At 35.8% G+C, this 68,776-nt stretch overlaps 1 protein-coding gene across 3 annotated transcripts; it reads right to left on the reverse strand.

Annotated features, from left to right (window-relative positions):
- Positions 1-2,768: 2,768 nt before the first annotated feature.
- TSC22D2 (TSC22 domain family member 2) lies at positions 2,769-51,711 on the reverse strand. 3 transcript variants are annotated; one of them, XM_012782850.3, is made up of 4 exons: positions 48,708-51,711; positions 37,178-37,249; positions 5,426-5,477; positions 2,769-4,467 (listed from the first exon to the last, which is right to left on the reverse strand). In XM_012782850.3, the coding sequence occupies exons 1-4, from the start codon at positions 50,648-50,650 to the stop codon at positions 4,207-4,209; spliced, it is 2,328 nt and encodes a 775-aa protein (XP_012638304.1). In that variant the 5' UTR covers positions 50,651-51,711; the 3' UTR covers positions 2,769-4,206. The 3 variants fall into 3 exon arrangements, 2 of the variants coding, with proteins under 2 accessions (XP_012638304.1, XP_012638305.1); XM_012782851.3 differs by lacking the exon at positions 37,178-37,249 and having other exon boundaries at positions 48,708-51,709; XR_012920020.1 differs by lacking the exons at positions 2,769-4,467; positions 37,178-37,249 and adding an exon at positions 24,404-24,562 and having other exon boundaries at positions 5,441-5,477.
- Positions 51,712-68,776: the final 17,065 nt, after the last annotated feature.

Below are 68,776 nucleotides of genomic sequence, written 5' to 3' on the forward strand. Positions count from 1 at the left end.
TGCTTAATATTATTCAACAAATCATTCTTGCTTTCTGACTAAATGCCAACTACTAAGGTCGGTGGGACAGTCATTGCTTGCCTGTGTCCAGTGAAATTCTGTGGCTACCCTAGGAACCTTGTTTATGCACTCCTTTGTCTTTGAGCACTATTTTCTTGTGCCTGGTATGTCCTTCCCCTTGGCTCTTGTTGTAACCTTCAAGACTCAGGTGTCACCTCTGAAGAAACCTACCCTGACAAAGCCATCTTTGTTCATAAAAAGGTTTCTTGTTGCATTCTACAGTTTGTCTATCGCCTCATCTAAACTGTGACTCTTGAGAGAGCTTGTTTGGAAGTTCTAGCAGGGGAGTGCAGCTGCTCCTATACTCTTGACTGAAGAATGGTCCTCCTCTATGGGGGTAAGGTCGTCCTCTTCAACCAAGCACAGCTTCAGAAAGATGCACATGGAGCGGTGAGGAAGGGGGCACCCACCAAGCCAGCCAGAAGCATCGGAATCAACTATGGCGATCAATGGAGCAGGACAGATGTCGCAGCCAGATCGCCTTCACATCCATAAGTTGTGAATTTGAGGGCTGGGTTTTGTCCTTTTAACAGGATTATTAAAGAGAATCGAGTCACATCACAACATGCCAGCCACTGAGCTATAAAGCTTTAAAAATGACTATGGATCATCTGAACACATTGACTGCCACACTAGAAAAACAATTTTTTCCTTGGGGCCATAGTGTTTTATTAAGAAAATGGAATAAAAACTTCAAAAATAAAATGATCCTTTTTACGTTAATGAAAAATTTGTGGTTTTCTGTACATGAGTTATATGCAAAAACAGCTCATGTGGCTCCCAGGGTAAAGAGACATGTGAGTTACACAGGCTTCACCAGGCCCCAGCCTCAAAACTAGCATGAGTTAAATACAACTCATATGGCAGTTAATGTGTTAAAAATTTGTTTCCAGAAAATTAGCTAATAGTTTGTTTCTGGTTCTTCAAAGATAAATTTCCCTGAAGAACAGAGGTATTATGGTTACACTGAAGACACTTTATCTCCATACTTAGCTTAGAACATTACAAACAGAATTGGAAAAATCTAGCCATTTTGAACATACAATTGTATTTAATGCCTCCTATCCCGTACTATTTATTTTTGCTGTGGCAAGCTGTGAGATCATATTGGACCTAAAATACATTTTCTTTGGGGCAAGTTAGGTTTGAATTGCAGATAATGACCATATCAGAAAAAATTCTACTTCTGATTAACTGGTTGGCTAAACTTTCCAGTGCTTAGGTGGCACCTTGGTCTATGGGCATTGCTCTGAATAAAATTAAAGATGGCATTCCTATAAGACTGTGCCCCCAAATTGGGAGTTATTATTCCATTAATATTTGGAGGAGACCCAAAGTCTCCAAGGTTAAACTGAAAGTTACTTAAGATTCTAAACAATCAATTGGGGGAATGCTTGGTATTTGCAAACACAATATATCTGAGGCAGAAAAGTCTAACAGCTTTTCCTTCCTCAAGTTTGTTCCTGATTTTGGAATGTGGGTGCACCTCACAGGAATAGGTTTGGATGTAAAGGCTTCCTTTCACAGCTTTTCTTTGTGGTGGTGGTAGGGGGCATAGTTTGGGTTCTGAGGGAAAAGGGGGATGATGGGAGAGGAGAGGACAGGCACTACAATAAATTTGCATTTTTGAACATTGCACCATGAGTTGAGTATCTTCTCATGTCACTGCACTGAAAAGCTTCGTAATATTTAAGGCTCTGGATATATATTGCCAAATTACTTTCTAGAAATACACAGGAAAGCTTGCCTTCCTACTTTAAGTCCTGCTATTTAAAATACACTTATAAGAATTCATTAAAATATTAATTTGCATTTCTTAGGTTACTAGAGGTTAAACCTTGAGAAACTGCCATTTCTTTGAACTATCTGTTTTCTCTCCTTTTCTATTTTTTTTAAATGTAAAAACAGTAATAATTGCTATTAGTTACCATTTTAAACTTAAACATATTATTCATTTCCTTGGACAGTACTATTACTGTATGTTCATAAATTGTTTTACTATCCCCAGAAACAAAAACGTCTCTATTTTCACAAAAATCCAAACCATTTTCTAATACTTGTTTTTTCCTGCCTCTATTAACACTACTAGCACTGGAGGGGGCCACATCCAGCAAACCTTTTGGTTAACATTCCAACAGCCAAGTTGCACATTCTATATCACCTGTGGTGGCTCTACTTAGAATCTTACTCCACATCCTAAGGGTTGTTTACTCCAGCCTGTGTACTTCAGTTCCTTTATTTGTAATGTTAATATTAAAATTTTGTTCACTGAACAATATATCCTGCAGCACAACCAGAATATAAGATATTTGGTAAGCCCGTGTACATTTTATGCTTATTTGTGGCTAATCTAATTAAGTTTTTATTTCAAATAAAGAACATTTATCCTCTTTAACCTGGAGAACTAATGGTACTCATTAACTCCTGGTTAGCTAGCTGGCTACAGACACAGCACCTGTTAATTTCTACAGGCACCTTTCTGAATTCAAGTAAAAGTTTTGGTAGACAAGGATTTCCTATTTAAGTGTCATTAACATAAATATTGAGTACAAATATTGCTCACTATTTTTGCATTCTTTAAATTATTTTACTTTGAAAATTTAAGAACTATCATTAAGTCATTAATAACATAGCTTTTCATTTAAGGAATATTTTGAACTGTGAAAATACAAATCTAGTCAAATTTTGAACACATATGGAGCCAAACATTTCAACAAAACTGCAGTTTAATTTCAGAAAATGTGTTAAAATATATATTTATACATCAATTTCTGACATACACTTAATGTGTTAGTATACACAAAATGATGCTTTCTCTTGAAACTGTATTTATGAAATGTACATTTTAATTTAAATACTCAGTATACACTGCACTTAATCTGCATGTTGCATTTATTAAATACATTAAAATCTGCAATGTAACAAAACGTTTTCTGCATACGAAATTCAAAACACCATTTTAAATGAACAAAAGATGGCTCACTTCATTTTTTTTTTTTTTTACAACTAGTGTATTGTACACTAGCTCAGCTCCACCATACTACCTGTTCGTTCTTTATTTGACATTGTTCACAGACTAGTACATATTACATAAGAGTGCTGGATTAAAAACATGAGGTACGAAAGTGGTTCAAAGATTATAGGTCATGCAGATCATGCTAGACAGCAAAGAAAATTGTGACCAAGAAAACACTAAATAAAAATACATAAAGAATGTGCATTATAAAAAAAAAAAAAAAAAAAAAACTCCATTACACAGCTTTGCTTCTTTGGTTACAAAGTAGGTTGAACAATTTCACAGCTTTTTATTCCCACCCGAAAAAAAAGTCATACGAAATGTTGAAAAGCAGAGGAATCGTGGCAATTTCTCTATTAGAAAGTAGAAACAAATGAACAAAGTTTTCTTCATCAAAATAGCCCAATTATTTATTATATCACAATAACTGGTGACTACCTGTACAGTTGCACTATGTTCTTCATACTTACACTATACAAAATTTACATTCAAGCTGGGTCTTGACTACTGAAAATAAATACCAAAGGTAAATTGCCATTAGTGTTAGAAATATGCCAGGATTCTTTTGTTCAATTATTGCCTAAACGTTTTATCTATTAAATGCAATCCTGTCTTTCAATTCCTTTACTGATAATTATTCAAAAAATTAAAAAAGTTCTGTGACATTGTTCATGTACATTATGAAAATAGCAGCCCTGTAATAAATAAAACACAAATAAATGAAAACTTATATAGGCAAATGTTACTGATATTAAAAGAAAAGTGGCTCTTTAGATGAACTATTATTTATAATGTGATAGGAAGGCTCAGGGTAATAGGAAACGTGGGAGAGCCACCAAAACTCTTAAAGACCCCATTCATGCGCACCAGGTAAAATGCAGACTTTGCTCGCTTTAATAAACCCCATCTCTTATTCTCCTTGTGTCCTGATGACATAGAACTGGACATCAACAATGTTGCATGACATCTCAGAAAGAGGAAAAGCTCTTGTAGAATGATTGTCTAATACTGAAAAGGCCAAACACACAACCAAAGCATGGCTACTTGCTTTCGTATAAAGTGGAAAGAACACCAGTGGCACACAAGGATAGATTGCTTTCAGTTTTTTCTTAATGAGGCTTAAGAAAGCTTTATGCTGAGGAGACATTCGGCTGCTGTGGAGGTTGCGTTGGCTGCGGAGGCTGTGCTATCACTGCTTGCTGTTGAGAAGTGCTACCAGGATTGGCCTGTTGGGCCGGGAGTTGGGATAATTGATCATTGTTTGAAAGAGATTTTAAGAGTGCATTTTCTCGTTCAAGTAAAGAGTTTCTTTCAACTAATTCTTTTATTTGTTCCTTTAAAACTTCCACTTCTTCTCTTACTGCATACATCAAATGGCTTTTCACCAGATCCTGTGAAAAACAAAATTAGGAATGTCAAAAAAAAAGAGTGAAAGGGAAAGTTGGAGCTATTTGGTTCTGGCCTACTTTGGTGCCTTATAAACACAAGGTGTATTAATTTTCCTGCTCTTGCTTTTCAATGTTTCTGCTATATCTTTGAGCCTAAGAGAGATGGGGTGAAAGAAATCCAGTTACCAACTAGAGGAGCAAGGCCACGATTTTCTTTTCAGAGTTTGGAATTTCCAAAAATATTAGCTCTTCACATTGTCAGTTATAAGCTTAGAATTTAAAAAAAATAAATTTAAAGTCACATGCTTAGATGTTAGATCAAGAGAACAAAGAGTAATACTCCAATGGAAAGTTGTCTGACATTAAACTAGTCATAGTACTGAAGTGACTTGTAATTTCTTTATTATTATTATTATTGTTCTTTTTTTTTTTTTACTGGTCTGGTAAAGTGAAGCAGTGGGAGTGGAGAAGGAACAAAGGAATCTGTAACTGGTTGTGATCAATTAGTTGTAAACACCACTGCACTCAGACTAACCTTGACTTATAATTTCTGACTTTAAAATCTTAGGCTTTAGTTTAAGACTAACAGTTCCTATTTATATCGTACATAAGAAACTGGAATCAGATTTCCAGCTGAAGTTTTCACTTTAATACTCTTTTTGTCTATAAACTATTTTCAATATTGAAATATTTTGGGAACATATTACATTTAATTATGTATGCTCCCCCTGCCCCTTCAATGGTAATGCATGAAATGTGGGATGGTCAAATGGGAGAAATATTTACTCCATTCTAGACTAAAAGTTCTCAATGTTCTAGCATCTTCAACTAAATCTCATTATCAAAAAATAAACTTTGGTCATCTTTGGTTTAAAAAAATTTTGTTTTTTAGAATTCAGAAGAACTAAGTGTTTCATACAACCAACAATCTATGAAATGGGAGAACCATAAACTTACTTACCATTGCTTGTTCTATTTTGTTGTCAATGGCTACAACACCTCCCCCAGATGCACTGGAAAAAATTAGAATATTTCATTAAATTATTCTAAAATAATTTAACTTCCCTTCCAATTCTTCAAATAATGTAAAATACATTTGTGTCTTACTTAAAACCAAATATAGTAATTTAAAATAGCTTCAGTCTATTCTCACAATGCAGTACTCAGCTCGTTTTTAAAATGAAGGTCTCCTAAAAAATCCTTTGTAGTTCCAACATTACTAATTTGCCTATGATATACATATGCTACTTTAAAACTAACTCCCAATTTTATACAGAAGTTCTCAATTCAGTGGTCTTAAAAGGATGTATTTTAAATGAGCAGTGCCCTCTCCATCTCTCTTGAACTTCTTCATTAACCAACTGTATATTCTAATTGCCTTTCATGTGGAAATTCTACTTATTGCATACAATTTAGATGGTTTTTCTTTGTAATTTTTATATTTTAACATCTGGTTTTTTTAAATTTTTAAAACTGGCTTCTAAAACTGATTCAGAGGGCTTTTGGGCAGGGTTGGTTAACAAGAAACTCAACATTCTGGCATACCTGCATGCTTTGATTGTAGGCTACTTGCTGGCAAAAACTAATAAGGTATGTGGGTTTGGACCAGTTTTTACTGGAAATAATTTGAAGGAGACTAGCCAGTAAGTATATCCCAAGTTCAAGTATCATCTTAGCAGTTGTATGATAATTATACATAAAGGTTGAATAATTGTCCTCTCTGATGCTTCTCCCATGTGTTAAGTAGTAAGGAATGGCAAGAATCTATATTCTTTACTTGGTATTTTTGTAAATTTTGAAAGAGTTACTAGGCTTTTTAAATTGCTCTTGTAAAGAAACATCTGATACTTGAGCCGACTGTATCAATATAAAAAGAGGTCTTTAGAAGAATTTTTTTATATAAAACATTAATAATCTTTATAAAGTATACTCCACCTGATAAGATTTTGGTGCTGAAGACTATTTTACGATATATGGGAATGGAGATCAGAAATATCCTGTCCTATGTAGTTTGTCTTTTACATTGTACTCCAAGCAGACTTGGTTATAATCCTGGCTCTGCTACTCACTATCTGTGTGACATCAGCAAATCACCTATTTAACTCAGTTTCCCCATCTGTAAAATGAAGGGGTTGGTATCAATGTCTCAACAGACTTTCCACTTCTAAATCCCTGAAACCCTGCATCATTACACGGAAAACATTAAGTCTGTTTATTTGAGTATTAACCAACATTAATTATACCATACTACTTCACTTCTTGCTGCTATTATTTCTAAGATGAAAAGGGTCTCTGTATATCTAATAAACTACAACGGATATATAAATAATTAATAAATACTTCATATATGTTGGGCTATAAATGCTTATAAAGTTGTGTAAAGTAGGACTATATATAATTATAAACTATAGAACCACTACATAAACCATAAGACTTTGGTGTAAAGTTCAGTGCCAGATACTATGTAGATATATTCACCACAAATACAGAACACATTTTGGTAACAACAACAACAAAAAAATAATGATAGGCATATTTCAAGTTTGCTTGAGAATCCTAGATTATACCTTGTTTCTATTTCTATGGCAATGAAAGATTTAATCACTTTAAGTCATTTTGTGACAAATACATTTGATTCCTTCAACACGCTCGGTTCAAATAAAACACCTTAAATGCTAACTTTTATATACCAGTTTTACATATTAATAAACACGTGGGGGAAAAAATCTTAAGAGGGTTTATTGTTTCTTTCTTTTTTTTTTAGGTAACTAATATCAGTAAGCAAGTTTCCAAATCATTTCCATAGCTAAGGAAGAATAATTAGCATGCTATTCTTTGAATGCTGATTTAACAAACTCTTGTCCTGACACAGACCTCCTTTATGGCAACAGAGGAAACAGGTTTGCAAGGTATAAATGGATCATTGAAGATATGTATACCTTAAAAGGCATTAATATTTCAACTTTGTTGAGTACTATACTCTAACAGAATTAAATCAGTTACAGAGCTAATTACTATCACTATAGTTACTATCACACTGGGGCTTAAGTAAAAAAAAAATTACTATCACCACAGTGATCTTTGACTATTTTGAAGGCTGTTATTCAAGAATTTAACAACTTACTGCAGTGGTCTCAACCTTTAGCATGCACCAGAGTCATCTGGAGGTCTTGTTAAAACACAGATTGCTGGGCTCCATTTAGGAGTTTCTTAGTCAGTAGGTATGGGGTGGGATCCAGGAATGTGCATATCTAACAAGTTCCCAGATGATGCTAATTCTGCTATCTAATCATGCTTTGAGAACCACTGGCTTACAGAGATGAAAGGAGAAAGAATACAAAGAACTAATTCTTTCTTAAAAATTTCTTAACCTGGTATACAAAATTCTTCATGACCTTGACCTCGCTTTATATGGTCTCTTTTCCTCTTATACTCCATCTGGCCTATTGTGTTATGCTCTTCTATTTACAGTCTGTGGAACATATGTTTTCTCAAGGTTTCCTTGGCTTTGAAGAAACTACTCCCTCAGCTGGAAATGCTCATAGTTTCAATTCATATGGCTATCTTTCACTCATTCTTTAAGTTGTTCCAGTGTAATCTCTTCTGTGATGCTGTCTCACTTCCTAAGGTAGAGCCAATTAATCCATCCCTCCTGTGGTCCACCAATCTTCACAAACTTTTAATATAAGGAAAGAAGGCATAATAACAAATTCTGGCTCTTCCATATACTCCCTGTGTGAATTCTGGGAAACTAACCTTTCTCGACCTGTTTTTCATCTAAAATAAAGATTATTATGGCCTAATCCATAAAACTCCTGTGAGGATTAAATGAGTTTAAATAATATTTGGCACACTGAGCACTCAATACATGACAGTGGTTACTTTTACTGCAATAATATTACCACTGTTGATCCTATTACACTGAGCTCCTTAAGGGAGGTTCCTTACCTTCACCTCTGTGAAGAAGTGAATACAGTGCTTGGACCATAGGAGCTCAGATACATACTAACAGTAATAAGATTTGAAACACTTAGGAAGCTATTCATACTAGGTTCACATTGGGAAGCCATTAAAAAATTTTAAGTTCAGATAAATTAATTCTCAAAATGCAGTCCCTGGACTAGAAGCATGGGTGTCACTTTGGAACTTGTTAGAAATGTAAATATTTGGACTTATCCTAGACTTACAGAATTACTCACTCTTGGGATAGGGCCAGGTAATCTAGTTTAACAAACTCTCCAGGTGATTCTGATAGACACTAAAGTTTGAGAAGCTTTGCTTTAAATAGACAGATTTACAATAAAGATACCAATATGGTAGTCAGTCTTAAGCAAATTAGAGGGTATTCTGTTTCAAAAACCCCAAAACATGGTTTAAAAATACTGTTTCAATGAGAGTATTAAGATGTTTTCTATTGTGTTTAGAGTCAACATAGTGCTCTTTTTGTTTTTCTTTATTATCTTTTAAAATTTTTTTTCTGAATACAGATACCCGGAAGAGATCTTTTAAAGTAAGAAAAATCAACTGAAGGAGAATGTATAATTTCCTTCAAGTTTGCTTCCTTCACCTGATGTATTATATTATACCTTGTTTTCTTTATATTATTGTGTTTACTACATCATATTTAACCAGTTTCCAAACTTCAGCTCCCTAAGAGGCTTCCTGTATTTTTCTTTTTTGTACTCTGAGAATAATGTATATATACCTGGTATACAGTTAGATACCCCAAAATGGTGGTAGTATGAATAAATCATACTTCAGATTAAGGAGTGTGTATGTGCACATGAACACTCAAACTGAAATAATTTTTTTTTTTTTTTTTTTTAAGAGACAGGATCTTCTCTGTCATCCAGGCTAGAGTACAGTGGCATGACCATAGCTCACTGTAACCTTGAGCTCCTGGGCTCAAGTGATCTTCTTGAGTAGCTAGGATTACAGGCCTGTGTGACCATGTTTGGCTAATTTTTTTCTTTTGGTAGAGATGAGGTCTCACTCTATTGCTCAGGCTGATCGTGAAGTCTTGGCCTCAAGCAATCCTGAGGGCCTTGGCCCTCCTCAAGTGCAGGGATTATAAGAGTAAGCTCTTGTACCTGGCCTGAAATAATTTAAAATCAAGTGTTATAATTGCTACCATAGAAGTACTGGAGAAATGAAGAGCTGAGAATATTCCTGGGGGGGGGGGGCGGGGGGAAACCAAGCCTTGATTAGATTTACAGATGAATTAAAAGTTGTGGTATGAAGGGAAGGAACAGAAATATAGAACTATAGAAAGACAGGAAGAAAGACCTTCTATATATATACAGATATATATAGATATATAATAAAATTTTATTTATTTACTGGAATTGCCACTCCAAAAGAACCAAATGAGCTTAAATTTAGTGTTTAAACAAAGCCAATAACAATCACATTCACAGGAAAAGGAAAACTCACTTAAAATATCAATGCTACAAGTGAGAAAGGTTGGCTTTCCATGGTGTTCATCTTTTAATTCATCCCAACTGGCTCCCCATCACAGTTTTTCGTCCCAGGTCTCCTTACACTTATCACAACAGATCACTTGCAAGATCACTGGGAAGTCAAGAAGCCCGATAAGAACCTCCAACTTCACAAGTTAAAATCAGTGAAAGGCAAAGGTAATCTAACTTGATCTCATATTTTTTGAAAATTCTTTATGAGAAATAAACTTTTTTCTTTATCCATAGTAATGTGGACAGACACACCATGCCTACTTGTTTAAAATAAAAATAGTGCAAATTTCTTCTCTTTTTAAAACTGGACACATTTTGACTACTTCATCTTTCTTCTGTTCTCCCCTTGATATAAACACTAATTAACAAACCAACAAGGCACAGGAAAAGAACACAATGGCTGTCCACTTTATGGCAGGCACACATTATCTTAGTAAGTCCTTCCAATAAACCTGAGCAACATTTTCATTTTACAATTGAGGAAACTGAGACTAAGTAACTTGCTCAAAGACACAATGCTAGGAAGAGGATTCAAACCTGGACCTAATGTCATTTGTTAAAACACATGCTTTTTCTTCCATAATAGTAAGACTGTGAAATAAAGCAAGCAACTATCTATAATGACCTTAAATATATCAAGTTGTATATATTATAAAGAGTACTTTAAACACAAATGTTAGTTGTGAAACTGTAAACATGGATCCAAAGATTAAACCATGTTCATAATATGCCATTTATCTTATCTAGCACATTCCTAGAGGAGGTTCAGCTCCGAGAATAAGGGAGTAACTTGGAAAAGGCACCTGCTCATGATCTTTACAGCCAATATATTTTACCTATTTCTTAAGAACTTAAATGTTCTTTTGGTTTGTTAGAAAGGTGAAGATATCTTAAAATTATATATATCTGTAAGTAGAATATTGTTAAAAAAAAAAAAAGGTTACCCTGCTTTGTTCAAAAGTCCCTTCTAGCTTTGTGTTGAGTCATAATCACAATTATAAATCCACTAAAGGAACTCCCCAAATTACAGAATTTAATTTTTGTAGTAAGAACTCCTTTGAGGTGATAAATCTGATATACTTCGTGCTCAAGCCCTCTTGCCCAAAACAGCTATAACTGATTCTTCATAAACTTACAAGTAGAAGGAAGCTAAGCTTTTCTTGGAGGTCAGCCCTTATGAATCATATACTGTTTCCAGTACATCACTATATAACCTTCCTTCCACACTCTCCCACCTCCGAAAATAATAACATCATTACTACTAAAATGCATTAATTCTAACCTGGGTAACATTTTGCCTGTTCTCTGAGAAATACATGTTTTATAGAAATAAAATTATGAAATGTAAGTCACTGATTACAAAAGAATAGATCTAATGAATCCAGTGTTCAGCAAGCCTGTGAAGATTAGATATAATTTATAAAACCCACCACTCTTCTGAAAGAGGGCACTAAAAAAATATTTACAGCTTAACACTTAAAAGAAAATGATTTTTTTCAAAAGAGCCTAAATAAATTAAAATTCATGTAGACTTAATCCCTGGCCAAACACAAACCTCTATGGTTAAGAATACTAGATGAAGTTTCATGGTAAATTAAGCTAAGAACTCAAAATTTTATGTATTCTAATTATTGACCATAAATTCTACCAATGTAAAACAAATAATCTGTTTAATTTCATGATTTAAAAAACCCATAAAATGCCCCATGGAGAATTTTTATTATTAGTAACACAAAATAAATGATTTTAAAGCTATAATATTCATTCTGAGCAAGCAGGTAGAACTTCTACTTACAAAACTGTTATTTTTTAAGAAGCCAGTCTTACAATGGTGTAATGAAAGCTTTTACCAAGGAACTATTAAAAACTCAGCTAAATACTTATACAATGGTGGACATTTGCTGTTAGCATCTTCTGCAATAACCTTGTTCACCAATGCCCTCAGCATATTTTATAGTAGTATTTTATCTTGTTAATTTTAGGTCAAATTGCTAGCCAGAAAAATATGTTTAAAAAGAGAAAAAAAGCATACATGGTGTGGACATGTAACCCATGTCAATTTCCTGATTTTTGATGCCGCACTACAGTCATACAAATGTGTTATCATTGGGGGAAATTGGGTGAAGGGTACATGAGGCAACTCTTTTCCTCTCGTTTTTGCAATTTTTTATCAATCTATAATTATTTCAAATAAATCCTTTTTTTACATTCACATGGTAAAAAAAAAACTCAAGAGTATATATTAAAAAGTATGAAATCAATACAAAGTCCCTTTCCTACTTCAGAACCTCTTTGTCCAGAATCAATAGTACTTTTGTAGTAAGGAACTTAAGCCCAGTTCGGATAAATTTCTTTAATATTTTGGAATGGAAGAGGCTTATCTAACTACCTGCCTGAAAATAAAGAAAAATAAAAAATCTTCAATAATTTCCCTAAAATACAAAATATCTCTAGAATCTATTAAGACCAGAATCCCGATACAGAAAATAATGGGGAGAATTCACACTGACAGTTCATAAGACATGAAAAAATACTCAATAGCTGAGGCATAATAAAAATACAGATTAAAACTATAATGTAATACCATCTTCCAAAACAAATTTCTCTCCCTCCCTTTCCCTTTCTTCTCTTCCTCATCCCCCACTTATTTATTCACTCTTTGAGCCAGTAGTCCTACATCTGGTAATTTATCCTATAGATATTTTATATACATAGGAAATAATACATTTACAAGGCTACTCATTATAATAATGTTTATAACAGCAAGGCTTCTATCAATAGGGAGTTATTTAATTTAAATAAATCCTCATGTAGCCATCCATTCAATTGAATAATATGCCATCTATTAAAAAACCATGAAGATACTTTTCTATATATTGAGATGGGAACAATGTATCCTGGAGATCTTTAAAAGTAAAGGTACAGATGTGTGCACAATATATTACCATTTACATGAAGGAAGATAGTATGTATCTGCTTATACATGCATACACTGTGAAAGGATACATACATTCTAAGAAAGTGGTTATCTGTTAGGGAAGGCAGGCAGATGGGGGACAGAGATGGAAGCAAGGTTACTTTCACTACACTTTGAAGAATACTGAAAAACTCCTTCCAAAATGAAAATGACTTAGGATGGAGAGTTATTACCATGATCATCATGAACTTAAAATACAAATGGCAGACAGGAAAAGTAACAAAAAGAAACAGGAAAGGGGAGAAAGGAGCAAGAAGTGCCAACTCTACTTTTTTAGGAACTGTGTCATTCTGAGAGATAAGGTACTATGTTTAACACACAAAACAACAATCAACATAAATATTTGTGAGTTGTAAAAATTCATTTCCTTGGTTTGTGGCAAATTATAAACACCCAAATATATGATGTAAATAATTGTTTATAACTCCAGTACATCTATTTCTGCTTACGCAAAGTAAATCTGTTCATGTCTATAATCCCAGCTACTTGGGAGGCTGACATGGGAGGACTACTTTAGGCTAGGAGTTTGAGATCTGCTTGAGCAACACAGCAAGATCCTGTCTCTTAAAAAAAAAAAAAAAGTAGTAAATCTGGTAAGTAAATAGTAAAAATTTGTGGTAAACATCCATGATACAATAGGCTACATAAACTTACACAATAAAAATGTTACATTAAAAATGCACTCCAAAGAAGGTATAGATAAGATTAATATTAACATGACCTTCTTTTCGCAGATCTCTTTACATTTCCAAATTATGATATTTTGAGGTGATCATTTTAATATTTGGTAGTAATATTATGATACAATTAATTTTTTCTTGTATAGACACTCTAAGGAAATTTATTTTTAAAACTGGAACTAATATTCTTTCTATTAAAACATTTAAAACAGAAGATACAAATTGAAGACTTATACAAAAGTGAAATTTGCACACCAATTTCACTATTACAATCCAAACATACAAATGAACTAAGAAAGTTTAATTAACATCTTATTATTTCAAGTTAAATATTTACATGTCATAAGAACATAGAATCATATGAGTTTATACACTAGTTATTTCTCAGACTAAAATTAGGCAAGGCTTGAAAATATTACTTGAAAATGTTATTTCCTTTCTCAGAGTAGGACCCACAAAAGGGTAGGAGAAATGGGTAGGGGGAGGATGGCATTTTCCCCAATGTTGGAGTGCTTACATAACTAGTAAATTTAATGATAGCGTATCACTGGGGAATGAAAGACACACACCAAGAGGTTTAAGCCCAAATTAAAAATATGGCACTACAATGCTGGCTACTTTAAATTATTTCCTGAAGACTGGGAAAAAATAGTGTATGACTGACAATTACCCAGACTTAGATGTATACTTTGTACATCAGAGGAAAAAAAGGGGGAAGGGATTATGTACTTGGAATTTGAGTCCTAAATATGTAACTTGCTATTTTGACTCTGAGGCCTCTTTTTCTAGCTATAAAATAAAGTAGCTGTATTAGATCACCTCTAAAGCCATTTCCTGCATTTAATGGCAAAAGTGGCTTTCTCTACAGGAGGCCTTGGTATCTAATGAATATGGGTAAGGATAGCATTTTAACTATAGTCAAAACAAATAAATGGGGGAATATTCCTTATTCTTATTCATTTTTAGTCTGAAGCTAAACTTGTCATATCTTCTTGCTACCTAATATCTAATTCATACATCTTAGGTAATCCAAATCCTTTGGAGGCAATAGATTAACAAACTTCACCTCTTATTTCCTATACAGGCAACTCTCAGTAACACTTACTTTTCTAGATGACACTTTTGGGATTTTATTCCTTGTTTTGTTTTTGGTGGTGGCAGTGTTGAGAAGTAACATTTAAGATATGTCTTAGAAAAAAAGTTATGGAAGTAGGGATAGCAGAACATTGAAAATGCTTGGTCACAGGCATGAAAATGTACAGAATATAAAAATGAAATGAAATAGTTTTTACAACTGAAACAAGAGAATATGTGAGAGATCAGAGAGATAATAAGGGAAAGGGACTAATCTAGGACAAAGAAAATACGAAAGATGAGACAGGTTTTTTTGCTTGGAGCAACTAGGAATTAGGAATTGGGAGCTAACTGGTATGTCACAGGAAGGCAGCTAGATTTTTGAGGGGTGGAGTAACCTATGAATAAAGATGAAAAAATAAATTAAGTTTTACTTGAGAGTTCTGCATTTTGAGACATACACAGTGTGGATCCTTAGTGGAGAAATACAGAAAGAAGGCTGCTGGAAATAGGTATGTAGAACTCCAGAGTAATCTCCAGCCTAGAAGTCTAGATTTGAGAGTTGTCAGAATGTGGTAGTAGCTCAAACTGTGGGAGAAGATGAGCTTGCTTAAATAGTGAGAAGATAAGTGCAGCCAAAACACTGGAAAACACCAACATGAGAAGAGTTATGAAAGAAGATGGGCTTGGGGAAAAACTATTCTTCTTGGGAATGCTACTTATTCCTTTCATCTAATGGCACTGTATTTGCCTCTTCTTTCTCAAGCATTTCTACATATTTCTTCCAACTAAACAGCCATTCTTGAATAAATCATCTCAATCCCATTTCTACAATAAGGCTTGACCAAGTGAAAATGACAACATCCCCTTGTATAACAAGGGCCAAATATCAGTGAAAAGCACATACATAATTTTTGTTCATCTTATAGCTAATCTTTTCATTTATGCCCATTTCTTGAAGGTACAGAGGTGTTATTTAAAGTAACTTTCTTTACAGAAAAAACATAATTTTATGGACAATACATTTGATAAAGTAAAATTATATTAGGCTAGCCACTAGGACTACATGACCAAAACCCAGCTTTTGTTTCTAGGTTATTAATTAATTTTCCTTTGTTACCTTATGTCCCTTCCTGACCTGTCCCCCCAAATCCAGGTATAGTAATAAATAAAATAAAAGTTATCGAGAGACTGTTTCAAAATAGGGCTATACTCCGAAGAGTAAGAGTATCATAAGGTTTTTAAGAGACAGTTGCTTGATTCTGATTTAGACTAAATGGACAGCACCGAGCATGGTCATCACCCCTTAATGAAATGAACAGAAATATCATATTTGGGTGGTGGGGAACCTAGCCTTTGTTTTACTTTAATAAATCAATGAATGTTTTGCATTTGGAATGTTTAAAGAACTTCTTATTGGCTTGGGTTTGAGCAAAGAATTAAAATTTTCACTTTCAAAAAAATATAAAGACAGCTCTGAGGACATATATATGACCTGAAGAGTTACAGTTGTCTAGGTTATCCCTTTACTACCTACCACTTGGCTTAAGTCCCTTTTGCTCTCTAATTCATTCTGAACTAGAGACATCCTAGGGAGTAAGACAGCTTCTCTTTTATCAGTTCAAAATTCTCTCAGAATTCCAAAAACTGAATTCGCAAAGAATTATAAAGTGGTTTAAGAGCACGGGCTCTAGAATTAGACTAGCCACTTTTTTTTTTTTTTTTGAGACAGAGTCTCGCTTTGTTGCCCAGGCTAGAGTGAATGCCGTGGTGTCAGCCTAGCTCACAGCAACCTCAAACTCCTGGGCTCAAGTGATCCTCCTGCCTCAGCCTCGCGAGTAGCTGGGACTACAGGCATGTGCCACCATGACCGGCTAATTTTTTGTATATATTTTTAGTTGGCCAATTAATTTCTTTCCATTTATAGTAGAGACGGGGTCTCACTCTCGCTCAGGCTGGTTTTGAACTCCTGACCTCGAGCAATCCGCCCGGCTGGGCCTCCCAGAGTGCTAGGATTACAGGCGTGAGCCACCACGCCCGGCCTAGACTAGCCACTTTTAAATCCAAACTCTACCTACCACTTACTAGATCATATCAAGTTAACATGATGAAACTAGTTTAATCATCAGTAAAATGGGATCACAGTTGTACCTATCTTTAAGGATTACATGAAACTGTTTATAATAGTACACATTTAAAAAACCCCAACCCAATTAGTTCCTGCTATTGTTTGGATCAATTTGGATTTTGATACTTTGTAAGGTCTACTTTCCAGGTATAACTTAAATTACAAATTAAATTAGAGTTAAGCTCCCTTAGGCAGAAAGGTATACATAAAAATCAATTGTGATTAGTATTGAGAGGCTAGTTTTATATCTATATCTCACCTACAAGAATGAGACAATCCTAGTTATGCCTTACTAAATTTACTTGATTTCTTTGTATTCAATCACTCAAATGTTAAAGAAATAATGCAGTCTCAAAATATATGCTAATGAAATTTGAGATTTAAATTTACAATTGTTTATTATACACAGTATTACTGTAGACTGAACATTAATAAAGCTCTTAGAATCTTCTTTAGAATCTTAATGTTTCATTATTTAGAATAAAAAACAATCTTAACTTACTGTGGGAAATTTTTCCAAAGACCACTGAATTATAACTGAGTTAATTTTATTCAACATAGAAATTTCCAAAAAAAATGTTTAACTAAAAATAGCCCAGGCCTTCCTTTAATGTTACAGGACATTTCAACAATATTACTAAAAGCAAATAAGAACAGTGGGACAAAGTGTTATTTTGCTTTTAAATCCCATATTACCCTACCTGAAAAATCACTGCTTTGAAATTACCTAATTCAAAAACAGATTCTGGTATAGAATTAAAGTATAAAATGGCACTACTACAAAATTAAAAAATTTTTTTCACTCAAGAATTGCACTCAAATAGGTACACAGTGACAACAGTTTTTAATAGCTAACAACTTTTCTCATTTCAACCTACATCCCTTTCAATTCTTCCAGGCAATAACAATTCTACAATATACATATGGTAAGTGAAAGAATTTTACAGCAATTTGAACACATTAATTTGTGTAGTATCTTTTATGCGTTCTAGACTTGTATCATGACCTAAAATTTGTTTAATCTAATTTAGATTCCAGAGATAAGACTATCATCTGAGATGGGATACCCCACCTACAAATCCTTTAAAGCCCTCCTTTCTGGCCAACAGGCTCCTCTCTGATTCTTCCATAAATACTTTTGTTTTTGTTGTCTTTATCAAATGTTCTTCTCTTTTGAATTAAACCTTAAAGGCAGGGACTGTCCATCTCAAGGGTCTGCTTATTACAACACCATATAACTGATGTTAAATATATTACTCAAAAAAAAAAAGATGGAATACAGCTGACAGTATTTAATATATTTTATAAGTTCAATATGAACTGATGTTACATTGGACTTATCATGCCAGGACAAAGATTTAAGAAATTAAAAAGTTATTTAAACTATTAGAAACTGATTGGAAGGGTATTGCCTCTCTAATAAAGATAGCTTAAATAAAAAGCTAAGAAACATTTTTTGATGTTCTTTCCATCTGGTTGTTGCCTACTGAAGAAGAAGAAAGCAAATAGAAAAACTGCTTAAGTTTGAGAAACAGACCTAGGGCTCTATAGATTTTCACATTACTGTTGCCATGGCCAGTGAAACTAAGCAACTCCATATATTGATCATGGAGATTGACAAAGTCATAGAAGACTTCGTGGCAAATAAAGTGGACTTTAAAAACTCTTAATGATCTTTTGGATAAAAACCTTGACAAAGACCTTTGTATATGAATCATGGATTAGAATCAGGGAGAAATCATTTATAGACCTAGTGAACGGTTTAATTGTATAATCATGTCTCATAAATACCTATGTATCGGTTCTCTCAACTGACCAATCTCACTCTCCATTCAATCAGAATTAAATCTAAAGGAAAGAAGTAAAAGAAACCAAAAGGTTTTGGTCAGAAAAGAAGACAATTCAAATTGTCATGCCTTTATGCATGCCTCATAAACAAATGGAAGTTCTTTTTTTTTAATTTTTAAATTTTTTGTAGTGACTCGATTTATTTTGCCCAGGCTGATCTTGAACTCCTGGCCTCAAGTGATTCTCCTCCCTTGTGTGAGCCACCACCCTTGGCCAAGAATTGGAAGTTCTAAGTGTGCTAGATCCAGGAGTCCAAAGAAATTCAGATGTATTTCACTCTTTTTACATTGGCAGATCAGAGCACATATAAGGCATTCTGTGAAGTCCTTGCTTCATCGCTAGAATCAATAATTAAGAAGTGGGGAAACATCCTTGTGATCTCTAAGATTTATACAATGTCATCCATTTTTCAAAAGAACTTTAGAAGTATGTACTAACATCAGTGATTTATGGCCATGGACTGGAATCCATACTCTCGATTATAGGAGCCATGAAAACACAGAGCTAGAGACCGGACCTAGTTCAATGTTTCCACAGAATTTGTAATTCTGCTTACATTCTTTTATATGCTTTAAGTGATGGTGATCATCTGATTCTTCTGCTTCATATTTTAACATTCTTGTACAGGAAAGGTTTATGAAAGGTTTAAATATTAAATAAAAAAAAAGACTAGGATGTTTACTAAGGTAAACATCACTGGCGGTGTTCAGAGGCTAGATGACAACTTGGAAGGTACACTATAGACATGATTCAAGTATGAGGCAAGTAGCTGGAATAAACGACCACTAAATTCCCTACCAACTCAGATTTATAATTCTAGACTCAGACTCTGACAGGTGGTATTGAATAAAAGAGCTATTATTCTGGAGTCATATCCAGGTTTGAATCCCAACTCTAACACTTTTAATATATGACTTCAGACAAGCTATTTTGCCTCTTGAAAAAATAATAGGAGCAAGTATTGGGATTCAGTGAGATAATGCATTAATATCTGGTACATTATAAACACTATGTTACCTATATAACTTAGATTAGTAGTTTATAGTGGCCAAAATCTAAATATCATGAAATACACAAGAAGCACTCACTTAAACAAATTAATCTGGTCTCTACATCTGATTCTTACCTCTAATTATATACAATAATTTCTAATACTCTTTTCAGATACCAAATTTTGTAATGCCATATTCCAGAGGGATTTTAATGGAATTTAAACATTTACCATATACTAGGGATACAATGTCAAATAAACATAATTCCAGAGTTTATGAATTTACAGTTTAGGGCAGGAGAAACACAAGTTATAGGAGAGGTAAGTGCTAAGTAAGATTTTAGAGGATGTTTTGGGACCATATAATCAAGACCTTCGGTCAGGAAAGAACACAGAGGAAGTGGCACAGTTGGGTGGAGAAGAAATGGATACACATATACAAAAAGTGTTCCAAATAAAAAGAACAGTAAGTGCAGGTAGTCACATTAGAAAATTCAAGTAACAAAGACAAGTTAGAAGGTTGTTGCATTTTCACTGAAGGATAGTACCCTTAATGGGGACAGGAGAGATGGACAGGCTGAAGAAACACTCAGGAGGTAGACATGGAAGTATTTTGTGATTAACTGGCTATGAGAGATCAGGGAAGTCTGAATGTAAGGAGATACCTAGGCTGAAGTTAACAGGTTTGACTGCCTTAGAGCATATATACGTAGGCTTCCTACAGCCAAAAGACGACACACAAAACCACTGATATTCTCTTAGCATGATGAAGAATGTGAGAAGAGGGTCTAAACAGTATCCTGAGGACTCCAACAATATTTAAAATGATGGAAAATAAGGAACCCCCCTGCCAAGGGGTTTGAGAAAAAACAACCGGCAAGGTAGGAAAAAACCCAGAAACGGATGGTACCACAGATGTCAAGATATTAAATATCAATCCAAAATTCAAAACCTATCACATATTATTATCTTTAGTTTTTAAACAGTTTAAAAACTATGAAAAGCTACTTATCCACCATGATTCCAACTATTAATATGTAAGTACTCAAAGTCAGGAAGGGAATATGTAAACACAGAGAGTGATGATGTTAAAAACTTGGATTAAGTATGACTTCTTATTCTGTTTTCCAAATTTTCCAGAGTTTTAATTTAATTTTTTTTAGACAGAGTCTCACTTTGTTGCACGGGCTAGAGTGCCATGGCATCAGCCTAGCTCACAGCAACCTCAAACTTCTGGGATCAAGCAATCCTTCTGCCTCAGCCTTCCGAGCTGGGACTACAGGCATGTGCTACTATGCCCAGTTAATTTTTTCTATATAATTTTAGTTGGCCAATTAATTTCTTTTTATTTTTAGTAGAGATGCGTGTCACTCTTACTCAGGCTGGTTTGAACTCCTGACCTTGAGCGATCCTCCCGCCTCTGCCTCCCAGAGTGCTAGGATTACAGGTGTGAGCCACCATGTCCCGCCCTAGAGTTTTAATTTTTAAAAGGTAAATATATTACGTCTAAAGAAGCTGAGGTACAAATATATTACCAAAAAGACTTTTAAGATAGGAGTCACATATTCTGAAGATCTATCAAGTTGTTTGTATGTTTTATTTCAATTTTTTTTATTATTTTTTTAGACAGAGCCTTGCTCGGTTGCCCAGACTAGAGTGCCATGGCATCAGCCTAGCTCACAGCAACCTCAAAGTCCTGGGCTCAAGCAATCTTTCTGCCTCAGCCTCCCGAGTAGATGGGACTATAGGCAGGTGCCACTATGCCTGGCTAATTTTTTATATATATTTTTAGTTGGCCAATTAATTTCTTTCTACTTTTAGGAGAGAAGGGGTCTTGCTCTTGCTCAGGCTGGTTTTGAACTCCTGACCTTGAGTGATTCTCCTGCCTCTGCCTCCCAGAGTGCTAGGATTATAGGTGTAGTAAGCCCGCGCCGGACCTGTTCCAGGGGTCCTCAAACTACAGCCCACGGGCCACATGCAGCTGCCGAGGACATTTATCCGGCCCGCCAGGTGTTTTTGCCGCCCTGCCTGTGCTGCTTAGCAGCTGACTTGTCCCCAGCCCACAGTGCACCATGTGTACAATGTGCACCGCACTCTCCAACGGCCCTCCAATGGCCCTCCAACGGTCTGAGGGACAGTGAACCAGCCCCCTGTTTAAAAAGTTTGAGGACTTCTGGTGATGCTGAAGAAATAAAGTTTATACTTGATCTGCAGACTATTTAACTGAAGAGTAAATAAGTTCTTACAGTTTTAATTTGTTTTTGTTTTAAGCACTAATATTATTGTGGATTTAACTTTAAGCCATATTTAGACACACAGGAACTTTATAATAAATGCTTTAAAACAAGGAAAAGGATATAAGGTTTGGAGTTCATCTGAGAGAAAAAGCATAACCAAAAGGATATGCACAAAGTAGGTACTGGATGAAAAAAAAAACCCTATATCCAATAAATTTTGCCTGAAAAATGCTTTAAAAGTAGGCATAAAAAGAGGTTTCTCAATAGAATTATTTGAAACTAAGGGCATTTAATAGGTGGTTTTACATGTGATGTATCCCAGTACCCCAAGAAACATTTGCAGATCAAAGCAGCTCTTTAAAATGTCTCCTAGTATTTGCCGTTTATGAATCCCTAAATAGTAAAGGGTGAATTCCTTACTGATTACACTTAATACAATACTATCCTAATAAATACTAAGTCTTTTCTAAAAAAATAATATATATAACATGCATATATTTGTTTATGATCATAAGCATTACATTTGAATAGAATTCATATTCTAGTGCAATAAATACTTTTAGATAATGAGCAACTTTCAATATTTATTTTTTGGCAAATGCTTTAACTCATTGCTACTTTAGGTTCAAGGTAAATCAAATTTCCGCATTCACATCTTCATACAATATAAAATTCTCCTTTATCTTAATCTTTAAGTTTTCAGGGGTTACTCTGCATATCAGTATACTGATCAAGAGCCCAGGTTCCAGTTAAAACACATTTGAATCCTACCTCCACCATTAAGTGGTTGTGACTTCTGCAAGTTACTTCTCTTTCAATTTCCTTTTCTGTAAACTGAGGATATTGATAATATCTATGTGACTGTGAAAATTAAATAAAATAATGTGCCAAAAAATATTTAGCATAGTGCCTGACACATAGTAACCACTCAGTAACAAAAACACAACTACTCTGTGGTGAAATCCAATCAACACTTGAGCAGAGAGACTGACAACAGGAAATTCCTCAACTAAATGCACCTAGATTCTGATTTGTCCCATCAGTCTAGTGGCATTTATAATAAATTAGCCTTGAATAAGTATCAGTTAAGAGTTATGGGATCAATGTACTTATTAAATATTTCTTTTGTAAGTCACATACTTGAGTCTCTAACAAGGCTTGTCCTTTAGACACAAAACATTCACTAGCAATGCCATTTAACTATTTTTGAAAATCTATCAAATGTTCTGAACCTTTAACAGAAAATTGAACATACAAAAAATTCTACCCAAAACTCCACAGGGTTCATGATCCCCTGAAGTCTAACTATTGACTACTAAATATGGGTATCCTACACTATAGAAATTTTATTGATTACCAAAGTTATATAGACTTATTATAGAAAATAAAGAAAATAGAAAAGTATATACAATAAGAGATTACTATTATCAGTTTGTTGTATTTCCTTCCAGACTACCACTGATCACAATTACTGGTTTAAGAAACTTAAGCTTATAGGATATAATGAACACAAAGTCATGGAATACAATATCAGAAACAATTTAGAATATTATTCAAAAGACAGAATGGGCATGAGAGAGAGAGAGAGAGTGTGTGTGCGCGCACTGATGTGTAAGGAAGAAAATAACATGTCTCTGGTTAAGGATAAAGTTGGAATTAGATATAGCGGTCTGCTTAGTTGATATCAACCCCCCTTTGGCTTTTTAGGAAAATAAATAATTTCAAATAATTTTTGACAGACTTACAGGATATATGTACCACACTTTAATGAAAATATTAATTCTACAACTGTATGACCTTGGACATATAACTTAATATAGACTCTTTTTTTTCATCTGCAAAATGATTACTTTCAGATTGGAAATTTTAAGATCTTATTCTGAGCTACATTCTATTATTCTAATAGTCCCCCTACAAAATACAGCTGTGTAAAACAAAGCAAAATAAGGTGCATAAAATAATTTTTTTCTAAGCAGAATAAAATTCTGAAAGAAAATTAATTTTCAGGGTATACAAAAATGTATACTGACTTCTAATGTATCATTTTCATATGATATTGGCATCTTAGGTGTTTTCAATGTAAGAACTGAGAAAATTTTCTTGGCTTTATTTTAGAGACATTTAGAAGAAAAATGCCCTTTATTAAGAAAATAAGATCCCCCAAAGCAGTAAAATTAATTTAAACTCTATTTTATGAAGAAAATGGATGTAAGTTTTTTGTTTTGTTCTATTTTTTTTTTAAAGAAGATTGATACATTATTTCTCAACTATCTCTTGGTACAATAACTAGAAAGCATTTGGGCACTTTCTTTTTTAAACTGATGTATTTATTAAACACCACTCCAAAGATATGGCCTTCAGCCTCATGAGACTTTGAAAGGCTTACATATTCCAAGTATTTAAAATTCCAGGTTTTAACTTATATTTAATACTATACTCTTAGTTATACAATGTGCTCATTTTGTTCATAAATATTCATCTCAATACAATAACATCAGGTATAATACATAAAATCTAATCCATTAAGTCTTACCAATTTATGACCTGATGAGACACTCTTGTGGACAACATTCAGTCCTTAGAAGCTAGAATAACCCTCCAACCATGTGAGGGCATCACAACTTTTAAACTTTCGGCTTTCGATCATTATTATGTCACATTCCTCCTCCGATGCTGAATTCTAAAAAAAATTCTAGCAAAGAGTTTAAGTAAATAAGTGTTTTAATCAAATAGCCTTTAAAAATCGTTCATAGCAAAATTTTATGTTTTACCATGATTACACAACTGATATTTTGTACTTTTATAAAAAATGTAAAATAATTTCATATTTGATCTGGATACTTCAAACTTTAAATTCCAACATGGACTTTCAGGCCATCAGGAATACTTCTTAGTAAAGAGTCAAGTAGAAATGGAACCAATTAAAGGTTTAAGATCATGATCCAGAAATTATAATTTAACACCATACCCTGATATAACAGCTTTGTAGTCCTGTAGAATGGCATTTGAGTTCTATTGTTTGGTCCACATCCATAAATGAGTTTCTAGACTCATAGCACAGGTGGGTGGATCAATAACAATCCATTACCAATAATTTAAATGCTTAAAAGACAGCATTCAATTTTTATATCTAAATCTTAGTCTGTTCTCCACTACCCCCATTTGAAAAATAGACAACATGATGGCAAGAATAAAATTTTATTATGTACTTTATGTAAAAGTCATAACAATGTATCCTGTTCAGCAGTGGTCTTTACTGCTCGTCTGTGGTATAGGGCCAGAGGAAAAAAATTAGGGGTAGAAAGATTTAATAATGGCAAAAATCACTTCATTAAATTTTTTACCAGAAAGCTTTCAATTGGGCATCTAGTTTAATCCTTGAAGAGTAGTATCATTAATAACATTTTCTGTCTGTTAAAAATGTACACTTACAATTTTAGTTGCCAGTAATACAAAGAAGAGGCAACCCATAGATTTCTGGGCATAGTTTTACCTAAATTAACCCCCTAAATAAAACAATGTAATAGGGGATAGGGGAGGAGGAAAGAAAGAGGCCATTCTTGAGGAAGATCAATATGTACGAAGCTATAGAAAACTCAAAGAGCATTATAAAGGAAACTGCAGCTATCTCAAGAGATACTTGACCCAAATGGGTTGGGTTATGCTGTTACAGATTTTAACTTTCAATGGAACTTTTCTATTACAGATGGTCACTTACAAGTCTCTCACGCAGTCTGAAAAACTACTAGGACTTCTCCAATTTACAAATATACTCTTTCCAAATGTAATCTCACAACACATTTGACTTCAATAAAATCATACAACTTTACTTTGTCTTTTGTCAAAGCACAGTCTTATAATGTAACCACCTGGTGAAGGCAAAAATCCATATTTATAAGGATAAGTAATAGTTTAAAACGGTTGTCATTTCATTAACATTATCAAATGTTTTTAGAAAGTTTTAATGCAACTCTTATTTCCTACTAACCAAAATACATTTTTTTTAAAAAGTTTAATTTTAATGATTTACTTTTTTGTGGGACAAATCCTATGAGAAGATACAGTATGTAGCCATATTTAGTAAAGTAAATAGTTCCTGAAACATGCATCTATAATGCTGGTAATTTCCTTGTCTGCAAGGCTTTGATGAACTAGTTATTTAAAAGGCAGACAGCTTGACCCTTTGCTAAAGGGCCTGCCAACAAACATTGTTATGGTAAATGCCTGGAAAGCCCTTTTGGAAGACAGAATTAAACCAGCCATATAAAACAAATTCAATTATTTTACCAGGAAGCTCACAGAAAAAATTTTAAAAGGTTTGTGTATTATACAAATGTATAGTAAGTTTAGGACTTAAGCGCTATATACATTTTAAAAGACATAAAACTTCTATATCAAATTTTTCCCAAGAATGCATTTTCAAAATTAGTTATTACCAAGTACAAAGTCAAATTTGAAGAGTTTAAATCATTCGTTCCCAGCATGTAGGAGATCCTTATTAAAAACCTAAAATGAAACTGAGTAACTGATGTGTTTATAGATGAACACAGTTGGTTAATTAGATATCCTTTAACATTTAACTTAAATTAGAATTCTTCCTAAGAACTAATATTTACTCAGAAAGCTATATTAATATATCAATCATAATCCTGAATCTCTGGCAATATTGTTATCCAAATAAATCCTGATACTTCCTATAGTTATTTATCATTTCATGAGGAGAGAAACTCCCATTTAACTGAGAATGCGCTATTAAAAGATCTTACAGTCCAGTCCGATAGAAAGAACTGGTGAGCAGGGAGACAAAAGGAGGATGATTTGCAATTTCTAAGTAATTATTTGAAAACTGAAATGCTACGTTAAACAAGCCCATAAAAATTCCTAAAGGAACTTGCTTTTTGAATGAATGTGCTTATTAACTTAGTCTGATATGAAATTTCACTCTCAAGAATAAACCACATCTCTTTAAAAAATTCTAAACACTAGCCATATTTTCACCCTGCTGTTCAAAAAAGTTGACTACACTGTTTTGAGAAATCTAGCCATGATAAACCAATGCTTGGTCAGAAATGCTTATGGAGAAATTAGGCAACCCTCTATGACCCAAATAAATTATATATAGTTGTTTCATAGATTATATATTGAGGAAATGAGCTTAGAAATATCAAAGATAAACTTATTTTAAAAAATGAGTCCATATGTACCTAATATGACAAAAATGCTGGAAAGACAGGTTTCAAGAAATTAAAATATGAGCGGTAGATCCAAGATATAATTTAAGACAAAAATTAGCTATGCTAAGATATATATAAAAGTATATATATAACGTGTTTAGCATGTTATGCATTGTATGAAATGCCCCTATTAGTGGAAGAAATGCAAAATACATAGCTTAAAGAATTTCATTAATACAGTTTTGAAAAACAGCTCTAAGAAGATAGGTTATTGGTATTTTTTAACATATGTTTATTCTCAATGATTTATACTTAAAAGAAGTAGAAATAGCTTCTAATGGATACAAAGAAAATAAAAAGATATTGAAATTGAAGGTAAGCAGAAAGATAAAAATGGAAAATCAAAGTAAGTGGAGGCCAGCTATATAATATTCAAATGTATGTAATGAGGACCTGCATGCTTTAACAGAAAACTGCATATTTGACTGTGAGCTTTTTTTTTTGTTTGTTTGTTTGTTTGTTTTTTAGAGACAGGGTCTTGCTCTGTTGTCCAGCTTGAAGAATAGTAGTGCAATCATACAAACATAGCTCATTGCAGCTTCAAACTCCTAGGGATCAAATGATCCTCTTGCCTCAGCCTCCTGAGCAGCTACAGATGCGTGCCACCATGCCCAGTAATTTTTTAAAAAGCTTTTTGCAAAGAGACAGGGTCTCACTATGTTGCCCAACCTGGTCTTGAACTCCTGGCATCAAGCAATCCTCCTCCTGCCTTGGCCTCCCAAAGTACTAGGATACAGGCACAAGCTGCCACACTAGGCCATCTGAGCTTATTAATAACAGCCAACATAAAGGAAATATAACTTAAGATACCAACACATATTATGTTTTTGAGAAGTGATATCTCTTATTTCTTAAAACACAGTATGTTATGACCATCTAAAAATGTTTATCATCATCATTTTCTAGACTAAGTTAACATCTAAAATAAAAATACACAAACAGAAACAAATACAATAGTGGGTGAACAATTAAGAAATAATTTCTCATTGCCAATTCTGAAGTCTTTTTTTTTTTTTTTTTTTTTTTTTTTTTGAGACAGAGTCTCACTGTGTTGCTCAGGCTAGAGTGCCATGGTGTCAGCCTAGCTCACAGCAACCTCAAACTCCTGGGCTCAAGCAATCCTTCTGCCTCAGCCTCCCGAGTAGCTGGGAATACAGGCATGCACCACCATGCCCGGCTAATTTTTTCTATATATTTTTAGTTGGCCAATTAATTTCTTTTTATTTTTAGTAGAGATGGGGTCTTGCTCTTGCTCAGGCTGGTTTCAAACTCCTGACCTTGAGTGATCCTCCGGCCTGGGCCTCCCAGAGTGCTAGGATTACAGGAATGAGCAACCATGCCCGGCCCAATACTGAAGCCTTTAATGAAAACAGATGTATGTCAGGTGTCCCACTGTGGCTAGCCATAGAAAAGCTAAGAGAAGAAATGTTTAGGATCCAGTGAAACACCACTTCAAACACTGAGATACAGATTGGTGGTTAAACACCTGGCAGCATTCACAATTGCAAAGATCTGAAATCAACCCAAGTGCCCGTCAATTCATGGGATTAATAAAATGTGGTATATGTATACCACAGAGTACTACTCAGCCATAAAAAAGGATGAATTAATGCCTTTTGTAGCAATTTGGAATGAACTGGAGACCATTATCCTAAGCAAAGTATCTCAAGAATGGAAAAACAAATACCACACGTACTCTCTAATAAATTGGAACTAATTGATGGGCACACATGTGCATAAAAGGAAGTACAAGTCATCTGGAAATCAGGCAGGGGGGAGAAAGAAGGGGCAAATACCTACCTAACAGGTACAACAAACACTATCTGGGTGATGGGCACACTTATAGCCCTGACTCAAGCATTATAAAAGCGCTCCACGTAGCAAAAACATTTTTACCCCCTTAATATTTTGAAATTAGAAAAAAAAAATCTGGCAGCAGACAAGCCACTTAACACAACTATCAGAGTAAAACTAAGAGGATACAACAGATTATAAAAGATAGCAATACATAATTTGTAAATCCAAGTGGTAATATAAATATGCCCTCAAATTATACTTTTTCCAACTCAAGATAATTAAAATGCCAACCTAACATATATGTATAAAATCACAGTACAGAAAAATACACAAATATATTTCAATTTCTAGTCTAAGCAACATACATTAATATCTAAACCTCCCCTTATAAAAACATCTCTAATCCTAGTTAGTTGTTTCAGTCAAATTTTAGGCAGTACTCTCTGGCCTCCCAATTCCCCCAATAATACAAACTAGTTACACAGGTGTATCTTTTTCAAGTATTTTATCTAGAACCTTATTGCTGCTTTTATGAATATTTACATTTTAAACAATTTTACATGAGACTAACACAAGTGAAGTACTCATCTACTTATAAAAGACAGGAGGAAAAAAAGACAGCTATTTAATAATTAAATGTAATGTGTGATCATGTCTTGGCTCTTGGATTAGGTAAAAAAAAAAGGTTATGAAGGACACTATCAGGACAACTGGCAAAATCTGAATATGAATTAACTGTATATTAGATAATAGCACACCAATATTAAATGTCCTGAATTTGGTAATTATGCTGTTGGTATGTAAGAGAATAATCATCTTAGGAAGCATATGCTAAAAAATTTGATCTTAAATAGATATATTTGCAACATACTCTTAAGTAGTGGCTGAAATAATGTTAAGATGATAAAGCAAATATGACAAAATGTTAACAAACATTGGATCTTGAGAAGATTATTGAAATTCTTTGTAATATTCTTGTAATTTTTCTGTAAAATCAAAATTATTTCAAAATAAAGATTCAAACATTTGATCTTTTTGGTTAGAAAATAATATTCTCAGAATGTTCTAATCTCTACAACCACTCATTTGTTCAGACTCTCTCCTGTTTTCTAAATGTAGGCAGGATTGCCCAAGGTCCTAGCTTGACTCTTTCACCCTAACTCTGCTCCTTGGCACCCTGGACTTTCCTAAAGCTTTAATTCTAACAATAAATGCATAATAAAATAAAAGATTCTTCAATCTCTTCCTAATCTTATTATCTCTACCAAGCTGCAAGTCTGCAGTGCCAGCTGCACTGCGAACACTTCCACCTTAACTTTCTACCAGCTCATCAACTCATCCAAAAAATAGGTAAAAACAAGCCCCTCATCACTTTCTCCTTTCCAAACCAATTCTTTCACTAAGACTTCCTAACAGGCCCAGCATTCTCTCAATTAGGTTTGATACTTTGGAGTCAAGTTTGACTATTTCCCAATCATGTCCAATCAGTTGTAAAATCCTATAATTCCTACTTTCTGATAACCATTTTTTCCTCATCTCCACTACCTAATTCAGGCCTTTCTAATAACTTTCTAGCATCTTGGTCTCTATCCAATCTAATCTCTCTTCTCTGTTGTCTTTTTTTGAGACAGTCTCACTCTGTTGCCCTGGCATCAGCCTAGATCACAGCAACCTCAAACTCCTGGGCTCAAGCAATCCTTCTGCCTCAGCCTCCCGAGGAGCTGGGACTACAGGCATGCACCACCATACCCGGCTAATTTTTTCTATTTTTGGTAGAGACGGGTCTCGCTCTTGCTTGGGTTGGTCTCAAATTCCTGAGCTCAAATGATCGACCAGCCTTGGTCTCCCAGAGTGCCATGATTACAGGTGTGAGCCACCACGTCCACCCTCTCTGTTGTCTTAAAGTCATGCACCAGTCAAATTTAACTATCCTTATCACATAAGCACTGTAGTTTCATAGTGGTTCACAGCATTTCTTCTAATTGGAATGGTCTCTTTCCCCAGTTTTCTAACTCTGCATGACCAAATTCTACCTACCTTTCAGTTTTCAACTTTTTGAAAAGCCACCTCCTGAAGAAGTTTTGACCAATCCCTCCAACTATACTTAAGAGAAATAAAGTGCTTGAATTTTATGATAGTTGTCACTTTCAGTGATGTGATAATGTATTAACTTATCTTTTTCCATATTAAGACTAAGCTCATTAAAAGCAGGCACTAAATTTTATTGATCTTGCTTTTTCTAGTATTTATAGTAAATAAGTAAGCTTTTGCTGAGTCAAGCAATTGCAAATTTTTCTGATATTTTCCCTCAGCTTCATTTTGAGCTACCATACAAAAGTCAAATTTTCAGGCTTTAGTCTTTTGGTCAGGAGAGGTAATCTCTGAAAGAACCACTTAAAATAGCAACAGGAAAATCCCTTAAATGGCAAGAGTCTATAATTTGGGACAGATGTATATTATTAAAGAGACTACTTTATAATATGATCAGCCATCTAATACTTTACTGAAATTCCCTAGTAGCTTTTGAGATAATTTTAGGCATGGGTTTCAAAGAGTTTCATATGTGGCCTTTTTTTTTTTTATTTTGAGACAAAGTCTCACTCTGTTCTCCTGGCTTGAGTACCATGGCATCAACTTAGCTTACAGCAACCTCAAACTCCTGGGCTCAAGCGATCCTACTGCCTCAGCCTCCCAAGTAACTGGGACTACAGGCATGCACCACCATGCCTGGCTAATATTTTCTATTTTTAGTAGAGATGGGGTTTCGCTCTTGCTCAGGCTGGTCTTGAACTCCTGAGCTCAAACGATTCGCTCGCCTTGGCCTGCCTCCCAGAGTGCTAGGATTATAGCTGTGAGCCACCGTGCCTGGCCTCATATGTGGCCTTCTTTAATCTTACCCTAAAACCCCAATGACCTACATTCACTACATTTTACATACAACTGTATTTTTTTCCTGCATACTACTCTTATTTCTACATCAAGGATTTAACTTACACTTTTAGAGCATCAATTTCATAATCACACACTGTGGCTTTCAAAAATTCTAAGGACCTGTTTTCCCCATGGTCCTGACTATGACCTAGAATGATGCCAATATATGTATAGTCCATTATTTCTGAATGAAGTTACTTAACCTTTTTAAATTCTTCTGTCAGTTCACCAGCTTTCCATTCCTTAAGCAGATACACAGCTCTTTAAGGTTTGCTGATAATGGGAAAACAGAAGGAGCCTAATTCCAAAGCTTGTATTTATCTTTTTTCTTTTCCATTTAGAACTAAGTAGGGGGAATAAAAACTCCACAAAGTAGGCATTTTAAAAGTAAACTGAATCTAAATTTCACTCATGCACCTGTACTCCCAGCTACTCAGGAGGCTGAGGTAGGAAGATGGCTTAAGCGCAGGAGTTTGAGGCTACAGTGAGCTATGATCATGCTACTGTACTCCAGCCTGGGCAACAGCAAGACCCTGTCTCTTAAAAAAAAAAGAAAAAGAAAAAGAAAAGTAACAGTCCTATGTTACAGATTAACATGGAGACATAATGGCTAAATGCAATGTGGGATTTTGAATTAGATCCTAGAACAGAAAAAGGACATTTAAAAACGTGGAAAACTTAGCAAAATTCAAATAAGATCTGTAGTTAATAGTACTATACCAACGCTAACTTCCTAACTTTGGTAATTGTACTAAGGTTGTACACAATGTTAACATTAGGGAAAGTTAAGTAAAGGATATATAAGAACCCTCAGCACTATTTTTGCAACTTTAAATCTAAAATTATTTCAAAATTTAAACAAAGGAAGACAGGAAGGAAAGAAAGAAAGAGGGAAGGGAAAGGAAAGGAGTAAAAAAAAAAGTCTTAAAAGGTGACAGGTTATTAAAAAGCTAATGTTTAGCTTCTTTATCCCCTACTAGAAGTCCTTAAGTGGAACAGGTTGAAATGTAATCCGATAATAAATTATGTAAGTACCAGGTACAAATTATTAAGGAACATATTTGGGTTGGTTTCAAAACAACTAGGGTATATACACTCAAGGTACTTATATATAATTATTAAGAGAGAACATTTAATCAGTAACAATCAAGTAATACACTATAGTGATTCTTTAAAATTACATAGTTCAGATCTACAACTATGCAGGGCCACACAGATGAATCTAAAACATAGTACTGGGTGAAAAAGACCAGACACAAAATACATAGTATATGATTCTACTTATATAAAATATGAGAAATTAGGATAAGAAGAGGAAGTCAATGGAAAGGGGTATGAAAAAGGTCATAAAGCAAGCTTATAATATTCTATGTCTTGATTTGGGATCTGGGTGCTGCTTACACAGGTGTGTTCAGTTTGAGCTGTATATTTATGAATGGTGCACTTTTCTGATACAAATTATATTTCAAATAAAAAATTTTCTAAAAGTCCTATCACTGAGCATTCAAAAACTAGATTAGTCAAGTTGTGAAAACTGAGTCTTACCATTCAGGTTAACAAGTACTGGTAAATGTTAATGATGGACCCAAGCTTCTTAGAGGATAAGCAAAACAAATAAATTGTCTCATATGGTATCCACAGCATTCATAAGCAGCTTAGTTCTAACTTACTCCTTGCCTCAAAAATAAAATCTCACAGGGCACATTGAGAGGAAACACTGGAAGTCTTTTCTAACACAAAATACTTGAGGTTATTTAAATAACAACACATTTTTTATCCAATAATTTTTTTTTCTTTTGACAGCAGCCTGTATCTGTATATCCAATAATTTTTAAACTAGATGTAATAGATGTAAATGAATATTCACTGTAAAAAAAATTGACAGAAATCACCAATTGTCTAGTAAAAGATGTCTAATAAACTTAGACATTCATTTTAAATTAATGACCCATGTCTACTACTTTCCTTATTAATTCCTCTTTAAATATTGGAACCATTATAAAAAAGGACAAGCAGACTTAAGGGGGCAGTGCACCTAGCAACTGTTACTCTCATTTATATATTTTCTGTATGAAGACAAAAACACTTCAAGTGCTTATCATTGAGGTTAAATCCTTATAAGCTATCTGATTCCTTCTTTTATGCTACATGAACTAAAGTTCCTTCTCTCTCATACTCCTTTAGTTTACTGACCTGATATTTAGAAGAGGGTAAATTGTTTGTTACCAATTCTTATGCTGAGCTTTTGCAAAAAAGGACTCCGAATGACAACCTGCTCCCCAGTGATCATAAGGATAGGTTCTAAACTAAATCTGCCTATTTAACAAAGCAATACCTAGAATTAACTTTGGAAAGCTGTTCTTTAAATAATAGGAAGTTAAAAGTTAAAGTTACTAACTCTGAAATGCCAATAGGCTAGGACATTACTAAAAATTAACTTCTTCATAGTAAGATAATCTCCTACAAAGTGGATGAGGAAAGCTACATTATTCATTTTAATGAACAGTCAATGTAAACAGTTTGGGCTTCTGAGAAAATACCTGAGCGATTACTATCTACTCTCCTTATCTGAAGATGGTTTCAGCTGACTGAGTCCTTGAGGACTCTGCAAATGACAGGTAGAAAAGACAGAAACCATGATGGCTCCTACATAAAAAGGGAAAGGAAAGCTTGAGAGTAGCTCAATTTTATTATAATAACTGAGTGAACACTGGCTATCAGTGAAAGGAGAGAATATCTACATACAGGCAGAGGCAGACTATTTTCAGAGGCTGGTGAAGTCTTTCGCCTTGCTAATTCTAATTTATATATGGAAGGAAACAAAGGGGCCATCAGAGAACTTTTTAAGTCAATATCAAAAAAGTGTATTAGTTACTTAAATTTTGATTGAAAGATACTCTGCTAAACTGAAAGAATTTCCCTGGAAATTCCAGTCTTTCAAGGAAGGCAAAATCAGGAATCTTCAGTTATTTAGGGCAGGTTTAATGAAAACTGGAGTGGGGCATAACAACCGCCTCTACTGAAAATGATTTCCAACATTTCATAAACAGGAGCCTGGATATGGTATCTAGCAATACTGACAGGCAAATTTATGCCTCAAAATAAGTTGATAATGCAGTAGGATTATGTAAGGCAGCGGTCCCCAACCTTTCTGGCACCAGGGACTGGTTTCATGAAGATAATTTTCCATGGGCTGGGGGGAGCTGTCGCAGATGTAAGGTCCTTACAGTCCCTTAAACTCCTGAATGGTTCTATAGAATAGCAGAATCACCCTTGCAAAATACTTACTTGCCAAATTAATGGTAAAAAATAATCCTAAATTTATAATAGTCAAAAATGAACAAGGTAATTTGGTGAGGTTTCTAAAATAAACAAGGTCAGAAGTTATATTTAATATTTTTAAAGCTTAACACATGCAAATCTTCAACCCCTGTCTGCAATGAATAAACAGTCTCACAATATTTTATTAGTTGATACGCTTTTTAACAAGTCTGTAGATATCTGCTAACTGGAGTTATAGATTATCAGAACTAATAAAGCTAGCCATTATTGCTCCTTTCAATTGGAAATTTAATAAATTAGTTAAATTTAGGAAGCCACTAGTCTGTTTCTACAGGGTTGGGCTAGTCAGCTTGGTCCTCTTACAGTGAAGAAAGGCTGATCTAGAATATTAAGTTCTGATTATATTTTGGCATTAACATACTATAGACAAGTATCCGTTAACTTCTTTGGCTCTGGACAACAGCCTCCAAGGAGAAGAGAAAATATTTTCAACCCATGAGAAACTACAGATACAGCAACTTGCCTCATTTCTGATACCTTAAAAAGTTTCTGGTATCTAAAAAAGAAAACAGATAAGGAGTATTTAGCTGTAACAACAAATGATGTGCAGGCAATGTCTACAGTTGTTTTATAATGAAACAAAAGAAACCTTTAATATTAGATCCAAATTATAAAAAATAAAGCTTAAATCTTTCTATACCATTTTGATCATTCATATTGATATCAGGGTAGCTCACAAAAGTTAGCTATTTGAAATAAATTACCATACATTTGAATTTGAAAACTACTCTTAATTACATTTCTGGAGTACTATTTTTCCTTTTTCTATGGGGAAAATATAAAGCATATCCCAAAATCCTCACGTTCTGGCTACATTTCGTAAATTATTTGAATGATTACAATTTCATGCTTGTTTCATGCCATAATTTACATTTATGTAATAATTTATATTACTATAGAACTACTGAAAAATGTATTAACATGGTACTATCCATTTTTAAACTTCTTGTTCTAAAAGTAATTATTTTAAAACATTTTTGGTTAAGGGACACACCATCTAAAATATACTTTGTTAGAAAATTTCTCTAGAGTGACACACAAGCAAATCAAGCCTAAGACTGTTTTAGCATTCTAGGCAATGCAGATCATGTCTTAATATGACATGTACATGCACTTAGCAATACTCTTCTAATGAAAGAGACAGAGTTGAGTTCATGAGTATAATCCAAAACTATGCCAGAAGACACAAATGCGTTGCCAGGCAGAATTAAAAGAATCTAACAAGCTTTGTGTGAATTTTAGAAACACTGTTTGTGCTCAAGTTCTATTAATTAAACACAAAATGATGGAGTGCTAATAAATATTCAGCAAAATAACTGAACAGAGCATATGCTACCTAAAATGTGTGTTAAGCAGAAAGATAAACCAAAGTATCTTTTGCCATAAATGAACTCCAAGATTTCATTCTATATTTGAAAAGTTAAAAATAAAATCTATACTACATTTCTGCGAGAAAGCAAACTGTTTTAGTGGCTTACAAACTAGGAATGCAGATCTAGTATATTCTAGTAAACAAACTTGATGTTTCTTGCCAAAAATTAAACAATGACTACTTTGATACCTTTGTTTTGTCCCTCCTTCAATTTCTTAATTTGAAATAACATTTCACTTTGAGTCACTATGGCTTTTACAGAGAAACCATATAAAACAGCACAAAAATTAACTATAGATGGTTTATTTTATATAACATATTTTTGCATTAAAATACACTGAGGAAGTTGTTATTTCATATTATAAAATTCAGTAGAATATGTAAATCCTTCAAAATATAAATATATTTAAAGTGCACAAAATACAGTAAAAAGAAAAGCACATTTATTTTCTATATAAAATCTAGATTGTCCTTTTGGTTTATTTTGCTGCTTTGTCCCATGCTAGCTACCACATGATCCCCCCACCAAAATAAATAAAGATCAGTTTTAATGATGAGAAACCCAGTACAGTGCAAAGCAATTCATGCATACACTTTTGCATGTATGCATTCCATATGTAAGTATTCATACCTATCCCAGAGGCTCTTTGATTCCTGAAACGTGTTCAAATGGAACGCTTGGTAGAAAGCAGTTGAAGGATTCCTGTGAGATCCAAGAATCAAATGGAAATGAGGTTGAGAATATACAGTAAATCACCACTTTTTTAAAAAAATGGAAGATTTCAGATTTCTAATACACTGTAACTGCTTTAATAAAAAAGAGGAAAAAAACATATAAGCTTGTTTAAAACAATACTTTTAAAGGAATTAAAAACTGGATAAATTCCAGAAGACCTCAATAATGCAGGATCACAGGTCTAAAATAAAGTGGTAATACAGATAAAATTAAATACTAAGTAGCATCCAATTTTTTGTGTGTGCACATGAATATGACTAATATACAGCCTAATCAACACTATTCTGTACCAGATGCTTTTATAAATATCTATTGGTTTAAAAGTATAACAAAGCAGTTCTCATAGTATTCATATAAAATAAGCTATACCTTCACAATATAAAGGTATATTCTTAGGCTCTGTTATAAGTGAAAAGGGTGTGAAAATGAATATTGTAGAGTTCTTCCCTGGGTTGGCCGTGACATATTTTCACCTTCAGAATCCATTTATTTATGTGTGGTTTTTCTGCCTCGCCAAAAAATGGCACAGCAATTGCATAGTAGCTTTCTGAATTCTTGCATTAGCACAGAGCCCCTTAAAGGGATAAAAGCTTACTTAACATAATTATCATACATTTCTACCATTCCCTAGGGACACATCCCCTAGGGCCATCACCATAGACTCTTAACTCATGGGCTTATCTGGGCAAGCTCCCAGTATGTACTATTCATCTCATATCTCAGGATGGCGTCATAGGTAACTAAACTTTTGACAAAGCTGCTTCCTAAACAGTTTTCCTTCCTCCTGAGCACACTTCTAGTACCTCCTCCCTCCCCCAACCTGTACCTGGGGCCTAACAAAAACTTGCCATACACTTTTAAAATTCTTAGCCCATACTATAGCAGGATAATACCATCAGCTAAGAATATAAGTTTTGATTATATACCACACACACTATTCTAAGTGCTTTACATTTATTAAGTCAATTCTGACAAAAGCCCTAAGAGGTAGGTGTCATTATTATTCCCATCTCACAAATGAAAAAACTGGCTGAGACAGAAGTAACTTGCCTTATGTCACGGAGTTAGTAGATGGCAATCTGGTCCCCAGAGTGTATGCTCTAATACTACTAAACATATAGCAGAGTTAAGTCTGTCTCTTTTATCTATTAAATGGTGATACTACTATCTAGACTGGTAGATGGTTGAAGAATCGAGACTTTACATAAAGCTCCTAGCATACAGTCAATGCTTGTTAGCTATGATTTTTATCTACAAAACAAAATTTAGATACAACATGACAACTCAGAGGCCCTAATAATTGCCTTAAAGTTTCTGCAGAAGTACAATAAAAGAACTGTTTCCAGGGTCTACTGGAACAGCAATCAAATATCAATGATATCAAATAAAACAAATACATGATAGAATTCTGTGATTTCAAAACTCAAATTGAGACTCATTAAGTTGTTATATCAAAGTTTTAAATATCATTTTTTGGAAGGCATATATATATATATATTTTTTTTTTTAGACAGCCTCACTCTGTTGCGTCAACCTAGCTCACAGCAACCTCAAACTCCTGGGCTCAAGTGACCCTTCTGCCTCAGCCTCCTGAGTAGTTGGGACTACAGGCATGTGCTACCATGCCTGGCTAATTTTTTCTATTTTTGGTGGAGACGAGGGGGGGGGGGTGAGGAGTGTGTGTGTGGGTCCCACTCTTGCTCAGGCTGGTCTTGAACTTCTGAGCATGAATGATCCAACCACCTTGGCTTCCCAGAGTGCAGAGTGCTAGGATTACAGGCGTGAGCATTTTTAATTTTAACCAGTAGGTACCTGTTAGATAATCCAAAAGCCCTACTTCAATTCCTTTCTGTTCTTTTAACCCTTTCTTTACTTTTCTCTTAACTAGGTCTAAGGCAATAACAGGCACTGGTTAGACTAGCTAGTAACAAAAGCTTAAGAGGCTTCTAACTGCTGTTTATTTAAACAATTTACATCCTCTTAAGAATTTATGGAGCCACTTTTTTTACTGTACTTAAAGATCAATCTGCCAAATAACAAGAAAATCAACCAAATTAACTGAAGTTTCAATTTGGCTTTTTTTTTTTTAAACCAGGCCAGCCCAGGGCCATATGGGAACTAGTTTGCTATCCTCACAGGTCTGTTTGGAGACATCAGGTTTAAACTGAGAGACTCAAAAAGGAAGGCAGTAAAATACAAGAGAATAACAAAGAGTAAACTTGGAAGTTATTCTGCAACTCTGGAATTAAATATTCATTAAAAAGTATTCACAATATATTTTAAGGATGACATTCTTTAAAAGAACATTAGATGCTCTGACTCTGGAAATATAAATATTTAATTTGAATCAAATTCATATGCCAAATAAATTAGTTCCAAATGAAGTCACATGATTTAAGCTATGAAACTAGCATTTTTACAGCATAACAGTGAAATATTTCCTGTAAGAGAAAAAATAACATTATCTGCAGTTAGTAGTAAATCTTGGGATGTGCAAAAACCTGTAAAATAAAATACTATAAAATGGACCTAAAGTTTTTAGAACATATCAGAATACACTTAAGTTGCAAAAACTGACAACTAAAAATCACTCTTTCTACATCTACTCAAAATGAAGAAATCATCTGGAGTTATACAATCTATGTGCTATTGAGAATTTTAAACAGTCTAGATTTGAAGGATAAAAATTTAGACAGTCTTATTTATAAGATATGAGTTTTTTTGTTTCAGGAATACTTCAACTGGGATGTCATCCTTAAACTGAAGGATTTTTAGCAAATAGCAACAATAGTTTCAAAACATAGATTAAAAGGCATAGATTAAAGGAGTCAAGTCTGTGAAAACCTAGCTCATCAAGGAGGTAGAGGTGAAAAGAGCGATTTGTAAATACTGAACGGCCTGATCATCAGAGACTTTGATTTTGGAATGGCATAAAATTGAGGAGATTAAGAGCCCAAGGAAAATGCTCTTAATGGGATCTTTTCAAGATTATAATCAATGAAACCTGAAGGCATCAAGAGGCAACTGAAATTCAAAATTTTATCAAAAGGAAATATTAAATTTTATGCAGCTTTGGTCACAAATTCTCTTCTGCACAAAAAATAAAATTTTAAACCAGTTTTCTAACAATTTATGTTAGAAATTAACAATTCATGTTTTTTTTTTTTTTTGAGACAGAGTCTCGCTTTGTTGTCCAGGCTAGAGTGAGTGCCGTGGCGTCAGCCTAGCTCACAGCAACCTCAAACTCCTGGGCTTAAGCAATCCTGCTGCCTCAGCCTCCCGAGTAGCTGGGACTACAGGCATGCGCCACCATGCCCGGCTAATTTTTTATATATGTATCAGTTGGCCAATTAATTTCTTTCTATTTATAGTAGAGACGGGGTCTCGCTCTTGCTCAGGCTGGTTTTGAACTCCTGACCTTGAGCAATCCGCCCGCCTCGGCCTCCCAAGAGCTAGGATTACAGGCGTGAGCCACAGCGCCCGGCCCAATTCATGTTAATATAAACTACCATTCTAAATACAGAGTCAATGAAGCAACTCTTAGGAAGACAGAGGTATGGTTTATACTAACTTTATGTTAGCCACTAAATGAAAATGCTGTTTTCTTATCTGTAAACGCTTTTCAAAATCACTGAACAAAATACATTCTTTTCTTCCTGACTTTATATACTAAACAGTCTGTCATGTTAATTTCTAAGTACGTGAGAGTAGCACATCAGAAAGTGACTCAAAGCATGTGGTTGGTATGTCTACTTGCTTTAGCAAAATACTATCTTTGTAGGGTAACTAAGCATAACAAGGAGGAAAAACACACATATGCCCCATACCTCAAAACTAACCTAAAAAAACTGTCCAAGCTTAAAGCATGAAGGACATGAGTTCTGAACTCAGTAGACACCTCTTTTTCTTGTCTATGGCAAAATTAACTTCAGAGACCTCTAATTAGAAACCAAGGAAATACAATAAGCAGATCACCAAAGGCCATCTCCAATATTATTATCTGGAGATTTTAAGTGATTAAAAATATCCTTTAGGTAAAAAGTTACAATACAACAAATCAATGGCTTATAGTGGCTTTTCCTTCCTCCCATCTTACTGTCTACCAACTAATAAAACAAACTTCTAGTCCTGAGAATATTCAAGAGCATTGGCTTTGGGGTCAAAGGTCTGACTATAAGTCTACACTTGGTCACTTATAATAGCTATGTGACTCAAATTCTCAGAGCCTGAGTTTCTTTAATCAATAAAGAAGAGGAAGAAAGCACTTCTTTACAGGTTACTTTAAAAAATTTAATGAGATTATATATCTACAGGGCCTGACATAAGCTTGGTTTATGTTTAATACAGGATTATAGTTTCCATATTATGCTGCATAAAAATCAAATTTTGGTAGAGACCTTAACATGTATCCAATGTTTTGTCATCATCATCAAGGTAATATATTGAGGCAAACAGAATACTTCAACTTAGAGCTAAGGGTACCAAGCTATTTAGCACATTTCATTGGATTAGAATTCCGATTTGGGGGACTTGGTGCTCCCCTAGGTATTCCCCAAACACAACTTTGTCATAAGATTATAATTTCACAATAATCACTGAAAAGGATACTGAGATGGTTCCAAGGTACATATTACTTTAACAATAAAAGCTTCAAGAAATATCTTTAATAATAACCATAAACTTACTATAAAAATCTAAATTTCTTAGCCCTTCACTCTGGTTCCTGTCAAATTAATCACATCATTTTCCAAATATGATAATGTAATAGATTTTCGCTCTTCCACATCATTATACAAACTGCCTTCCACCTCTGCTTGGATAACCATCCCTTTCTCTTATCAGTGACCTAATTTGAATGACTCTCTTAAGAGTCAGTTTAAGATTTAGCCTCAAAGAATGCATAAGTAATAATGTGTTGCTTCTGAGGACAGAAACTGGGTGGCTGGAAGACAGAGGCGGCAGAGAGGCTTTTATATATCTTCAATTTTTAGCTGTATATCATCGATGCAGAGAATTTTTAAACAGAAGTCAGTCTCTACCTCTCAACTCCAATCTGATTTGATGTCACAAATTGTTCCCACTAGTATTTTATTATTTACTCCATCATGGCCTACAATATATATGAAAGGATACATTTGATCATCATTTTCATATAGCCTGGTCTTGGAGGGCAGGGTAGTCCTATTTAGGACTACTACTCACTACTTAGAGTACAATAAAAGCTGGAGAGTACAATAAAAGCTGAATGACCAACACACTGTTGTTTTAAATGTTTTCTAGGGCACTCAACCCACTTAATGAGCATTTGTGAATTTCATTTATTGTCAAACAATAGTCTAGTGGCAGGAAAGGGGTTTGACAAGAGGAAGGTTTAAGTTGGCAGCTCTCTCATGAATTATGTCTGAATGTATGAACTCATATACATAGAGCTAGAAGGAACCTTAAATTTTGACCGTCTTAAAATCTAATTTTACCAATGAGAAAAAACAGAAGTTAAATGATCCAAGAAATCAGCTAAGGGGAAGGAAAACTAGAAGTAGAACACAATATGCCATACTTCTTACTAATTGCTGGCCTAATCTTTTCTCTGACTACATCCATACTATACAATTACATTTTCAGATTAAAATCAAAAACTCCTAGTATGATTTATAGCATACCAATGAGTGATCTGGGAGAGCAGTTTGGACACTGAAATATTAACATTTCTGTGATATACGTCTGCCATACATATTGTCTTATGTTATGGATTGTTCACAAATTGCTTGTATACCTCTCTCATTTAATCCTTTAAAACTCTCTGAGGTAGTTTTATTCCCATTTTCCATATGGGTAAACAAGGGAACTAAGCAACTAGCTCAAGGTCAAATGCCTCAACTATGCAGCACAGTTGGAATTTATACAAGGTATGTCTGAGTCCACCATCTGTAATGGTCACTCATATGATAAGTTAGGACATAATTAAACATACTACTAGTGTTATCTGATCAAGAACTTCCCTCCCTTCTCTGCAGAATTTTCACTTAATCATCATATATAGATATACAATCTATAAAAGGAGGAGAGCTCACTTTTTTCTTTAAACAAATGTCAGCTTGGGTACAATGAATAAACCTAAATACTTAAATCTGAACTGGACTTTTAAATTTAAAAAGTAAGCAATCCAGAGCAGCATAGATGAAATTTAATTCACCTGATTTAAAAGTAGAAATTATGCACACACTTTTTAGAGATAAAGTAGCCAATGAATATACCTTTAATACCACCAGCCAAATTTTAAGTGTATACATCAAAGTCAAGTCATGAAGTGATGTACTGGAATGATGCAAATCGGCTACTGTTCTTAAATCTTTATGAGAGGGACCCAATTTTTGCCCTAACCAATGCCAGATTAAGAATATAAGAATATAACAAATACTGAATAATTTAGTATGTTCAATAATTGCTGTGGGAAAGACATTATACCAATGATTCAGATATGCATTTTTGTGGATGCAGCAATTAGTATTATACCACCTAAAATAGTAGTCTCAAATCACAAGCCTACAGGTTTAGTATAAAGAAAAATCATAAGCTTAAAGAATTTATTCCAATTCAGGAGTTTTGCTGTACATACTCACTAAATACTGTCAATGATTAATATTCATTAAAAATCTGCTCTTCCCATCAATAATTACTTAGGGAACATTAATCAGGTTACATTTAACCAGACAGACCTGCTTTTATAGACCCTCTCCTTCCTCATACTTAAGTATTTAAAGAGTAATGAAATGAAGAAATAAACAATATCTCTTCAGAAAAGAAAATACATACTGGTCTAAAGCAATTATTACAAGAAGGAACTAGAACACTGTTTCTCCCCATTAACAAGTGTTCCTATTCCTTCTGAGACCACATTTCATGTTATTCTACTATATTTTCTTCTTGGTTACCTGCTATCACTCTACACTTCCCCCAACTCTGGCCATTTTAGGACAGGAAAGTCAGAATCCTTTTTTACTCTATCATTCCTCTATTAAGAAAGAGATTCATTTAAGTATCTTTACCATCCGACTGGTGGGGCTGCTCTTCTTTATTGGAGGACACTAGAGAGCCATAGCTGCTTCCAATCTCTTCTGGTACAGAGAAAGATAAAAAACTCCCATTCCAAATTACCAAGTACTAGATCCATAAATCCAGTGTCATATTTTACTATTTCCAAATTAGTGCTAACAGAATTCTTGAAGAACAAATGGATCGGTGTTACATTTATTCTCAGGAAGTAGAGAATATATATATCCCTACTACCAGTCTTATATAAAATGACTTTTCATAAAGATGATTATTAGTTTAAGACTTGTAATCGCATATCATCCCTTCCCCTACAGAGAAAATACAAGTGTTACTAAAATAGCTACTTGGAATCTGTATTATCCATGACATATAAGCACCTATGTTTTCTTAAAAAAATTAACCAGTGTTTGGCCTATATGACTTAGTTCAAATAAAATTATAAACAACATGTCATAGTGAATATTAATGGCCATGCTCCTACATGCTTTCAATTTGGGGCATTTCAGGTATTTTGCAAAATCATAAGCCTTTTTGGAAATATTTAGTTTCCTTTAGAGTCATGTTTATGAATAAAGCGTATTTTAGTAATTGGTGTGGCATCACTGATGAATGTACCAATATCAGTTTTTATACTAATGTCACATATATACGATTTTACATTTTGATTACTAACTTCTAAGAATACTCTGAGGGGCTTAGATAAGCAGAAGCTGGTACCTACTGTGTGATTTACACATCAAGTGTAACAGGGGAAAGAGCAAAATTACCTCCACAATTCAAGAGATCAATGCAAGCTCCCAAGAAATATAAATTCAAGTAAGAATCTTCCATTTTTCAAGACTTAAATGCAGTGAGACTTTCATATATTAAATAACAACAGAGCTCTAAGAATTACCTATAGGTTTTACAGTAAAGATTAACAGTTCTGCCTCCTGGTATACATTTACATAATCTTCTCAAACTTCAAGTAAAAAACAAAAAGAGGGAGAATTTCATTTATAATACATATATAAAAATGTACAAATAAAATTCGTATTTATAGCATATACCAGGACATACCACTTAACAGTCACAATTTATAATACTTTATAGTAGTCATTAGCAAACTACACAAATAACACCATTAACAGGGCAATATAGAGATATCTGCCACCAAGGGATCCTTAAAATCAGTTTTCACTCTTTCACTGCAGATGACAGTTCACAATTGCAGCCATTCATAAGAGTTCCTGGAATGCGGCCTACAGAGTTCACATTGGTCAGCTATCTATGGAAAGCAATCTGTACTGTGTTCCTTTTCCAAAAAGGCCAGTAATATTATGCACCCCCCCTCATTTACAGAAAAGGAATCTGTTAAGTGTGTAGGTAGTTTAAACAAATTTTGTAATGTTCACTGTAAAAGAGACTACATTTTTTTAACGAACTATATTCTTGACCATCATTATATCCACCAGTTTATACAAAATCAATTTGAAGAGTCTTAGCCTTTCTAATGAGAATGGCTAGAAAGATATATAATCTATGTTAATTAATATTTTAGAGTCAATAGGTAATGATAATTGAGAACTTTTTGCATATACAACCATCAGTCCTTTTAAGGTGTGATAATATTGAGATGCATTATTAATATGGCTTTTTTTTTAATATAAATGATCTCAAAACTGAACCAATATAGAGCCTTGTACTAGGGAATGTAACCAAAATCACAAGATAGAGTTTTCAATATATCAACCTAAACCACCTCAATCCTTTTGTTAATCTTCCACTTTCCTCCCTTTTCTCAAAGAAATAGACTATTTACTGAAGTCTTAGATTTTTTTCAAAAGCAAAGATTTTTTACAAATATTTCCTTAGGATCTGAAATTTATCAACAAATTCACAAAATTTAAGTCTTTAATTTGTTTTATTTCACTTATGAATGACTGCATATAAAACTGCATTCAGATTTTAATTTAGCAAGGCAACTCAAAATCATCATATTAAAATTAGGATTTTTTGTTAGATAGTACTATCTCCTCAAAAGTACTCATCTCCATAATTTAAACATATGCCTGGAAAACTGTATCATTTAATTTCCAACATAAAATGTTAAAACACTCTGTTTTACAAAGGCTTTCCATAAAAAAAAAAAAAAAACCCAAAATACTGTTTTTCTACTTAATGGATTTATTCCTTCACCAGGTATGTTGGTCCAGTGACAAAACAGTCAAATGTGTAAAATTACATCTTGGAAACCAGTATGTGAAATAAAAACGCAATGAAAGACTATAACAAAAATTAGAAATGCACATTTGATAAACAATGTAGATTTTAAAAGATAAGGGTGAGGGAAGGAAGTACCATATTTAAAATAGGACTACACAAACATCAAAACCCCTGCACTGGATTAATTAACTGTTGCAACTGGTAAGAACACTGATAAAGTAATATGGGTAGTTCAAATATTCACAAGTTTGGAAATGAGATTTTAAGAATTATCATAAGAGGAGAAATAAATGCATCTTTGAGGTCATACTCTAAAGAATATACCTCAGAGTTTCCATTTACCTACAGAACTCTCTGCTTCATGCTATATCATCAAATTGAAGTTCTGAAGAATATAATTATGTACGCTGTAAACTGAAAGAGGTGTAAAGAGGAGGGAAAATGTATTCATTCACGTGTGCATGCCTGCACGTGTGTGTGTGTGTGTGTGTGTATGTGTGTGTGTGTATGGAAAGGGGGAGAGGTCGGGAAACCAGTCATCATTTCTTGAAGAGATATGGGGCAATGTACAGGAAGACAGAGGTAAGCAAAAGGTTATTTACCAACTCATCAGAAAAGAAAATTGGCTTCTGGCAGCTACAGAAGGGAAGATGCTTGTTGACTATTACCAAAGGTGAAAAAATAAACTCAATCTGCATTTCAAGTGTGCCCCTATGGGTGAAAATGGGAGCAACTATAAAAGTAGAGGGATTTTTCTGAGGGGCTTGTGGAATCAGTTTCTTTACTTGGTAGTCCCATGTATAAAAAATTTCTCAATGACTGGCTAGCTGAGCTCACTATGGACACGTGGTATTCTCTAAGCGTTCTCAAGTAGAAGAAAGACTCCCCATTAAACAAGTCACCTACAATAAAAGATGAACTTTGAAGATAAATGAATTTCAGTGAACATCTTTCAAACCAACAGAAGTAAATAACAAAAATACAAGAAATTGGAAGTTAAAAAAATGTGAAGGAACTCAGAAGAAACATAGGAAGAAAAAGCTTTAACATAATTATCTCATTGTATTCTTCTACATATCAATTATTCTAGAAATTAATTTTGATCTTTTAAAAACACCTAAAATTAACCACTCTCAAAACAAAAACCCCAGCAAATACATGTCTAACTGTAAAATACCTGAAACCTTTTCCTATAATTTTTACATGTAATTTAAAAACATTGTTAACAAGTCAGCTTTCAAAAATTTGCTATTTGTGTGTATATATATATATATATAAATAAATATAATATCCATGTGACATTTCCTTAAAACCACTAAAATTTCTCATCAAACCATAACATCAACTGTTGTAGAACGGGTGTAGAAAAACACCAATTTTCACTTAAACCCTTAAAAAGCATCCCTAAATACAGGGAGCCAATTATTGACAGTCATACTTTTACTGTAAAGTTACTCTTAATTTCAAGAACTACAGCTTTTACTATTGTTAAAGAATCTCATACCTCCCTTTCCTATAGTAAAAGGGCTGGTGGAATATAAGAACATCTTTCCAATACATTTTTTTGCTTAACCAAAAGAAAAAAGAAAAAATAGTCGTATCTTGGGAAGCCTCATGACCTTCTACCCCCTTTTATTAAAAGGCTGAACTAAGCATGATCTTCAAAGCTGGATTTGACATTTCACCATTATCTCTCCAGCCTTTCCAGACACACTGGAGGAGATTTCTCACATGGATCTTTTTTTAACTAGAGGTCCTTCTGGTTTTCCAGAATGGAAAATTTGTAAATAATTTTATGTCTCAGCCTCAAAACTCACACTGATAAAACTCTCTGCCCTTAAGTGTTCAAGTGTGATTAATATCTAAAGGGGCAATATTATGAAAGCATAACATACTAGCTGCCACCTTTAAATTATAAAGATTAAGCTAAAATTCACCTTTTGGAATATACAATCCATCCCTACCCATTTTAGGGATGACTGTGACAAGACCAACTCTCATTACACTTTTACATCAGCAACCTAAATCAATTTTACACAAACTTAAGTTTTATATTTAAAAACGTTAAGGGCCTCAAGTGAAAAAAGAAATCTCCCTAGAGTTGCATCCTAAACAACAATGTTGGCCAAGCATTTCTAACAAATATTTAAAACAAAGATTTCCATACCTGTCTTCATCACCATCAACGGGAATAGCTATGCCGAACACAGAGGTGGCCAGACTGTTCATAGGTGTTAACTGAAGGGGGTTTGCCAGGGCATCTGTAACAGGAGGCTTCACAACAGGCTTATTTTCAGCAATGAGAGAAAGTGGTGGTTGAGGTAGGGGTTCTGATTTTCTTCTAGTATCGTCAACTTGCCCGACTAAAGGCTGAGTCTGAGCCTGAAACTGGCTTAGGTCAGATTGTGGTAGACTTGTTGGTGCACTGTGTGTGCCTTGCACTAAGGGCAGCCCAACATGCTGGATAATGCTGCTGCTCCTGCTAACTGGTGTATGGCTGCTCTGCTGCTGCGACTGGGCCAGAGGCGCGGGTACATTTGGCATAGTAACAGAAGTGGTAGACACACTAGGCACGCTTGGAGCGGGCACGGCTGCAGGCACGTTTGGAACTCCGGGCACCATGGCGTGAGGGCCACCAGGTACGGCTGACAGCGGACCACTGCCACCCAACTGCGGCGGAGGCACGGACTGGGGCTGCCCTGCCCCTGTAGGACCCATGCACGGCTGCACCACGCCTCCCACAGCAGCTGGGGGCACTCCAGCTGGCTGACAAGGCGCCGCCTGCCCGCCTTGCGCTGGTCCTGGCCCCGGGGCTACGGCTTCACTGGGCAGGGAAGACGCCCCCATTATCTGCGCACCCGCTGAGGAGGCATTCTGGCCAGTGCCCACGGGAAGGCTGGCCGCCGAGGCAGGGCTCGCTCCGGCACCCGTGGACGAGGGCTGCGCAGGGCTTGGCGGCTGCAGGCCGGCCACGTGCTGCTGCAGATACTCACTTTGGCCGGAGGGCTGGACGGGCAGCAAATGCCCCGGCGGTATCTGCGGCTGGGGATACGCGAACTGCTGGGGCTGCTGCGTTGCAGTAGCGCCGACGGTCAGGCCCTGCTGCGAAGGCAGGGACATGGCCGGCTGCGCCAGGGTTACATTCGTCGGAGGCAGACCCTGTCCACCCGGCCCCGTTCCCTGGGGCTGACTTAGCTGCGCGGCTGTCATCATTGGCTGAGGCCCGGCCGCGGCTCCCGAGAACGGCGGTAGTGGAGCCGAGCTTTGAGCCACAGCCCCACCTACGGGCGGCGGCGGCTGTGGCTGCCCAACGCTAAAACTCTGCGGCTGGGCCGGAGTGGGCTGGCTCATTTTCTCTGACGGGGGTAGCTGTGACACAGCAGTCAAGGAGCTGTCAGTTCCCGAGTCGGGCCCGTGCGCCCCCTGCACGGAGGCCACCACTACCACCACCGACCCTCCGGTGGCGCCCAGGCCGCTGTCCCGCTCTGCAGTCTGGTCAAAAGTATTGCTGTGTCTAATGCAATCCCCGGACCTGGTTAGGACGCTGCTGTCTGAATCCCGCTCATAGTATTCCATACACGTCCATCGGCCGCGTCGATAAGGTTCCCCGCTCCCGTGGTCCAGCTTGATCACGCGAAAACGGGAACTACAAGTCGTGGGAGGCTGAGCCGGGGCTGCAGCCCCTGGCCCGGCAGATGGGCCCCCGCCCGGTGCTCCGGAGGCGGGGGCTGAGGTGGCAGCCGCCGCCAGGGTACTGGCGAGCGCCCCAGCCACGCTCCGGGCTGAAACGGCTCCTCCTCCGTTGGCGGGAGCAGCCGCTGCGGCCGCCAGCTGCCCATCCAGGAGTAGATTTGGGGAGACGGTCCCAGGAGTCTCTGCATCCCCAACATTGTTGAGCGTCTCTTCAGAGGAGCTGCGCTCGCAGACCTCCTCAGGGCCATAATCCGTGGCCCGAGAGACGTCGAAAATCTCTGAGGAGACGTCCTCTGTGCGTGACTCGTCCGGGTCGTCCAGGCTTTCGGTGTCCTCCGTGATGCTAGTGGCCACCTGGGCCGTGGTGACACTGGTGATCTGAAAGCAGCTCTTCTTCTTGGCCGGCATCTTGGACATGGTGAAGGCTGGAGAGCAGAGAGGCACGCCGGCTCCTCTGGGATCCTGCCGGAAACTGGGGAGGGCAGAGCACGGTCCCCCAAAGACAAAGTCCGAGTCCGCGCTGGGGTCTGAGGCCCGCCGCTGTAAGAGTCACAGGCTGATCCGGGCCCCGGCCGCTCGGTGAGACATCCTCCTCCCCGTTTCCTTCAGTGTCGGTCTCTTCGGCTCTGCTCCCTTCTCAGTCCCGCGGCGGCTCCTCCTTGCTCTTTGCCGCCCGCAGCCGCGGCGCCTCAATTCAATCCCCTCTGTGGCGGCGAGAGCGCGATCTCAGGGGCGGGCCGGCTGCTTCCTCTCCCGTCTCTGGGCCGCCGCGTTCAGTCCAGCTCCGCGCGGTCAGCAGGCCTTGGCTGGGGGTGGGAGTGGGAGGGAGAGGAGGAGGAGGAGGAGGAGGAGGCGGCGGCGGCGGCGGCGTGAGGGGCGGTGCTGCCCCGCTCGGGCTCCTCAGGCCAGTGCCGGCGTCCGCTCTGAGCTCTCCGACTGAGGGAAGAAGGGGAAGGAGTGGCGTGTCCGGAGCCGAAGATTCCTAATTCAGCCAGGAGCCGCGGGCCGGGGTTGGCTGAAGGTCCGCGGACAGGCGGCGGGGCTGCGGCGCGGGCGGGCGGCCCTCCCTCCCCGGCTCTAGCCGGAGCTCAGCCCCAGGGACATGTCGACTGTCTCTGGCGGAAACCCGCTCTGGGGGAGGGGAAAGCCGGCTCGGTCCTCCCCTTACAGGGGGAGCCACCCCCGCGGGCGGCGGCGGCGGCGGCGGTCTCGGCCTCCCCTCGCGGCTCTTGAGAGAGTGAGGGGCGGCGGCAGACCGCAGGCCAGCGAGCGGAGGCGCGCCGCTGTGTGAGGTAGCGGTGGCTGCTTCTTCGGCTCCTCCTTGGTGCGCCGGATTCGTACCAAGAGAAACTGAAATTCAAACTGCTGAAGCGGCGGCTGCAGCTCCCTCCCCTCGGCCAAGATGGGGCTGAAATGGCCGCGCCAGGGATGCTGGGAGGAGCAGCAGCCCCGTGGCCGCCGCTGCCGCCGACTAAAATGCCGCCGCTGCCGCAGCCACCGCCAGCGCCGCAGCCGCCGCCGTTCCGTGACGCACCGGCGTCGTGACGTCACCGCCCCGCCCCCTCTGGTTTCCTGCAGTTTCGCGTGGAGGCTGGGGGGGAGGCGGTGGGCGGGGCTAAAGGTTAAAAAAGGGGAGCGGTTTCTTTATTTAAAATTTTTAAATTTAAAATTTGCGCTGAAGGTTAAGTGTTGAAGAGCGAAAGACAATTTTAAATTCCAAGCCAAGAGAAGCTTACAGTTGCGCTAATCAAATGTTTTTATATCGGTTTGTTATGAGACACTTGAAGACTGGAGGTCATGTGCTGCGTCTAATGTTTAGCAAAATCTTAGTGAAACGAGGGCGGTAGGAATGGGGGTTGGGGTTTTAGATGGAATAAAGAGGGATACGGCTGGAGTAACTGAACCGCTTAAAAAGTCCTGAAAAAAAAATGTTGACCACTGTAGTCAGAGGAGTGAAATGTCGAGAGAAATAGGATGATTAATCAAGAACAGCAAGCCAGACTGAGTCAGAAAAATGATTTTTCAGCCAGAAATTCTGTCTCCAACAACGGCATCAGGGGATAGTTACTTGCCCAGGGTGAAGTCAGTTTAAAAAAAGATTAGGGGTTACCAACATATTCCTAAATTTCCCAAATTTGCTGTGATTCCAGGATTGAAGAGTTCATTTAAACTCTTGGACTGTTTTTACTTTCAGCACGAAATCAGCTTACGGGCTCCATAAATGTAGAACCTACTGCGTTAAATAGTTATAGTTCTTCCTTTTGTTTATTCTAAAACTCTTAGTTGGAGCCAAGGTGTTATATGGTTTGGATTGGGCCATGAACAACCATAAAGTCAGAAAGCACCCTTTCCTGTCCTAATATAAAAAGCAGCTATGAAAATATTGGCAAATTTATCATCTTATAGCTACTTTCTGGTCAAAAAAAAATGGTAAGGCCATTCTTTTAAATAGTTAAAAAATTGAGGGTGGGCTCTTGAACTTTGACAGACTAAAGAAGTCGTCATTTAGGTTAAATCTAAGAAGTCTTGCTGGAAATCCAGATTTCATGTTTTCTGCAGCTTCAGTAATCACATCATGATGACCTAAATCAGTAAATCGTTCTACTCAGTTCTCTAATCTTTGAAGACAAGAAATACTTTTTATCCCAAAAGATGTTTTGAGAACTAAAATTTTCAGAAAATTGTTTAGGTGCTTAGATGTAAGCAATATATAGAGCTAGATCTTTTAACCTTAGTAAAAATCATATTCTCCTAACCCAAGTGACTGAGGTCAGGATGTGAAATAAGACCACATAATAACATCCCTGTTTCTTAAGGGGGTGAGAGACAGTAAAGGAACAAAGTGTAACATTATGCTACTATTGTGGCAAGAGATAGCTAATGGAATGTTTCACTTCTAAATCTGAAATTTCAGTTAATTGTTAGAGACAGTTTTCCATCAATAAATTGGATCAACTTGTTAAAATAAATCCAGTATGAATTTATAAAAGATAAATTCAATTTTGGATTGCTTTACCAGATTGCTTAAAATGGTTATCAATGGGTGGTGTTTATGGTGTGGCTTTTGGAGAGATAAGAATGGTATGCCTGCTTATTCCTTTATGTTATCTTACCACATAAACTTCTAAATTACTTGTTATGATACTCTTAAATCACACATTTCAAGGAAAAATCTTGAAGTAAGGCCATTCCTCCTTAAAGAATATATAAAGGATTTATTGTGAAATGAAAATAGAGAAAGATAATTTAGAAGAGATCAAGAATTGAGCTAAAAGTCTGGTAAGAAGTGGGTTAAAGATGTTAAAAGACATCTTCAAAAAATATGACTTATAAATTAAAATGTTTCATTTAGATGGTTAAGGATTTGTGTGTGTTCTTTTAAAAGTAATATTTTCCAAAAGTTTAAAGGCCCTAGCTATTTTTATACATTTGCCCTTAAAGGATGTGGAGAATTTATTGCATCAAACTGCTATGAAGAAATAATAAGAATTCTGATTGTTGCAAGTAAGTCTAAAATCAATGTACAGAGGACAGAAATTGATATAACTATATCCAAACTACAAAAATCTATGTAATTCATAAATTGGTCCACAAAGAATTAAAAGCCTTTAAATAACTTATTAAGATAATAGAAAGCAGGAGATAATGTGCAAGTACCTATTCTCTGTGTTTGGAGAGTTATTAGTCTAACTCACTAGAATGAAGAGGTTTTTGGAGTCCCAAACTTCAAGACTAGGAGTCAATGCAGTTATTTGGTTCCATGCCTGCACCCAGAAACAATACATGGAGACTATGGGAATCCTTAACTACTTTTAAGAGCCTCCAATTTGACTATCCTATACATCTGGGGTCCCCATTGCCCAAGTCACTGATGAGTACTGGTCCATGGCCTGTTAGGAACTGGCCCCACAGCAGGAGGTAAGCAGCAGTGAGTGAGCAAAGTTTTATCTGTATTTATAGCTGTTCTCCATCCCTTGCATCGTTCCTGAGCTCTGCCTCCTGTCAGATCATTGGTGGCATTAGATTCTCACAGAAGTGTGAGCCCCACTGTAAATGGCGCATGGGAGGGATCTAGGTTGCCCTCCTCGTGGGAATCTGATGCCTTATGATCTGAGGTGGTGATGCTAGCATTGGGGAGTGGCTGCAGATACAGATTGTTATTAGCAGAGAGGTTTGACTGCACAATAAATGTAAATTAGCCAGAAATCATCCCTACCTCCATCCGGGGAAACATTGTCCTCCATAAAACCAGTTCCTGGTGCCAAAAAGGTTGAAGACCGCTGCTATACATGGTACTTTGCTCAAAGATTTCAAATTGCAGCAATGTATGGGCAGTATGTTTAGAAATAACAATGCAGGGGTAAAAAAAAAAAAGCCCTTAAAAACTAAGGACTGTTTCCACTGATGGAAAAAAAAAAAAAAACCTGGTGCAGCAAGATCTTTTCATTATTTATAAACACCATACCCCAAATTTTACTAGGTTGTTATCTAACCATATCAGTACCAGATGGTGAATTATTTCGTAGTCACAAGATCCTGGAATGTAAATTGCAGATACGAGAACCTGACTTTTTTTTCAATGAATGTGTATTATACTTAAAATAATAATGGTACATTAATCTAAACGTTCTAGGATAGAGTAAGGAAAATTATACTTTATGTAATAAAAAATTAAGTAACTGTCGAGGCTAAGAGAAGCAACCCTTTAGCAGTAAGACTAAAAGCTAGATACATTGATTCAACATTCCCTGTGTACATTAAGAATTGGACAGCTTGTATCCCAGCCAACAAGTTTTTCTGAGATTTAGAAATAGCTTATGTTTATTTTCTATGTTTTTATCATTAAATTGTTAGAAAAATATAAAATGGAGGAATAATTTGCAGGTTTCAAAAAGCATTTAAACTCTTGCAGTGAGACCATTGTGTGATATTATCCAAAAAGGAAAAAATAATGCAATGAAAAAGGATTAAAGCTAATGAAATTCCATGAATACTTTTATAAAGGAAAACATAATCTAAGATGCACATAATTTGAGATGCACAAATTTTTACTTGAGAATGAGGTGTTTAAGATTTCCACATTTAAAATGTGTGGAAATGTGCTCTTTTAGAGTTTGATATACTATAAAACGATGATATCTTTTTTTTAATAGTGAAGATTTTCTTGAGTCCCAAAGATCTTTGAAGTTCATGCAAACATAGCAATATGAAGAAAGAAAAGGGTGCATTTTGAACTAATAATAGATATAATGTTCTATTAAAGCCTGTTTTATTTTATTATGGAATTTAATTTAGAATCTAAAATATTAGCTCTGTGGCTGTATTGTCTAGTTTATGTGCTGCAATGTAGGGCAACACAATCTATTAATCTATAATAGACTATTTTTTTTAATTTAACATTTTATGTGGCTACTTGAGATAAAATTTAAAAACTCTGCATTTCCTAATGGGAGAGATCAAAAGCAAGCTCCAGTTTTCCTATAAACTTGTTTTGTTATTGCTGACAAGTCTATCAAGCCACTCAATGTGATACTATTGGCAATACCGTTTTTAATACTGTTTGCTAATAAAAATGAAAGCAGTGACTAGATAGCCATGATTTTATGAAGATGCCATATTCTGTCATGGATGAGCTAGTTCTTCACAGACATTCAATGGCATATCCTTTGATAAGGTGAATCATCACCATTTATTCTGTCTTTTTTGTGTATGAATTTAGTGTATAGCTTAAAGTGATAATATACCCGTAATTTGAATTTATAAAACTTTAATACTCACAAAAGAACATTGAAAATCATTGCCAATTTCTAGACTTCTAGGTTATAATTCCCTCTTTGTGTTACTATTAATACTATCTGCTTATAAAGTTTAAAAAATACATGGGAGTGTAGTTACTTGTATAAACTGAATTTAGATATGAAAGATGGCCTAAATGCTCTTGATTTATGATCTGAAGGTCATTCTAACCTGGGTGATCAGACTACTTTTAATTCATAGGAGCCACGGGTTGAAAGACAGATAGAATCTTGACTAACTTACATTCCTAGTTATGTTTTTTTTTTTTTTTTTTTTTTTTTTTTTTGAGACAGAGTCTCACTTTGTTGCCCAGGCTAGAGTGAGTGCCGTGGCGTCAGCCTAGCTCACAGCAACCTCAAACTCCTGGGCTCAAGCGATCCTTCTGTCTCAGCCTCCCAAGTAGCTGGGACTACAGGCATGTGCCACCATGCCCGGCTAATTTTTTTTTTTATATATATATTAGTTGGCCAATTAGTTTCTTTCTATTTTATAGTAGAGACGGGGTCTCGCTCTTGCTCAGGCTGGTTTCGAACTCCTGACCTCGAGCAATCCGCCCGCCTCGGCCTCCCAGAGTGCTAGGATTACAGGCTTGAGCCACCGCGCCCGGCCAACATTCCTAGTTATGTTTTAATTCTAAAATAACTGGCTCTTTAGTCATTGGAAACAAAACATTTTTAGCATTTAACTTTAGAATACTTGGAATCCCACTTTGAAAGCATTCATACTCATTAGAAGCTCAACCTGTGATTCGTGCTTGCATAAGGATTTGGGTGTTGCTTAAAATGGTCATGTAATTTGCTTCTCTGCAAATTAATACTCACTCCCCTACCCGATCCTTAACCTGGGATTTTTGAAGGAGAAGGAAGTCACTAAAGACAAAGGCGAGAACTGCAAAATCAAGGTGAAAAGTTAACCACAACTTTGTTGCAATTTTGGTCATCTAATCCCTAACGAATAATAGTAACAGTATTGTATTGACACCCATTTTGTGGCATTTACCTATTGTTAAACTCAGTTGACTAAATGTAAATGTATTTTCATGTTCAAATGTTCAGAAATTTTATCCTTCCTAATTTTTTCTGGATTTTAATACTAATCTTTCTTATTTGCATATCATATATGTTCATTCAACAACTGATTTAATTCTAGATTTTTAGCTTATGGACATTTCATTTTTGCTCATTTTACTGATACTCCACCAATCCAATGATTCTACCCCCTAAGGAAAAAAAAATGAACCCCTCCCACAACAATTCATAATCACAAGATAAATTATGTGGTGATGATTCATTCATTTTATTTAAATATTCACCACTGAATTTCTTTAAGCTTAACTACTGTGTTTAGAATAATTTTAGGTATTAATATTTCATTTGATATATTTTATTTTGGTGTAAGAAAATAATTTCTCATAGTAGAATGAAGACTGTCTTGGACAAACAGTTCCAACTATAATAATACCAGCTGTGCTTAATCATTCATTCAACATGTGTTTAGAAGCCTACTATGTTGGCCTCTTTGTTCGACTTGGGGAAGACAGTTACAAACTAGATAAGAAAAGGAAAGTTCTTCTTCTAACAGGTTTTATATTTTAGTAGGGGAAACAGACATCAAAAAAATAAACAAAAAAAATGTGGTAATTTCACATATTCGCAACAAAAACTAATGCAAGGTTTGGGGGGCAGTTTACTTTAGATAGATGTTCTGCAGGTGAGCCTGAGGAAGAGCTTTTTGAGCCTGAGAGAAGCTCATCAATATCAAAGGGAAGAACATTTTAGGAAGGGAGACAGGTGAGGACAATGGCCTTGTATGTGGCAGGGAGGGAGCTGGGGGAATCTGAGAAGTAGGGAAAGACCATCATGTGGACCTTGTTGACTAAGTGAAGGAACATGTATTTTATTTTATTATTGATTGATTGAGACAGAGTCTTACTCTTGTTGCCCTCACTGGAGTGCCGTGGCGTCAGCCTAGCTCACAGCAACCTCAAACTCCTGGGCTCAAGCAATCCTTCTGCCTCAGCCTCCTGAGTAGCTGGGACAACAGGCATGTGCCACCATGCCTGGCTAATTATATATATATATATATATATATATATATTTATAGAAATATAATTATATATTCTAATTTTATATATATATATATATATATATATATATATATATATTTCTTAGTTGTCCAGCTAATTTTTTTCTATTTTTTTAGTAGAGATGAGGGTCTCACTCTTGCTCAGGCTGGTCTCAAACTGCTGAGCTCAAATGATCCGCTCACCTTGACCTCCCAGAGTGCTAGCATTATAGGTATGAGCCACCATGCCTGGCCTGTATTTTATTTTAAATGTAATGAGAAGCCACAGGAGGGTTATATGCAGAGGATTAATATGATCTGATTTACATTTAAAAACAAACCTTTTTTAGTCTTCTTAAGCTCTTATAGTTTAGAATATGTTGTGTATTATGTTTAGAAAGATATAAAAATAACTTTTCTTTCATGGTCAAAGATAAGTTTCTTTTTATAGGGCTATAAATATATATAATAATAATTTATAATGTTCGTGTTATAACAAAATAATGGACATATTTAACAATCTATATATGATAATTCTTACATAGAGATGTAAAAGCTTTGTAGCAAAACAACTAATTAAGTACCTGTAAGAGAGAAATCTTTTTCTCAATGAAACTCGAAATTAAGGGCAGTGATTTTTTAAAAAATTTTTTTAAATTATTTTTTATTCTTAGAGATAGGGTCTCCCTCTGTTACCCAGACTGGAGTATAGTGGCATCATCACAGCTCACTGCATCCTCAAACTCCTGGACTCAAGGAATCCTCCTGCCTAAGCCTCCCTAGTAGCTGGGACTATAGGTGTGTGGTACCACGTCTGGCTAAAAAGGCAGTGATTTTGATTACTTAAGAGACACTTGAAATGCCCCACTTAAAATAAAACCAAAACTCTGAAAAAACCATGAAAAGGAAGTCATTTTGTTTAAACGTAATTATTAGTTGTGATAGAACCACCTGACAAAGAGAACTTCCAACAAGTAGAACTAATTTTAGGGAGGCTCAGAGCTGAGCCTTATTTTTTCAATGAGATAAAAAATACACATGGGTAAGTCTAGGGACACTTTGAAGAATTTAAGCAGTCAAGTCACAAAAGGGCCACAGAAGGAGGGATCTGCCTGGAAGTAGGTGGCAAGGCCATGCGTTTTGGTATCGGTGGGTTACTTTTCTTTTAGCAACTACTTTTTTTTTCCTTGTAAGGTGCAATTGAACAGTGGGTGATTTTTATTCGGTTTCATGGGCTATTTCTTATTAGTAAGGTGCACCAGTGGGGACAACTGGCCTGGTCATTTTCTTCACTCTTCCTTTATCTCTCCCAATTTCAGACCTATATGTGTGAAGGTTTAATTTGCACTTAGCAAGGTAAAATCTAAAACAAGACCACCATGTCTGAAAACTTCAGTTGAGATGGGCCGTTATTACTTTCTTTGGAGCACGCAAAGGTAATCTGTTTTCTTTATTGAACATGGGAGAAGAAACACCTAGATTTTTAGTACCATAGGCTCCAATGTAAATGTGAACAAGTTCATATAAATTCCAAAAAACAAGAGGAAAGTTTGCTTATCTTATCCAATTCTTTTGAAATTTATTGATTATTATTTGATGGAATTAATAAGATACAATTATAAAGCATTAAGACTAAAAGAAAAGGGTAGCATGGCAAAGTTATTGCACAAATTCTTTAAAAGGCATACACATGTTCCAGTGTTGCATTTTTGTTAGATATCGTTCTAAAACTCTTCGATTATTTTATAACTTAATTGTAAAGTTTACAAATACTATCATACTATTTTACATTAGCACCCCATTATGGTAGAAAAATATTACCCAAACTTTATAGTCCACCTTATTAATGAACTTTGCTTCTAGTTGACTTCTAGTTTCAAAAATCATAACCTTTTTGAAGATAAACATTTGCCATCATTTGATGAAATTTTTAAAAATGATAAATATTGTAGAACACCAAGTTAAATTAAAATTGTATCTCATCCTTAGAAGATAATTATATGAGAAATAGGAAAATAATTTGGGAATAAATATATCTGGATTTTAATAATTGCTATCCCCGAGTGATGGGATTATAGGTTTCTTTGCTTTATATATTTTTATATTTTTCAAATTTTCTACAACAATCACATTATTTTTATCTAAATATATTACTTTTATATATTAAAGGTGCCCACAGACTCTAGTCTAAACCAAAAGTAACTAAAGTTATAACAACAGACAAGACTATAGTTTTAGTTATTGAGGTGTGATAGGTGACACTTCATAAATGCTATCCAAAGATAAATTGCCCCTAAGAATAGTATGTATTTGAATGCCATCAAAGATAATATGAGGAATAATTAGTGTCTTTTCAGTTGAATCTGACTAATGCAGAGAAACTTTTGAGTTAGTTTATGAAATACAAAAGGAATTTAGAAAGGAATTACAAGGACATAAAGGACAGAAAAATAATTAAAATATGAACAAGCAAAATTGAAAGAAAATGGGATGTCAGGAAACCTTTGTTCTGTTGCAGGCTCTGCAGCATTCTGTTTAGCTATGCATCCTTGAACAGGTCATATCCTCTCTGGGTCTCAGTTTCTTTAGCCGTAAAATAAGAGGGTTGACTAAGGAAATGGCTATTTTTATTGCTAAGATTTTGCAAATCTATTAATAGATGCCCAAAGAACAAGTTTGGATTCTTGGTTTTACATGCAGCAGTCAACGTATAAATGGGTTCACAAAATGTCTTTGCCTCAGCTTTGGTAACACTCAAGTGTGCTGATTATTGCCTGGTTCCTCTTCCTTCATCCTTTCCTTGCTCTTCTATGCAATCCCCTGCATTCCAAGAATGGGGTGCTATTGCCCTCACCACCTCCCTTGTCCTCTGGCTTCTAGTTGGGTTCAGCCAATGAGACCTGCTGGCAGGAGATCAGAGGTAGAAAAGAGAGCTCTGGGTGTTTCTTCCCCCATCTTTTTCAGCTGGGCTGGGATTCTGGTAGTGATGATAGCTCCTATCAGATCCCCTTCCATGGCACCAACTCTCAATGTGGTAATGGCATCATCCCAATGTACTAGCCCATGATGCCTCAGTATTCCTTGTTAGGTCTCTTAACTCTGTTCTTATCTCTGTAACTGTTCTTTTTATTAGTTTGTCCTCAAAATCCCCATTGAATTGTGCCTTCAATTTCCTGCCAGGTCTAGGTGAATATATACAAGTGATTTAAATTTTTCTGATTCCTACAACTTTGCTCAAAGCCACAATTTTCCATCTTACTCAGAGTGAAAGTTCTGACAATAACCTATGCCATTTGTGCTGTGCTCACTCTGCTCCACACACAACGATCTCTTTGCTATTCTGTCCTACCAAGGTACCCTTCTGATACAGGACCTTTGTATTTGCCGTACCTTCTGCTTATTCTCTAAGATATTTACATGGGTAATTATCTTACCTCCTTCAAGTCTTTGCTCAAATGTCACATTTTCAGTGAGGCCTACCCCTAACTACACTATTGAAAACTGCAACCCATCACTCTTTCCTGCTTTATTTTTCTCTATAGTACTTATCACCTTCTAATATACTATATTATTTATTTTGTTTGTTGTCTATCTTCCCATACTAAAATGAATTACTCCCAGAGGGCAAGGGTTTTCAACTGTCATGTTCGTTCTTATATCCCCAGAGTAAATAACAGAGCCTGGCACGTATTGGATTCTCAATAAATATTGTATAAATAAATGAATGTTCCATGTTTACAATATCCTACAACATTTTCATTCAGTATTTATGCGAGTAAAGTGATAAACATACCTAAAATCATGGAACATTGATACAATGGGAAATTCCTTGCAAAAACAGGTACTTTTGTAAACATGTGTCTTTAAAAGGAAAAAAAAGAGGTCATTTTAATAGTCAGACAAAAGTGGTTTCTTTACCATTTTATTGATGCATTTTGTTATTTGCAAAATTTCAGAATATACGAAAGATATGTATTGGATCATAGAGAAGTCTTTCTGAATACATCTTTAGGAAGTATAAAATTGAGAGGCTGGGCATGGTGGCTCATGCCTAATCCTAGTACTTTGGGAGGCCAAGGCAGAGAATTGCTTGAGCCCAGGAGTTTGAGGTTGCAGTGAGCTATAATCACACACACTATTCTAGCCTGGGAAACAGAGCTAGACCCTGTCTCAAAAAAAAAAGAAAGAAAGAAAAAAAAATGTACAAGATTGAAGTGATCTTCACTTGATCACTTGATCTTTGATCAAGCTCACTTGATCTTTGATCAAGAATTCATGTTACTTTGACACTAGCAGGGTCTTGCTCCTTTGCCCAGGCTAGAGTGCAGTAGTGTGATCATAGCTTACTACAGCCTTAAACTCCTGGGCTAAACAATCCTCTTCCCTCAGCCTTCCAAGTAGCCAGGACTATAAGCACACACCACCGCATCTGGCTAATTTTTAAATTTTTTGTAGAGACAGGGTCTCACTATGTTGCCCAGGCTGGTCTGAAACTCCTGATCTCAAGCAATTCTCCTGCCTCAGCCTCCCAAAGCACTAGGATTACAGGCACGAGCCACTGTGCCTGGCCAATACTAGCCATTCTTAATCATGTTTAATTCAAGGCACATTGCAATATTTTAAATATTTGGTACAATAGCTAGTTTAAATGACATTTCCTTTACATAGAAAAATGTAATAAATAGAGCCACTTTAAGGGTAAAAAGTTCTTATTATTTAGTTTTCTTTTGTTTTTTGTTTTGAGGCAGAATGTTACTCTGTTGTCCCGGCTACAGTGTGTTGGTGTCAGCCTAGCTCACAGCAACCTCAAATTCCTGGGCTCAAGCAATTCTTCTGCCTCAGCCTCCCGAGTAGCTGGGACCACAGGCATGTGCCACCATGCCCGGCTAATTTTTTCTACGTATTTTTAGTTGGCCAATTAATTTCTTTATATTTTTAGTAGAGATGGGGTCTTGCTCTTGTTGAAGCTGGTTTTGAACTCCTGACCTTGAGTGATCCACCCGCCTCGGCCTCCCAGAGTGCTGGGATTATAGGCGTGAGCCACCTCGCCCAGCCCATTTAGTTTTTTAAATGTAGGTCTATAGATAATGTCACTATAGTAAACTATTGGGGGAAAAAAGCTCTATTTTGGATTCATAGAGTCTAAACACTATGGATTAATAATACCTAGGTTTAAAAAATGTCTTCTATAGACTCCTTGGGCTTTGCTCTCTTCATCTGTTTGGTTTGGCTGCTCTCATTTACATACTTGTCCTCATTAGTGTTTGGATTTCAGGGCTGGCCTCAGTCTGCAATGGGAACAAATATCTTGCCATGTGATACTAACTTTCCATTACATCCTGAAGCATTTGTAGTCCTAGAGGCAAAGAATTTATGGTTGGTACATGAGAGATGGAACCATCACATAAAAGAAGCCAAATTTGAAAACATATTTTTCCTTGTGCTAATACAATTTTAAGATAATGAGAACCCAGAATAATCAGCTAATGACCAGGAATGAATCATTATTAAAATACTGTTTTTGGCATAAAATAGCTAATATTTCTAGTTGGTTGATAATTTTCATAGCAACCATGGTATTTGGCAAATTCTAAACACCTTTCCCTAGAAGCCTTCAGACCCCTTTGAAGCAGCTCATTATACTCTGAAACAGTTCTGAGAATCAGGGAAAATAATACACAAGTTTTGTTGATATTCTGTAGTTGTATAAGGACATCATGTAGCAAGTACCTAAAATGCATTAAAAGATTTCTGAATAATTCTCTAGCCAAGTAGGAAATTTAGTAGATTCAGCAGGAGAGATTCAAAAGTATTGAAAGTCAATCTCCAAGTTAGAGTTTGGTCAGAATCCCAAACTTAATTGTTTTATTCTTTAAAAAAATAAATGTATAAATGAGTTGTGCAGGCTACTTTAATAGTAGGTCACTTTTTAATTCCTAAAATTTATATGACATCATATTTCCAAGAAGTTCTGTGTACTTCCCAATTTCTCATTATTCCTCACTATTTTCTATGAGATATTTTGGTGGCATGAATTATTTTAGTTTTGGCTATAAGGTGAAGGGAAAAGACTATCAAGAATAGCAGTCAATAACTGTAAAAACTCATTACAGATCTGTTCATATCTCTGGTCATTGCATTAATGTAGCACCCTATGTGTTTGTCAAACTCTTGCCATGTATCAAATCATTCAGTCTTTATAACCTTATATGTATATGACCTTGGACAGGTCACTCAGCCCAGGGCTCCTGTTTAGTAAGGTAGGTTTAATAGATGTCCTCTAGTAAGTCTACAGGAATGCTTCAGAATTAATAATAGAGTAGTTCAGTGCATTATGAACTCTTTAGAAGAAAAGTATTGTTATAAATGCAAAGTTTTATTATTCATCTAGCTTGGGAAACTAAAATTTAGAGAAACTAAGTGAGTTGGCCCTAAGTATTTAATATCACATTGATCCTGAGAAATAGATAGAACTATGGATTAAAAGGTTGATATTTTATAGTTTAGATATGAGGTTTTATTACAAAGGGCAAAATATTGCCTCATAAGCAGAGAATATTGCTTTCTAAAAAATATAATCAAATATTCATTCTGAACCATGAGCTCATTAATTTTATTTGTGTCAAAGTGAATATCAATATTCAAGCCTGAATATCAATATTCAGGCTACATATGACAATGGATAACAACCAATTTGTTTGAAAAGATACTCAATTTTGAGACATAAGCTCAGAATTATTATGAATTACATACACTGAAAAGAGAAATAGGTAATATTTTGATAAAAATATTTTCAAAATACACATATATATTCAGAATAATATTGCATAAGCAATAGTTAAGATAGTCAGCCTTGTCACGAATATTTCATGTAACTTTCATATTAGAATAAACTTTTGCCTTAAGAACATCAGATATTTTATACGATGTCTCAATTTCAATGAAATGATATTCCCTAGCTTTTGAATCAGTGTTTGTTATTTAAAATAGTACCCAAATCCATGTGATGGAAAGATTATTTATATTTACTAAACATCATTAAAATCAGAAAATTATCACTTCAAATTTTTTTTTATTATAATGGAAAATATCAAATATGTATAGAAGTACAGAGAATTGCATAATGAATGACAATACTTGCACATTCAGCTGGTTTCCTAGAACCAGGAGGAAAAGAAAGCAACAGAGAAAAATGGAAAGGAATGGGTCTCGTCTAACACGAACTAGGCAGTGTGTCTTCATTTAGTCTCTGCAACAACTCTATGGGATAAGCATTATTATCTCTAGTTTAGAGATAAAGAAATTGAACTTATGAGATTGAGGATCTCCTTAGAAGTTTATAACTAGAGCCACATTTGAACTGGATCTGAGTGATAACCCGGGACCACGTTCTCTCCATTACTATATTTTATAATGTATGAACCACCAGACTAGATGTTCCCGAATTTGTGAAGAGGAACTACTTTCTGGGTTTTTGTTTTGTTCTGAGACCTCATGATAGTGGAAGGAGGGGCTAGGAGAAACGGGTTAAACCTGATATGGATGAAAGTGAGAAGAAGGGCAGCTGACGTTCTTGACTGAGGAATAAAGTAAGCAGAAGGTAGCTGCTTGCCAAGTGAAAGAAGCAATGGACCAGAGCGGGCTTTGGGGTGCACCAGTTAATTACGCTGGTGTGTTGGGAACTGCTACTGTGGTTGGATGGAGATCTCTGGAGCCCTTTCCTGTTCCCTTATACTAAGGAGTAGAGATTTTATAATATTAGATAAAGAAATTTTACTTTTTTATTCCTAAAAAAAGTAGGGGGGGGGATATGTTGGTCTGTCATTCTATTTCTATTCAAATGAAGATGTATTTTTATCTGGAATGTATGTCTAACTGTCTTGGAATTAGACTCTCCAGGGTCAAATTATCTCCACACAGCAGACAAGCAAATTCCCAGGATACCTGGCAATGTTTGGGGTAGGCTGTTACTGCTTCCTGTCCTAGAGAAGAGGACACTTTGGCTCTAGCCCCAACTCTGCAACTGGCAGGTCACCTCACCTCTCTGGGCCTCTGTTTTTCCTCCTCTGAAAAGTAAGGAGGCTGAGCTGGACAATTCTAGACTCCCATCCAGTCTTCCATGAGAAGAACAGAAATTACAGTTTGTCCCTTAAGCCCTCTAGGGGTAAAAAACCAAAAACAGTTATCTTCCATGGTAAAAGTCTGTCTGCTATATAAATTATAGTGTTCCAAAGATTTAAAGTCCACCTATCTGTAGACTGGCTAAGAAGCAGGTCAGGTGGCATTCCCATACACTTATTTGACTGTGTTTTAGCATTGTTAGGAAATTTTTCTGTAGTGTGAAACTTTGCCAGGAATTAATTCAATTTTATTTTTATATCTCATATTGAAATTTAAAGTAAATATAATAACTTGTTTTGGACATCCTATTTAGGTGGCTTTTTCTTTCTTTCTTTTTTTTTTTTTTGTTTTAAACAAAACTAAATGTTAGAATATTGAGGTACTTTTTAAACCACAAATAATTTTGTCAAACACTCCAAAAATTACATTCCGCCCTCAAAGTTTATTTTAGGGATTATTTCTTGATATGTGATATCAAATAGATGAAAATTTAAGTGTTATTTCAGTTATTCAATGTAAACACCTTAATGATGAACACATACTAACTGGAAACATCTTGCTGTAGTCTTATCTTATGCTTTTCTACTGCATAAGGTTCATAAGTTCATGAATGAGTAGGTAATCTTGGTAAGGAAATAAAAAGTCTTAATTTTAAGAAAATAGAGATTTGTCTTCTTTTGGAGTTGTTGCTTGCTCAGCAGATATGTGTTGAGTTCCTGCTAATTTGACAAGCACTGGACTCCCTTGCTGAGGTTACAAAGATGAGTAAGATATGCTCCGTGGCCCTGGAAAATCGAAAGCTGGTAGAAGATGCTTGTGTTTTATCTGGAAAAAGAGAACTTATAGAGGCCTTTGTTCTGCAATATGACCTCATTTCAACCTTTGAGGTGGTATTATTATTTTCTTTATTTTACACACGAGAAAACTTGAGTCTCATGGAGGTTAGATTATAATGATCAACTTGTTATCAGTTGCTCAGTATTTGTCGTCCCATTAAACAGGTACTGGGACTATGTTTATATTTTTGACTCTATAGGACCAGTGCTAGTATAGTACCTAGCACACAATAATAGGTGCTCAATACAAATTTGGTGGATTAATAAATATTGGAGTATTAGTGGATCCAACAAATATTGAGTCACAAATAAGAATTTGTAGCATTAGTCTTGTTACCCTTCGAGCATGTAGTCTTTTTTTTTTTTTTTTTTTTTTTTTTTTTTTTTTTTTTTTGAGACAGAGTCTCGCTTTGTTGTCCAGGCTAGAGTGAGTGCCGTGGCGTCAGCCTAGCTCACAGCAACCTCAAACTCCTGGGCTCAAGCAATCCTTCTGCCTCAGCCTCCCGAGTAGCTGGGACTACAGGCATGAGCCACCATGCCCGGCTAATTTTTTTTATATATATATCAGTTGGCCAATTAATTTCTTTCTATTTATAGTAGAGACGGGGTCTCGCTCTTGCTCAGGCTGGTTTCGAACTCCTGACCTTGAGCAATCCGCCCGCCTCGGCCTCCCAAGAGCTAGGATTACAGGCGTGAGCCACAGCGCCCGGCCTGAGCATGTAGTCTTTCACTATGCCTTACTGCCTCTGTAATTATTCCTGTTTAGTATTAACAGGATGGATGCTTGAGTTATGGAAAAAGAATTATGTACTGGTACTGCATAATTTTTTAATAATGGAAGAGATTACCTTTGAAAAGTAGGTGCTGAACACCCTTGCAAAAACATTAGGATAAATTTCCCAGATCTCAGATACCCTGATACTCAATCACCAAAGCATTCTTTTATTTACAAAGAAACAATTTTGTAATATGTGTCAAGCTTTCCCATTATTTAATAGTTTGGAATCATTTAAAATTATCCATTAGAAGTGATAGCAGCAAGTTTGAGGGTCTAGAAATACATTGTATACTGTGTCAGTAATTTGTATGATGTTTATGAAGCTCAGTGTGGCTGATGTGAAGAGACAGAGTTATGAGCACTTCAGAATATAAGAATGGAATTCAAAATGACCCTGGAAAAATTGAGAAGTGTTAATCCTAAATAGGAACACATGGAGGAGAAAAGACAAGTGTACGATAACTGCAATATGCAACTGTGGCAGGAAGGAACTTAGAATACCAAATTTCCAAACTCAGGAGTCACAAAGTAATTATTGTATTACATTCTTCAGACTATTGCTGGAATACTTGGGTCAGTCTAAGGCCTACCAGTTTAAGAGATTTGCAACAAATTTGATGATATTTAGAGGATATAGAAAATAGTTGAAGGTTAGCAATCTCAGAACATGATAACAAAGAAAATAAGTTGAATTTTAGTCAGGTAATGTCTCCAGTTTTTACCTCTCATATTCTCAAAAGCTACTCAAGGATGTACTCCATCAAAATGAGGAAATGAAGCAAGACAGAGGAAGACAATGAATACCAGAGACAGGCAAAGGCAGTTCTCAGGCATAAGGAAGGGAGAGCCTGAGTGGTGAGTGTGCATCTGGTATCTGGGGCCATCTGTTCAGTCAATGCATATTTTGAGGTGTGGGGAATGATTTTTTTTTCTAGAAGAGGAAAATGA

The sequence above is a fragment of the Microcebus murinus genome, chromosome 1 (genome assembly GCF_040939455.1).
Source record: "Microcebus murinus isolate Inina chromosome 1, M.murinus_Inina_mat1.0, whole genome shotgun sequence".
Classification (NCBI taxonomy): Eukaryota; Metazoa; Chordata; class Mammalia; order Primates; family Cheirogaleidae; genus Microcebus; species Microcebus murinus.

What these genes read in the sequence shown, in the direction of transcription:
- TSC22D2 (XM_012782850.3), bottom strand. Translation starts at nt 50,650, where the DNA reads ATGTCCAAGATGCCGGCCAAGAAGAAGAGCTGCTTTCAGATCACCAGT. An exon ending in GTTGATGGTGATGAAGACAG is followed by an intron (nt 37,250 to 48,707) that starts GTATGGAAATCT and finishes TGGATCTCACAG; the next exon opens with GAATCCTTCAACTGCTTTCT. An exon ending in ACAAAATAGAACAAGCAATG is followed by an intron (nt 4,468 to 5,425) that starts GTAAGTAAGTTT and finishes TGTTTTTCACAG; the next exon opens with GATCTGGTGAAAAGCCATTT.